The sequence below is a fragment of the Ammodytes marinus genome, assembly GCF_949987685.1.
Source record: "Ammodytes marinus genome assembly, chromosome: 10".
NCBI classification, from domain to species: Eukaryota; Metazoa; Chordata; class Actinopteri; order Uranoscopiformes; family Ammodytidae; genus Ammodytes; species Ammodytes marinus.
In genome coordinates, this window is record NC_137214.1 from 15,931,101 (window position 1) to 16,003,189 (window position 72,089).

At 41.1% G+C, this 72,089-nt stretch overlaps 3 protein-coding genes across 3 annotated transcripts in view; 1 reads left to right on the plus strand and 2 right to left on the minus strand.

The window, feature by feature from the left end:
• The first annotated feature begins 680 nt into the window (after positions 1 to 680).
• On the plus strand, positions 681 to 18,111 carry apln (apelin). The gene is made up of 3 exons (XM_080035059.1): positions 681 to 975; positions 13,408 to 13,580; positions 17,976 to 18,111. The coding sequence occupies exons 1-2, from the start codon at positions 909 to 911 to the stop codon at positions 13,572 to 13,574; spliced, it is 234 nt and encodes a 77-aa protein (XP_079891185.1). The 5' UTR covers positions 681 to 908; the 3' UTR covers positions 13,575 to 13,580; positions 17,976 to 18,111.
• Positions 18,112 to 55,009: 36,898 nt separating this feature from the next.
• On the minus strand, positions 55,010 to 71,274 carry vimr2 (vimentin-related 2; the record flags this gene model as incomplete). The annotated part of the gene is made up of 11 exons (XM_080036065.1): positions 55,010 to 55,052; positions 57,456 to 57,580; positions 57,731 to 57,841; positions 60,288 to 60,431; positions 62,106 to 62,237; positions 64,195 to 64,290; positions 67,995 to 68,114; positions 68,306 to 68,464; positions 68,637 to 68,781; positions 69,220 to 69,347; positions 71,239 to 71,274. The coding sequence occupies 11 exons, from the start codon at positions 71,272 to 71,274 to the stop codon at positions 55,010 to 55,012; spliced, it is 1,239 nt and encodes a 412-aa protein (XP_079892191.1).
• ocrl (OCRL inositol polyphosphate-5-phosphatase) overlaps positions 69,620 to 72,089 on the minus strand; it is a 20,632-nt gene continuing 18,162 nt past the window's right edge. The window contains exon 22 of the mRNA XM_080035866.1: positions 69,620 to 71,642. Within this exon, the coding sequence (XP_079891992.1) occupies positions 71,518 to 71,642 (125 nt within the window). The 3' untranslated portion in view covers positions 69,620 to 71,517. The remainder of the gene's footprint in view (positions 71,643 to 72,089) is intronic.

Here is a 72,089-nt window from a genome sequence, read left to right on the forward strand (position 1 = left end):
CTGCCAGTGTCACTGTGGGTAAAGAATAGTGTGAGGAAGAAAGATCTATACAGCTGGCGTAGATACAAAAGCAGGAAAGCATGAACCTCATCTCACACACCTTCCTTTCTTTCATCTACTTCCCCTAATAAGCAGGTATTTTGATTCCTGGGTTCCTGGCAAACTGCCCTTTTGCCAATTCAAAGAGTTTTCAACAAGAGCATCTGTTAGGGTATTATCATAAACCTGCATGCACCCCCCACCCTTCACCTCCCCCACGCCTTTTTACTCCCTCCCTTTGCTACCTCTCTCCTTCTCTTTCCTCAGCCGTGTGCACTTGCATGTTTGTGAAAAAAGGGGTGGAGAGGGTGTGTGATAGTGTGTGTGTGTGTTTGGGGGGGAAGGGGGCTTTTCCGTGACCCACAGAGTCAATGATACATAAGCCACATGACCAACTAAACACACACGCCGATGGACAGACCTGCAAGTAGACTTACAGCACACGCACAGCTCCACTGAACTTGGCTCGTGCTGCCATTGCTCTGACAGAAGAAAAGAAAAGAGAGACATACACTTCGGTGGGAGAGCTGAGATAAAGACCTGCCTTCAGTCTTGGAGTGGCGCTGTCACACACTGATATACAAATACGCATTTAGACAAATACACAGGCACCGTCAGGGAGCCACACGCATTCCCACAAATTGACACACTCACTTCTCACACACACGCAGGGGAGCAAATAGTCTCTCTCTCTCTCTCTCTCTTGCTCGCTCAGCTGCTCTCCCTCTCTCTATCCCTCCTTCCCATCCACACACATACACACACACCCGCACACACACACACACACATACACACATACTCACACTCACACACACACCACTACAGTATATCAGCGAGTGACTAGCGGAGAGCCAGAGGGGAGTGCAGAAATGAATGTGAAGATCCTGACGCTGGTGATTGTGCTCTTGGTGTCTCTGCTGTGTTCTGCCAGTGCTGGTGAGTACAGGAGCGGCCAGCCTCGTTCGCCGGTCGTCTCACTCTGCTTTCTATTTCTCCTCTCTCTGTTTGCCTTGGGCTTGTGCAGGCAGCTGTAGTGAATCAGTTACCCAGCATGGTGAGCCTTGTGTGGGCTCCAAAAGGCAGGAATATCAGCACCTGGCTGTGTACAGTACTGCACTGCAGTGGTTATACTGTCTGCTATTGTATTGCCATGGCTTTTTATGGTAAACTTAAATGTGTTTCCCAGCCTAGATTAATCATGTCCCTCCCTTCCTCACCTTGATGTAAGCTTGTTAGACTTGGAGACGAAATATGAAGAGGGTTTTGTTGATGTACATTCATGTGTGTGGAGCTTTTTCCTGAGTGTGAGATATGCCTGATGTATGGGTGACTGCTGTGGCTGTTATGAAATGTAAGATATACATGGCACACGTTCCGTGGATCAGACTAATTTATGGCTTCATGTATTCCATCTGACCTAAGTGCTTTAGGATTATTACATGCCTGTGATTGTGCAGCAGGGCAACACAGCACCTATAGATGCATGCGTGCCTCCTGTGGTGGTGATAATGAGGACTGTAATTGCTGTATGCATCGATGAGGGTAACACAGATCCCAGATGCACGGATCACCTCCTGAGGGGCTCAGTTTTGATGCCTTGTCAGTTGTCACAGTAAATTTCCGTAAAGTGCTGCTGCGCGTCTGGAGCCATTGTCAGACTAGATATCAATTCCAGTGTGGACCTAGAAATGTCTAATATTTGGAACAAAAACATTGATTTGGGATTATTAAATAAGGGCAGGGGCATATTCTGTCGGATGGCTCATGAGAGTAAATGGGTAGTGAGAAATGTGGCTGGGATTGATTCTCGTTGTTTGGAGACCATTGGGCAGTCTGCAGATGTGATGCAGGTAACATTGTGGTGTGAAAAAACAACAGTTAGGCCTGTGTAAATGCTGGACCATTCTTGGGATTATCACCTGCCTGCCAACTACAGTAGCTTAGACGACACCCAGACAGAAGGTATTTATATTTAATGGAGGAATACTATACAGAATACAAGATGTAGCATAGATGCTGTTTACACAACATCTTTAAAGCCTAGGAATATATACTGAGAGATTCTGTATAGGCTATATGTTGATATGTGCTGTATAGACTGGGGTTGTAAGATGCTGTGTAGACTTTATGCTTGCGAGACGCTGTCCACTCTGTGTATCGATCCACGGCCACAGCTCTCACAGTTCCCATGCTTCCCGGCACATTTGTTACAGTGACATGCTATTTTTGTCCGAGGCTCTCGGCACATGAGTAAATGGGAAGCAATTATCTAGCATCATGGTCAGTGTCGTTTTTCACACCCTGCGTGTGGCTAAGCATGTTTTATGCCCAAGAGCCCACCTTGCTACACCAGCGATGGGGAAAACAAGGCTGCTGTGCCTATGGATTTCATTGGAGCTTATCCTTCTCAACGTAGCTCAGGTGATGCCGCTTATGTGCCTCTCTGTCCCCTGGATGTTACTGTAGTATCAGAGCTCCATTGACAGAGAGGCAGAGAGAGAAAGGGAGTGAAAGAGAGGTGGGGATGCAAGTGTGTTGCGGCGTTGATGGGTGTGGGGCGCGATGCTAGCTGGAGTGTGTCTGTGTAGCACAAGCCTCTGCTACAGTATGCGCTGTCGCAGGAAGGTGTCGGAAGAGGCTCTGCGTGTAGGCAATGGGTGTGAAGCCTTTCATCTTGAGACAAACGCTTTTCCAGTTCAGTGGGCTTTCTCTCTCTAAGGCATCTGTGTGTACATGTGTGTCTGAGAAAGAAGAGCGTGAGACACACAAAGTGTGAACTTGCAGGAAACAATGATATGATATAGGGTGGGGAAGTGTAGTCTTGATTGTTTTGATGGATACATTAGCATATTAGCAAGAACTCCTATAGTGCAACAGGCAATTTACCTCAACAACCTAATGCCACTTACAATATTCATTCAGTACACTAAAAGAGCTACTGTGGCTATCTCCATGTAATATTAGCATCCTTTAGCAGCGTACTTCAATTACCCATCCTTGAAAAGCACTCTGGCTCAAGAGTGGGCTCCAGCTTTAGACATGTGGTATCCATAATTCATCCCGAGACCATCTCTCTTCCTGCCTGTGTTACTCTAAAGGCTGGTATATAAACAGTCCTTATTCTCAAAACATTCTTGTGTCTGTCACAGCCTCTCAGAAGGCATCAAAGCTTCACTTTTACTCCGCCATGGAAACACCCCGCCAGTTTTCACCTAGGGACACGCAGTATAAAAACAATAGCAGCTGGCTCAGAGCTGACACACACACACACACACACACACACACACACACAGACAGAAGGTGTAATTGTGAAACTTGTGTTGAACAGGTGAGCCAGTGGTGAGTGTGAGTTAGGCATGAGGCCCAGATCAGAGCCATTATCTAGCAGAGGAATCGTCTGCCTCGAAAGCTTTTATGAGAGCTGTCAGCAGTACTATTATTCCATATTAAACTTTGATGTATTGTTGGGGCTGGCTGCTCTGTGCCACAATCATGCATGCATACTATACTGTGGCCTGCCTCGCTCAGATGCTTAACCAAGTGTTATAGGTCAAAGTACATTCAAAAGGAGAAGGGCTTCAGTACATGCAGCCACTCATTAAGGCACCTAGACACATAAAGCACTGCATACCAAGGTCTGATTATTTTTGTTAACAACATCTAAAGATCTAAACCAACCGTAACCAGGAAGCTTTAAATCCCAGGGTTCCCTAATGTAAAGAAGGTGTCTGTGCCTGTGGACGTGATTACGGTAGGCACATAGAGAACAAAAGCCGCTAAACTTTTCCAGATGTCCAGGCATAACATAATAACACTAGGTAAACATTTGCCTCAAAGTGGAGAAGTGTAAAGGTTATTACAGGATTATGGAGAATCGCAGGGCCTTTTCCCTTTCTGTTTTTTTTTTGAGGCACAGGAGCTTGGGAGCACCAGCTGGGTTTAGGTCACACACACACACACACACACACACGCACGCACGCACACACACACACACACGCACGCACGCACACACACACACACACACACACACACACTAAACACTCCATGAGTTGTGTTTGGGATGTGAATGAAATGTCCATTAGTTTAGTTTGGGATGTGAGTAAAGAGTGATTTGTTACCCTCTCGTTGTTTTGGCTTTTAGCCTGTGTGAGCCCTAATAGTAGCATTTTAACTATGTTGTTATGATCCAGATGGTATATACATCCATGTTGCTTGGGTTAAATGGTGGGTGTTTGAGTGAATATGATGTGGGATGATTTTATTGTGTTCTATAATTGTGTTAAATTGCCATATTGTTTATAGTGTAGTAGCTAACCCTTTAGTAATATTGCATGCATTAGGCTCAAAATACATTGTCATTATGAAATTAAATTATAAATACTTTGATGGTAGTTTAGATCAAACTTTCCCATCTTTATCGGGTTTATAATGATACAACTGGGTTTCCATGTGATTTTAGAAAAAGACCTTTGTGATAAACCACTTCACATCTTTGTAATGTCACCCAGCATGAGCTTAGTGAATGGCACTCACAATTTCTTTGGAGTGGCTTGGAGTTGAGCAAGAGATTTAGAGAAAAATCACAACTCATTTGGTAGGGATATAAGGCTAACCTTTGGGCTAACACTCCCTGGAGAGCTCAGCTGTCGATGACTTTGGCATATGTGACTGCTGGGCTGCTGTAATGTAATTCAGAAACCCTTGAATGAATAAATCTACTCACTTAGATCATCCCTTGAGAGCAAATGCAGTGAAGGGGGAAAAAAGGCAAAGTAAAAGTCGGGCCAAGGGACAGAAAAATAAAAGGGAGGACAGGAAGAGAGGATATCTGAGAGGTTGTTTAAGCTTTCCATGAGGGAAGTCATGGCTTAATCTAAAAACTCTGCTCAGCTGGTGATCGAGTCTGCCTTTACAAATCTCATATGTGGGAAAAAGACACGTTTTCGCTGTCCAGCTTAATGTGTTAAATAACTTGTAAATTGAATTCTGACTCCATTCTCATTCCTTATGTAATTGTCTGTGGCAGTACAGACCCACCCACCCCCCTTTGAGTTTTGAGGGCACAACCTTGTGGTTTGGGCAAGGATTTTCTGAGAGCAGTACGGAGGGGGGTCCTGTTTTAGCCAGACCTTATGTGATCACCCGACCCTATCCTCAGGCCTGGGGCACTCCTTACAACTTAATTAGAGACAGATATTTTCAAAAACCTGGTCTGTTTTCCACAAGTGTCCAATATTAAAGTGATTTATGACGTTCTTTTTTAACATTAAGTGTTACATTTATAGCTCTAGTCAGGCAGATCAGATTCCTGATCAAGATCAGAGTGGACATTTTTATAAACGGGGCTGCCCAACCGCAGTATAAATATTGTGGTCTTAAAGAAAGAATGTGCTTTAATTCCTTTATGGTCAATTTGTAGGAATGGTCAGAATGGGGGAAAAAAATTACGTGTATATTGCTTCAGAGATTTTATTCGTGGTGGAAATTCACTCTGCAGCAGCTTAAAAGGTACTTTAGAGTAGAAGTGAATAACTTTGGAGAATCAATTTAATATGGTGTTTAGCGTATTCTCACCTTTAATTTCAAACATCTTTAGGCATCATCATTGATCAGTGAGATTTTATATAATGTATGGAGTATGGAGTGTGGACAACAAGTGCTGCACAGCTGGCTGTTGTTAGGCTACTCTGGTCAGACAAAGGATTGCATTGCTGTGAAGATGGAAGTGTGGATTGGGGCTATGGATGGCATAGGGGGACTTTTGAGTTCATCTAGTCACACCCCCACTGGGATATGCCTAAACTCCAAGCCCTAGGCAGAAGGATGTGCATGTATCTAGAGAGTTATAGGATGTTGTGAGGCACCTCATGTTCATTTCCTAAATTAAATGCTTGTAATCATAAGATCTCCTTCTGTGACAAAACAGGAATCCTTCACTTATAAAATACTGCATTATTCATCACAATGGCTCAGTCTTTGATCACAAATGTTATTTTCCCTGGGAGACAATTTCACACATAGAAGTCCATGCTAAAAGTTGGTCAATCAAATATATGCCACTGACTAATAGTGTTGATCTCCCCGCAGACTGACTGCTTCCTGGATCAGGACAGGGCCCCTCGCTGTGTCCCCCTGGCTCATACACTGCTCATGTGGGGTCACCCTGCTCTCAGGGCCCCTGAACATGAACAGATGTTTATAAAAACAGAAGAGCAAAACAATATATGGAATTCATAAACATGTATCCACGTTCAGTCCTAACAACTGATGAAGACCTTGTGAAACGCAGAGAGCCAGAAAACACTAATGGTAGCACATCTGCAGCACAGAGCATCTGAATCTGTCAGTAAAGAGCCTCCAGAATTGTATATATTCACGAAACGTGTGTGACAGAAATGCTTATTCATATCATCACATAACCTTTGGCCAGAGGGGCTTCTTTCCTGGACACCATATGCTCAGTAAATGAATAATAGGCCTACAACCAAACATCTGTATCTTCCAAACACACTTTTATATAATAAGAATTGCACCTCAGCTGAATTCAATACAGAATAATTCCAAGGAAAATGTCAACAAAAACAAAAACTAAAATATCTAGGTTTAGATTATGATTTACACATTTGTGTTGTGTAATATGTGTCAAATAGCGGCTCAAAGAACCCTTGTGTTGAGTTAATCTATCCAGTAAAGCTTGAAGTTTCAAAGCCGTTGTTTCTTCAGTGTGGTGGAGCAGTACCACAGTCTGATGCAATGTTGCTGCTATTTTCCTTTAATAGTACTGTACATGCGATGGGGAGAAGCGTTGGTCCCCTTAGGCTCTGAAATCTGCAGTGAACCCTGCGCAGTGGCGTTTCTTTCTCTCTCTCTCTTTCTCTCTCTCTCCCTTTTGGTCTCTCTCTCTTTCTGCCACATCTCAAATGGGAGAAGGCACGCAGGTTCCCAGCATGGGGGGTAGTGATGACACATGAGAGGGAGGGGCTGTGTTTCAGCTCTGATTAGCGTGCCCATGGAAACGGGTGGTTGGAGGATCCCTTTGCCCTTGACATGCAATCTCTAGAGATTAGGGCAACGGTTGGTAGCCCTACCTGCTCCCTGTACCTGCCATGCGCAAAGATTTCGCCTGCTGCTGCGAATGGAGACAGCCACAGCAGCATCCCTCATGCTCCTGTCCTCAGCTGTTTTGACACTCCTCGTGGAAACGTATTCTATGTTTGCTTCTCTGACTGCTCATTTTCAGTAGGCGCCAACCTGCAGTAACCTTGCAGCCACAAATTCACCTATTCAACTGGAGTGGGGTTGTGAATAAACCAACAGGCAGTCAAGCGGTGAGGGGAGTCAGTGGCTTCATTAGCTGGCTCAATGCTGCTGCCGGCCCTTTGAACTCACAGTGCTCTGATCATAGCAGAGTATGCACTCTCTCACCTCATCATTTCATACACTCTTAGATTCAGGAGCATATACAGCACCACACATCACAGGCGGCTGACTCATTCACATTAGAGGGCTGCACAGTTTGTTTTTAATTTGTTCTGAACTTTCAGTTGGAGTGGGGGTTGATTTCAGAGCAGGGTGGGGAGAAGGGGTTAAGTTTAAAAGCTGCAGTAATGGGAGCAACTTTTCATGCACTTTGGTTTCCTCACTGGAGTTTGCACAGACAAAGCCAGCCTTCAGCTCAACCACAAGCCTAGCATTATCAGAGAACAACAATGCTGCATATCAAACAGTCCCTGACGGAAATAAATTAAAGACCTCACAACCAAAACAAACCCCCTCCCGAGAGGAACACTCAGAGGCAGAGTGTGGTGGCCCACAGACGATGGTAAAACCAAGGCAGACAGAGGACTGATTTTGAATTCAGACTGTGCTGTGAAATTTGTAAATTGAGAACCTGTTTGATTTCAGCATACAATGTCATTATTTTTTGCTCTAAACTAAGCGCCTTTCATGGTGGCTGCCATGACAACGTGGCCTGGAAGTCGGCAAGCAATTGGTACCAGTTTCTGCCAAGGCCCAGACTTACTGGTAGGCATGCGATAAGCAGCATTTCCTACAGTAAATGTTGGATTGTGAAAGCTGAACAACATGGGACTCTTTGTTAGGCACCATTCCATATGTGCAGGATGAATGCGTGGGGAGGCTATCCGGCAGCTAGCAAATCCCCAGTACGATGCAGTAGCAGTGCCGGGGCTTATTCTAGGTTAAACGAATGTTTGGCTTGTATCTGGCACAATTTACACATCTCATCCTTGGCTAAATAATCCTGATCCCCTAATGTGCTTATGCAGTGGGAAGCATATCTCTGTCTGGCTATGTGGGTTAGTATGTCTTTGGTAAAGGCATGGCGCTATAGAGTTCTCCATTAGCTAAAGATACTTTTAGTGAATAAATGAGGGAGGCACATGACGGAGACAGCAGGCCTGCTTATCCAACATCATGGTAATAACCATAGCTACATACACCAGGGTATTTATTCTTCCACTCTTCCACTTAGACAAATATTGCTCTGATACCCATAAGGATTACACACAATAATGATGTTACCTTTATGTCTACACAGTACTGTAATGGTAGTCCTTGGTTTATATTTGCAATATATTCACTATTACATGTAAATGTAGCTGAGTAATGCTAGTATTAATGGGGTTCATGGTATGTGGATGTGAAATGTAATTGCATGAATAAAAGAGGGCAAGCTTTAACTGGGTCCTAGATTTAGTCCAATCTTAGTCAACATGGAAGACTAAGAGTCTGGAGCCATGTTAGCTGCTGTGTGAGGCTGTACACAGGTGTTTTGAGATCAATATTAACGTCACCATGTTTAACTTGCTCACAGTGACAATGCTAAAATGCTAATGATTGCCAGATATATTGTTTATCAAGTTCACCATTGAGCTGGTTAGCATCCACTCATTTGTGGTTTTCAGGTAAATTAACAAACGGTTTCTAATTAAGGTTTGTACTAAATGTAATTGCAACCCCTCCAATAGAGACTTTTCACTCTGAATCGCAGAGGAAAAGTCAGGGTATCACTAGGTTATAAGGAGTCATCCTATGGGGACCATGTAAGTCTGTAGAAAAGCTTACGTCAGTCCATTTTCAAAGGTTTTGAGATATTCAGTGTGAACTGCCATTTATGAAGGTTTTTTATGCCACAACTTGAAGTAGAATACAACTGAAACTTCTCATTTTAGTAACAACTCATTCTCATTTTCCCTGCTGTTTGTTTACACATACAAATGCATCTGTACCAGCTGTGGAGGGCACGATTTATGACAAAATTGTCAGATAAATAAGGGATGTAGAGACTGCAAAGAAACAGAGATTAAATGTTTTCGGGGAAAGACAACTGAGAGAAACGGATCAATGAGATTGCACACCATTGATTCATAATCAGTGTGACTGTCAGTGATGAGCAAGACGAGTAAATAAACATATTACATTCAAATGGCCAGCAAATTAATTTGCGGTGACACAAAGAAAATTACACACTGCAAGGATTAAATCTGAGTGGCCATACTTGACCGTGCTTGTTTACATTTGTGAAGCATGAACACAGACCTGTGCTCACTTGTTGCTATTGTCAGACTCACAGGCTGGTATAGATTCATCTCTTATGTCCAAGTGGCAAAAAAAAATATTAAGCTGTGGCTGCATTTACAAGTGCAGACAATTGTTATGTGGTCGTTTTGGCAGGCAATACACACAAATCAGCTTTACAACTATTAATAAGCAGCTCTGGCCCATTTGCAATGCTGCCAGTGTTCCTGCATTGACACACAGCGCTGTGATATACAGTGTGCTCTTGCCGGCCATGAGGGCAGTTGATGAACTTGGCATTAAACCAGAGGACGGGCATTTCTCTTCTCTGACTGGATGGACAAGTCCTGGAAGATGAATAGCTCTCCAGACTCCGCTGATGGACTGTTGCAGTATCAACAGGGATAAGCTGTCAGTATTGCACTTTCCGCTAGGCCATAAGAAGACAGAGAGTCTGCCATTTGAAAAAGAAAACATAACAGTAGTACCTTAGCGGGGAATCTAGGGCGGGATTTTTGAGAAGCAGCTCTTCATCATTAGTCTGGAGATTGGCCAGTTTGTGACTATCAACTTCTCTCCTCTTTGTCTGACCCCTACTAAACCTCCTCTTACCATTTATTACACCCCTCATTTTGTACGAGGCAGAAGCAACACACGCAGCAGCGTTAGTAATAACCAGGCATTCCTGAAATTCCCCCTTTATTAAACTTTAATTAGGGTATTACCAAGTGGGGGAATAAGTGTTGATATTTGGTTGAAAGGGGGCTAAATCAAGGTCATCACAAGTAGAGATCAGACATATGTTATCCTGCCATTTTACTGTTTTACCAGCTTAAGGTAAACATGTGAATCTCTGATGGGAAAAGATCAGATGGGATACTACAGAGACTGGATCCAATTTCAGAGCAATAAGATAGCAAAGATTTTTTTGTTTATGGAGCTCAAATATGCCTTATCCAATGATAAACCTGCCACTGAAACAATCAAATGGTCCTTCTCAGATGCATCAGATGCTGCCACATTCAATCTATACGATTTCCACTAGATGGGTAGACACCGAGCTAGCTTTTTTTGAATGTCATATCTGTCACACAGAGATGCTTTCCCTACAGGCTGCAAGAGTTTATCTATACTGCCAGTTTTATCACTGGGGCCCAGCTTATTTTTAGCAGCTTTCATTACACTTTTCTATCCTGTTGCCAGATTGGATGTGTTGAGATTTGTCAGGAGAGTCACAAGATGTTTTCCCTTCAGACCCGAGTGCCGAGCAGTGGCTGACAGCTTGCTATGGCAGGAGACATCTATATTGTCTCATTATGGACCTGGGTTATGACAGCCTGAGCCACCCGGGGAGGAACAGCAGATGAGTTGTGTGAGCCGATGTACAGTTACTTTACCATCTCACTTGCAGTGTGTGTGCGTGCCCAGCAAGTGACTGCGACTCCATGTGTGTTTGCAGCACCTTCTGACCTAGCCCATCGCTTGAACATCAGCAGCAGTGGGGCATTGTGTAGCACGGTAGTTACCGCAGCTATCCCTGTGAGGCATTTAAGGTGTCGGTGTGCTTTAAACCGGAGTGCTTGTCAAATGGTAGGGGGAGAATTCAGTGTCTGCAACACCCGCCCCACACAACTTTACAATGTTGCTTGCATCTGACATTTGTTCATATGTTACTATTACACCGTCTTATATAATTGTGCACCGTTATCTCCTTATAAACAAGTTGTGTGTCTTGGCACTCTGTATGATGTCAGACCTCGAACTTTACGTTCGATAAAACCCATTCAAAACAGGTAAACCTTACAGAAGTGTCAGATGATTGGTTGTATGAACAAGTTTGTTTCGAGCATACTGACGCCTTAGAATGAAAACTGCAGCCTTGTATTATGTCTTCTGCGTCTAAAAAGTTTTTAAGTTAAAAGAAGCAGCCCCCCGCCCCCCAAAAAAAACAATACTCAAACACAGAGAGTATTTAATGTCAGCCCTGGTTTTGAAATAAATGAGCCGAATGCTTTCAGAGTGTGTCGACGTGTATCAGGAACAATAACAAAGGGATAATACGCAGATTAGTGCAAAGATGGGCTTTAGATGTGGAAATATGCAATAGAGACTTTCCCTGCAGCAAATGAATTAGCACACTGTTCGGCCCCAAATATATTGTTATGTGAATAAGATTAGTGAGGAAATGGTACTTGAGACGTCTGGGGTTTCAGGGATATACATCGAAAACATTTAACAAGCTGTGTAGCTCGGTCATGCAGTTCCCTATTATTTCTACCTGAAAGAATCCTTCTGATTTTTCCCTTGTTGTTTTAAAGTTTGACTGTGAGACTTTGCCTTGGTTCTGATGGTGCTTTGAATTCTGCTCTGGAAGAAATCTGTGCTTTATTCAATCATCTCGATCTTGACTAATGGAGAAGACGCATTGTTTTAAATGCAGTGGACAGAATTTACAGACAATCTTTAACGTTTCAATCAGGTGATATCCATAGGGGCACAGTTGTGTATTGTTTTTGTAACAGCCTGTGGTATCGCTACTCTGCCACAACGAAATACACAAACCAATAAAGATAATCTTAAGAAACCGGGGAACCTATTATCATCATGGCTTTTGTAAGCTGCTTAGCTGTTTTTTTAGCAGAATCCTTGCCTCTTTCCTAAACCATAGTGAACGAGCTGACTTATCTTAAACCACGTCCTCAACCAAACCCTTGTAAACTAAGGAAGGTCTCTCTCTTGGGAATTCTAAAAATGGTGCCAGTGTCTCTGAGGAGAGGAGACAGGAATTTCATGACCCGATGCGAGTGATGCTGATCACCTTTTCTTTTTTCTTTTTTATAAAAAATAGAGGGATATGGCTGCCTGAGCTGCTTAAATTTACTTTTTCACAGCACCAAGTCAGTATCTTATTAGGTTGTTTATGAGAGGTTAAAGGTTAATGTACATTTAATTGTTCATTAAAGTTTAAAATTAATCACTACGACATACAATGACTTGTCACTGAGATATTTAACCACTTTGACATGCCAAATAAAAAGTCCTGCTCAGCATTTCCTCACATTTTATTGGACTGAATAACAGGTCGCAGTGTGAAAGCTCACCCGCGTTAAATATCCCATTACAATTAAAGATATTCCTGCAAAACTCTGGGTCTCCAAGAGGAGGTCTCTCAGTTTGTGAAAGGTCGAAAGGTCATACAGACCCTTGAGGCGGACCAAACCATTTGGAAAAGAAGGGCTTAAGGGGATCAGGCCACACTTATTGAGAAATGACTGAGAACATCTGGGATCACTCTCAAACACACATGTACTCACACACACCAGAAACATTCACACACGTTCACTAGGAGATACGCCATTGTTAAACTCATCTCTAATCTCGGATCAAACACTGCGACAGGATGCACCTCCACAAGGTTCAGGGCTGAGCGGTGTTTGTAATATTGAGGCAGGGTGACAGAGACATGAGACACCAGAGTTTGGGTTTCTCGCTTCAGCTAATGCCCAACTATCTGCAGTGCTTTGGTTCCACGACACTGACTTGATGAACTTCAATGCTGGGTGGCCTCAAAGAGGCCCACACACACACTCTCACACACACTTATCTGTACGTCTCTTGTTTCCTCATCCATTACCGCTGTGACCCCTCTTCGGATCTTGCTACATATTTTCCGAGGGCAATGCTGGGCTTAGCTGGACTTAGCTCATAATCAAAAATGTGATACTCTGGGTGCGAAGAGGCTCTGAAATAGCATTTATCGGAGGCATAAAGTGTAGGGTTCTAATTGATCTCTCCTAAATGTGTCTCTCCTAAATGTGTGCCCACCAGGTCCCATGGCCTCCACGGAGCATGGCAGAGTGCTGGAAGAGGCGGCTACGGTTAGAAAGACGGTCCAGCAAAACCCTGCGAGGGGCGGTCAGACCCACAGACCAGCCGGCTGGAAGAGGAGACGCCCACGACCACGTCTTTCCCACAAGGGGCCCATGCCGTTTTAGAGCAAGGTGAGAGTCTAGCAGTCAGGGGAGACAAGGCGCTCTTTAGGTTTTGTTTGTAAAACCAGACCTATGATAAAACTGTAAGGGGTTGATCTACTAAGATCCGAAATAGAGAGTGCTAAACTGCGTGAGCATCCAGAAAATTAGACTTTTTGTTTGAGGGCGTTACAAAGATTAAATGAGCAAATGACAACGGGCGTAAACATGTTAGAGGAAGCAGATCGAAATGAGGGTGTTGCGTGTTGTAATGGTTTCTGTGTTTGGGCGGAGAGCATAGGGGCAGCAAGCGCTAAGAGAAATGTAATGCCATGGAATTAGAGGTGTTATTGAAAGAGGAAAACACACGCACTGTTGAGCTACAGCCAATTAAAATTATTATCACTCAAAGAAACGCGATATTGGAGAGTATCTGTGAGAAAATAAATGCTGTGGGTAAAACAACAAGGACTGATGAAATTAAGAGAATATGGCATCATATACCAAATATAATACAACAAAATACCAAATATCTTGTAAAAAAAGCCTGTGCAAATAAAACAGTAGGCCTACAGTCACTCCTTTTGGAAACAGCAACAGCGTAAAAGCCCCGTTTGGCTTCATTCGAAGCGTCCCGAGTGTGCACCTGCCCATGCGTAACATAAGGACTCAGGACAGTAGACAAACTACTGTGGGAGACGCCAGCAGAAATAGTTACAGTGCGCTCATTGCGCTGAAACGACCCAGACGCGAGAAAATGCCTTATGTATGCAGGTATTGTGTGAATGTTTCTTGTGAGTTGACTACAAATAAACCCTTAACTCATCCAAGAGCTCCAAAACGGCATTGCTGGATTGGCGATGTCTGGATTATTTGTGTTTCTGTAAATCCAAACATAACACAAGGAGAAAAATAACCTTTATCCGTTGTCCTTTATGTTTCCTCCTCACCAGCCGCCTGGTGCGCAACAGTTTAACACCTGCTTTTCAAACGTATTAACTAGTGCTGTCAAACGATTAAAATATTTAATCGCGATTAATCGCATTAATGTCATAGTTAACTCGCATTTTTATCTATTCTAGCGCCGTTAAAATGGGTTTGCGTTAACGCCGTTAATAACGCGTTAAACTGACAGCACTAGTATTAACTATAGACGCAATTATTTTCAGGCTTTGTAAATCACAGTGCATGTGCTGAATAAACCTTTTTGCATATACTCCTCCCATCTATACATCTGATTTTGCATATTCATTAAGACAAACGTGCTAAATGGACACCGCATGTTATTTGACACACAATGCTCAGTGAGAAAACGTTAGTAAATCAGCTCGAACTGTTTTGCATGTGAAATCCCGTTTGTTTTTATACACGCAATGTTTAGTAGATCAGCCCCACAGTAAAAGGCTTCTACCCTGTGTGAAAAAGTTTCTTTGCTGCGTTGGACCAACTTTCTGTCAAGTTAGAGCTATGTGTTTCTCGAGAGTATATGAGGATAAGCCCTTCCCGATATATAACATCTTAAGTGCTGACTAGTGAGGAAACAGAGTTTCATAGATTAATTTTTAAGAGGAATATGAAATCGACTCCTAAAATACATTGTTTGCAGAATAGGTTTGGATGTTTTCGATGACGAATGGGGAAACTTAAACTCTTACAGGAACACTGTAAACTCTGTTAATGTCCATCGCAGCCAGACACAAATCCAACACAAGGATGCTATTGTTGGCACTGAAAAAAAGTGCATGTTTTAATAGATTATTGGACCTTAGTTTACCAGCTTGCATGCCTTTGCAGTACAACACATTTTAAGACTACGTCAGGTATTTGCTCATATGGGAGACAGTAATACTTTGAAACCTAACCTTTGATTCAATTCAGCTAGCATACAACTTTTCCCTCCATCTTATTAAGTCAATTAAACCAATTTTTCCAAAGATAATACTCTGAAGAGTTGGGTTTCAAAGCGACACCACTCTTCTCGTGAAGGCATGTTTAACTTTCTGTCAAGTAAAACAAGTCTTTGTGTGAAGACTCTTTCATCCAAAATCAGAGATAATATTTTACTTATCACCTTTTCAGAGTTTGATTTCCTATACTGCACCTAAACAAACTCGGTATTACAATCAAAACAGATTGAGCGTCATTGAGAAACTAAAAACACTACAATCTAATTAAACCACACAATCAAATGTACAGTACATACAGATTAATATTCTCTTTGCATTAGCTCATTTTAGTGCATGCGAAGTAAAGGCAACAGCAGTACAAATATGTCCCTGCATTAAGAAGTGCGGGACCCATTCACATGTCTCTCCCAGATGCTGTGAGAGACAGGGAATCTCGACAAGACACAAAAACACTGCAGGAGGTGCCAACCATAGAACACTGACCTGAGGAGAGCCGCCATAAATTAACGCCATAATGAGGGGAAGCCCTAACCAGAGAGTGTCAAGGCATAGTTAATCAGTTTTAAGGAAAAGGAATCAAAGCTATAGACGTTTGGAAGTGCTTGTCTCTAAAGTAGAGGTTTTACAATCTATAGCGAATTGTGCATTATTATTGTTTTATTGTATTTTTTGAAAGGGTTTCTTTTGAGCTTACTCCTGCATTTAATATGAGACTCCAGAGGCTCAGCACAAAGATGAAAACAATGCGTGTGGACCAAGACAGGGCAGGCCACACAACAGGACATGTTGAAGGACAACATGGGTCCTACAACTCTCCTCAGACTGCCAGTTAAATGAGAGAATTTTCTCAGCAAGTTTTAATGGTCAGAGCTTGTGTTCAGCGCCAGCATGCTGGCTGCACAATACGGGTAGCTTCAGGAGGTTGTGAAGAGTGAATGGCTCAGTGAGTCACAATGCCTTCTCTGCGAATACCACTTCAGCCACAACAACACGTTTAAAGATTTCCTTTCCTTGCTCACTTTCCAATCCGGCTCCTCTCATTCTTTCTAAGTTTGTAGTTCAGCTCGTTGAAGGGGTGTTCTTCTAATGCAATGCCTATTTACACCAACCTCACCACAGTGGGTATCAGGCTGTCTTCAAGCAGCATTGAGTGATAATGCTACCAATCTTCACTCAGTAAATGATCAGAGGAGTTCAAACTTAATTTCAGTTTTGTCCTAGATAATTTTGCTTCTTTGCCTCAGCATGATGTATTCTGGAGGAATTAAACCTTCACAAGACCAGACACCTAGCATAACTCCATCCTACAGCCTCTGTTGTTCCTCATGTGTCCTGCTTTCTACTTCAGTTTATTCTGATGGTGGGGAAAACTCTGGAGGCAGTTGGAGATGTATTTTTTCTGATCAAAGCTAGAGTTCAGAGGACTATAGTAAGACTTGTAGGACAACAGGCAGTATGTGTATATGTTGGCCTGGGTTTAAATACCTCATTATTTAAGAAGAGATACTGGACAATGTCCATCTGACAGGTCAGTGCTACTTAACAATACCTCCCCATTTCAGTGTCAAAAGTGGCATATCTTTTATTCCCTAAGACACCTGAGGCAAATTTCAACTTTTCATCATTACACATTCCAGATGTGAACGACTCTGAGTAGACTCAGATCCGCAATGCCTATTACAACTCTTGGATCTTAGCCATGCCAGTGACAGTCTAAACGATGACAGGATATTACAGATTTAAAGCCATGGGCAATTTTTCGAAACCCCTTGAGACCCTGAGTGTGAGTACAGGGGATGAGTCTTCCAAAGGGTTTTTTAATCAAAACAGTGTAGAGCAGGTCTGTGAGTCCTTCCATACATTCACTCTGTGCCTCTGTAGCAGTATGACTTCAAGGGGGTTCTGCACTGAGATCATTCCAAAAGAACAAAAGACGGCAACAAACAACAATACAACTCAATAGAGATTACATTCACTGTACATCAGTTCCCCAGGCATTACATGACAGCAGAAATACAGTATGCCATCTTGAAACAAGAGCAGGCTCTTATCAGTGAATGAACCCCTTGTTGTCGTGCAGCAAAGCTTATGGCACTGCTTATCTGACATCTTGGGAAACAATCATAGAACAGGAGAAGATAAAAGGCAAGGGAAAATAAAAGGCGTCCTCTAAGACAAGGAGTGATCCAGTGCCCACGGGCAAATATAATGTTGTACTTGTGTTCTACAACGAGATAAACAAATTGTTTTTCTTACTTCCAGCCACAATTTTTTATCGAAGACCAAGAAATCTGGTTCGAACATGTTGAGGATAACCTTTTCTTCACTGTTTTGAAGTTGTTCAAGAGCAAGATGATGTAGGGTACAAGAAAGTGAGAGCTCCATTTTAAAACTCCCTGAGGGGCATCTGTATTGGAGAGGAAATTGAAATGTCTGTAGGACTCATGAAATTACTTTTAGGAAAAAAATAACCACATGCTGATAGCTATTTTTCTGTGTTATTTTTCTTGTTTTGCAGGCACTGCTTTGAGCGCCCTCCCCCAGGTTCTGATTTCTATGCTCTTCCTTTGCCTTGGGGGGCCTTGCAACGAAGGGCCTACGCTTGCCCAGCCTGAAGAGTGATGTCCATAGCACCTAATGGTTCTTCAAGCAACTCTGTCCACAAAAAAATCAGGACATGCCGCTCACCCTCAGCTCTGGGAGGAATTGGGGGGCAGGGAAGGTGGGGTGAGGGGGGGTATGGAGCCCGAGCTATCAGACTCTATTTCTCTGTCTCTCTATCTCTTTCTCTTTCTCTCACTCCCTCACTACTTATCTATCTCTGTCTTCTCCCAAGTGTTGTTTTTTGTTAAAAATCTTTAATTTTCCTATAATTTGCTTAGTAGAGCCCAAACATAGCAATCTCCCTGAGTGTCTCACACACTTTGCATGACATGTGGTGGAGAGGGAGCCCGGTTAAAATAATCTTATAGTCTTAAAGCATCTGTCACTTCTCCACGGTGTGGTATTTCCATCTGTCAGACCCCAGGTAACTGCAGCCGCTGATTTCATTGCTGTGTAGCTACTTAACGGCTTTATTGACGGGAGAGGGTGCCGATTATGTGGAAGGGCAGTGTCAGTTTTAACAGTTGACCATAGCAAATCCTAACCATCGGGCAATTATCATTATTATTGGTGCTTCGTACCTGACAATGACAGTATGCCACATGCAGGTAGAGTTGGACTGAAAAAAGAGCACATAATGTCAAAACAATCTATTTAAGTGACAGAATAATTCCTTCATTCAGGAGATTCTTTAATCCAAAGCTATTATGGTGTTTCTGAACTCATTAACACCTTGGGGGAGGATGGGGGTTTACTGACGCACTCAAGGTTACTGTAAAAAAAAAGGTTCATCCCACCTTGGATTAGTCTTTTGACCCCAAGTCCCGAACCCCAGTCCTGTCTGTCCCCAATCCCCAGCCTTCTCACCACACTGTTGCCATGCGCAGCTGCTCTACACGACTGTTAACTGGCAGGGGCGGTCTGCTCCACCGACTTTTAATGAAGTGCCAAATATTAACCTTCTCCACAATGCTGCGAGGATCGAAGGAATGAAAGGTTAGGGAGTTAAACACATTACCTCTTGGTTGAAGTCTTGATACACTGACGCATTATGCATTTTAAATGTCTGCAAACAAAAACCCCACACTTGGAGGACAGTTAAATTAGACATAAAAAAAAAGTTTCATAGTAAATATCTGCTCTGTTAATATGTCACCATGATCAGCCTACCACTAGTGCTCTGGCTGTTTTAATATTCAGCATAAGGCTGGTTTGACCCGAGGACCGATATCTTTCACTGACGAAATGCTATGCCTTTCCATCATACTGGAATATATTACTGTTTCTGTTTATTTCTTTGTTTGAGTAGTTTTATTTCTTTTGTCTCAGGGTGCTGTGAAAGAGGCTTGTGCTAGAGCAGTCTATTTTGTTCATTTATTCAACAAAACGCAATCATACAGTACATTTAAAGCTTGTATGAGCATATTTTCGTATACGTATCTTTACTCGCCATCTATGTATTCACCAATATAGCCATGTATCCAGATTCAGTCCTTTCTAGTCCCCATCCTTTCCCTACATAATGTTGGGTACAGTTGCCTTTCTAGACTGCACTTCCCCTGCACAGGTGGTCGTGGCTTTGATCATTACGCTCATTAAATCCCAGAGTTAATCTTTCTCAGATGGATCTCCCCAAGGCTGGCCGGGGCCACTTAGTCTGAGCTCATTGTTAAACTGGCTTAGACTGAAACCACTCCCTTCCCCCTTTCCAATCCTCAGACCCCTGCTGATTTAGTATGTAACCATGTAACATATTAGGACTGTGACTTGTAGAGCAGCCACCTTGCAATCGTTCAACTTTTTTTTTTCATTTGGAAATTAGGTGTAAATCTGATTTCATTCCATTGAGATTCAATCAGCAAACTCTCCAATTAAAAGACATTTTTCGACCACATAAGATTTCCAACACCTTTTCCCTCTCGCCATGTCTCATGCAAATATTGTCATAGAATGCCGAATGAGTCTTCTAAGTCCCAGCATGAGAAGCTTTTATTAAGAGAGCATCTAAAAAAAATCACAGTTGTAATCCACCCTGCCAAGATCACCTTGATTAAAAATGTATTAAATCCTAGGGCACTGTGAAGAGTAATAATTTCAGTTCCACCATTATTTTTTCATACCCTCTCAGACAGAGATGTAGATTTCATTAATTCTCCTCCAGAGTGAGACAGCTTTGCTCAGGATGTCTCATGTATTATTGGGGAAGAAGATAGTTGAGAAGATATGAGCTGGGGATGGAAGTTTAAAGCCGCAGGAGTTGGGATGCTGGAAGTAGACTGGGTCATCATAAGGGGCTCAAATCAATTAACGAGAAGTTATTGTTACAGAGTCGAGCAATGTCTGTATCCGCACTGTTCTTCATGAATGTATCCTCACCATCTGCACCAGCCACGCTACCCTTTCAGAGACCAGAGCAAATCAATGTTTATGTAAAAAGTACTTTTAATCTTGGTCTGGTTATCAGTTTAATCCAAAAATCAAAAGCCAAATATCCCACTGATCCAAAGCTTCCGGTGTCAACTAGTCCCAACAAATAGACATGGCTTTCCTCCAAGACTTCTCTGTATGGGTTTGCAAGGCTGCACTTTTTGCAATTCCTTTATGCTGCTGGAAAAATACACCCTGAAAGCAAGAGTCTCTTGGTATGGAATTGGTTTTCCAGTGTATTTTGACAATTTTTCCTGTCTGATTCTTGTCTAGCTGGTTGTCCAAAGCTTACTTTTTGAATACAGTGTAAAAGCTGTATCTTTTGTGGACGTAACAAAATAGAAAAGTAGTCTGCAGCACAATATGTCGTGGACACGTGAAAGCTTTCTGGCATTCTTTTCTTGTAGATGATAGCCCACAGTCCTCCCCTGCACATCAGGTTAATGAGCCTTGTGGTGTGGAAGGACAAGTACGGCCAGGCTCAAACTGAAAAGGTAAACCAATACATTATGCTTGTGGAGCAAAACCATTTACCTTAATGGTCTATCCCATCAAGGCTTACACAAGAGAAACGATTCCTATCCTCTCAATGTTTCCTCTCCAGTTCCTCTTCTCTGTGACCATCACAAGGCCTGAGTAATGTTCCTATGCACTTGTTAGCATGTTTTCCTGGTAGAAAAATGTTTGTTTACGAGAACTTTGTGTTTAGTTCTTTTTGTCTAAATGCATTTGGCTGGGAGTGTCGGGAAGAGCAGAGAGATAGTAGTGTCCCTGGTTGAGAATAAGCTATCATTAGGTTTTAAAATATTAACATAGCCATTGATCTCCGTTTCCCAATAGCTATCTATAGACCTCACACAGAAAGATTGCAGAAATACACAAAGGTTTTTACTTTGTTTTTATCCCATTCTCAGTTCTCTACCATATAACATTTCCTTTAAATTTACACTAAACCAAACATGTCACTCATTGTGGAAATGGAAAGAGAGTTGGCACACAAAACATTCCATGATTTTACCTTGAGAATCTCTAAGTCTGTCAAACTGTATCATGTTGGCCTTCATAGAGGATGTCTGCAAGATCCAATGGCTGATATTCAATCCAATGCATTCACACATTGCCACGGGCTGGGCAACCCAAAGGATAACTAGATTTTATCTCCCTTGGGAAATGACTAAGATCTGTCATTATCTTTGAGCCTCAAAATGAGACTTCGTACACAAAGAATAGCACAGGCCCTTCTTGCCTTGATTGCAACACATTCATCATCTACCCACTGTGTCCAGGATCAGCTATACTCAGAACAATGTGAGGAGACAGGAAGTCTGAAGGTTTACACGCCATCGCAACAGTGTTACTAGGTCTCAAGTAGATACCATTTAAAAGACGATGTATTACTCCTGAAACTTATATTCTGTTTATGGTGTGTGCTCATATTACTCACCAGGCCAAATGTACAGTCCCTGTCTCTGTTTTGATGTTGAACTGGGCAAAAATAAATGACATAAATAAATAAAACAAGTGTATCAGAAATGTTTGAAATACTGTGTACATATTTGAACTTTTGGTTTCTAATTTATAAAAGATAAGCTTTAGCTCTTGGAGTACTTATTTTATTTGTTTCCTTTCATGCGTAGCTTTGTGTTTTTATTTTCTATTTCTGTAAAGTGTGTAAATATATCTTTATGATAATAAGTAATATTAAAAATCTTATTTTAAGAAAACACTGTCATGTCTTTTTTTGTATTAACATTTGTGAGTTCATGTCAGCATGCTAGTTATTGTTACCATGCATTGACCTGATGATTGGACTGGCTAGAAAGTTAATAGATAAACAAAGTTAATACAGTTCATGACGGGAAGGAATTCCATGTAAGCCTTGTGTTGGTACTGAAAGTCTTGGAACCATGATTCTCTATACAAAACATTCTGCCAACCGAAAGAGATATTGTATTTGACTGGATAAGTGACCTGTTGGTGGTGCTAAATGAAGAAGTAATGGTCACCAAGTGAGTAGAATTCAAGCTCTGGTGAATAAAATAATCTGTACCAAATGTCACATCAATCCAGCTCATATATCAGTCTAAAAAAGGTGGACCCACCGTCCAAACAGTATTACTCAAAAATCCCTAGACCTGGCAAATTTACTTTACATTGTAGCTCCAGCAGCCATCATCAAGATGGACGACATACAGAAGTTTATTACTGCACAGTTAATTATTATAGTTAGTCATATTTGAGTGAAATTTAAGGTTGACATGATATCAAATCGACTCACAATTGTTCAATTCCAACTGGATGCTGTAATCCACAAAAATCTGCCTACTCATTACTCAGTTGAAGATTAAAACACATTTTTAAATGTATTGTAATTCAAGACGGCACAGCTGTGTGTGTATTCTAACTCTCTGTTACTGTACCAGGCCAGAAACCCTACAAAAGATGGAAGAAAACAGCAGCATGTTATCTGACTGCCATGGCCATAAACCTGTAGCCTACCTGAATTTGAATCTTGTGTAGAAATTCATTCGCTGCAGTATGAGCAGACCTCTGGAAATGTAAATCAACTCCTCATCCATTAAGGAACACTTCACCAGTGACAGGTAGCCTTCCCAGAGCTTATAGTGCATACTAAGCATGCTGCACATTAATGCATCACATCTGCTGAGCATGCATGAAGGCAATGGATATGTCTAGATGCACTGAGATTCAGCATGCATACATTTCAGAATTCAGTACATGTTAACGCAGTGTCTGCATTTATTTGAGACATTTACTGTTAAAAATAAACTTGTCAAATAATCTTTAGTCTTTACATTAATCAATAAAATGTTTTAATTATTTTGTAATTGTGTTCACTTTTAAGATTTGTCCTGATGATCTCCATGCTTAGTTATGGAAACATTTTACAGAAGTTACACATTTGACAATATCCTTGTAAGCTTCCCATTCACTTTGTTTATCTAAGAGAGCCTCAGTGAGGCAATGTGTTGAAACAAACTGGGCCATGCATTGGAGTCACTCTTCCTCCAAAACCCCCCACAGGGACCAGTCAGGGAAGTGTCTGGTTAACGCACAGAGCTGACATGCCATGATAGACAAGAGGTGCACCCCTGAGCCCCGGCAGCCCCTGAAAGACGCCCAAGGTTATAACATCAGGCCTGGGTCAGCTGTATAATTGGGCTCGGGGTCACCGGGACGATATGGAGCGTGACAATGAGGCTATAGAGTTACAGTTTGCGGCCACGTATGGCATCGGCTGCCGTTGGGGCAATACTGCAAGGCCAGACGTCCTGCTTAAGAGTTCAAGGTCCATCTGTGAGAGTGGCTCCAGCCCTGTTCACTGTCACCACTGGAATGTGTGTCACTGCCTGTTATCCACTAGTACACTGCTGGGAGGGTGGTGGGTGGCTTACAGATAGTTTGGTTATACTTGGTTTGATTTTGTTGTTTTATAAAGCTTTCAAGAGGAAGAGTGAGGCACTGTGAATAATGGTTGTCAGACACATACTGTCAATTGTTGACTACATCCCATCAGCTAGAGAAAAGCAGTGGTATTTACATTTCGGAAGCATGAGTGCTGTTCCTTCAGTTCTTCAATGTATGTCATGTGAACCACAAAAACATACCGTAGAAGTAACATCTGGGTTGTTCTTGGCACAGAGTCACAGAATCAACTTCTGCCACATCATAAAAACCTTAACTGCAGTTGGCTCTTCCACAATACCACCAACCAAGCCCACAGAGCCACTGACAAACCCACAGTGACGGATATTACTCAGCTCACTGCTGTGGCTAAACCACCTGGACGTCATTCCACGGACTGAAATTATACATGGAGAATATGATTGCAAACTAAGCACATGTACAAGCAGTTGTTGCAAAAGTTTTGATCACATTTAAAAATATTTTGATCATGTTAATCTGTAGTTTTGAGAAGAAGAATATTCAAAGGATGTGTGTATGAAGTGTTATTATTTTGTGAGGTGTGAAATTATTTTGGTAACACTTTACAATAAGGGTACATTAAATGATAGAGAATGCTTACTTAATGCTATTAATGGTTAGTTGATGCATAGTCAAGGTTTATTAAGCATCAAAAACTGTTAATGTTTAGTTATTAACGGTTTATTAATGTTTGGTTAAGCATGAACTGCTTAGTTAACTAATGCTTAGTTAAGCAATTACTAAGCATAACTTTGAGCTATTAGTCTATTAGCAAACTTGTTAATGTACCTTTTTAGTTTAAATTTTACTTAATGTCAACTTTAATGAACAACAGATTACCAACAAACTGTTGCTTGTGTGCGTCCAAAAAAGTTCATCATGCACAATTCTGCATTTGCCTCCAAAGTGAACACACACATACAAATAAAACCCCTCCTAACTGCAAACAGCCTTGAGCCAGGTAAAAAGCAAGAACAACAGTGTGTGTAATGCACCTCAGCTGTGTTAACACCAGCAGCACTGCAGTGGTGACGGATCATCGGAGTGGTCATGAAAACAAAGGAGGCACAAACACAGGACGGGTGGCAGCTGGTAGACAAATGCAAAACACTAAAGGAACTAGTGGCTCCCTGTTTTCCCAAGAGTTTCTCCTCTAATGTACATGTGTATGGGGTTTACTGTCATTTTGAACTTCACAAAAGATCAGTAGAAAGACATGGCAATGGTGTTTAATGAATTGGCACCTTTTTCTGAACCCGTGTCCATTGTCAATGAGCCAAGACTTCCTTCAGGATTATTTTTTATACAGTGCAGCTAAGCCACGTTGGCTTTAGCTCACAGGCCAGGAACAAAGCGAGTGCATTGGCCCATAGGCTAATATAATCAGGGTCATAATTTTCCCATCATTAGAACAGTACACACTGATGACGGATGAATTTAGGATATAAACTGTCGGCTTCCTTAAGTGTCCTCTTTTGGGGGCTAAGGGGAAACTTCCTTTCATATTACACAGAGAAATGTTGGCACCGTTCTCCCTGCCATTCTTTTCTAATCGCTGTTACGCAAGCATGGAAGTTTGTTTTGTAGACGAATGTGGACGCTAGCTAAGTGAAATGTTTACAGTCTCACATGAGGAACCCTAAGTAATTTATATGGCATAGTAAAGCTGTGTAAAGCCACTGTGTTGTGCCGTCATAAAAATAAACTTTATTGAGCAATGATTCTACAGGAAAATGTTCTATTGTTGGGCCGCTTGTGACATTATAACGTCCTGATGCCTTCCTAAACGGTTCTTTTTAGTATCTTTAACCACAGTACATACATGTGTATACAAAGCATGCTCAGAGCCAGGAAGTGGGTGAGCAGGTCATGCGGGTGTCCAAAACGACATGTTTATCAGCTGTATAAAAAGAACAGATTATCTGATCTGACATCGTTGATGAGATCCATTCAAGGTCACCAATCAATTTCTCCCTGTAAAGAAACAATGTGCTGCTGGTCTCGGGATCCCTGCACTCCTATTATCTTGTTAGGGCCAGTTAAGAGGTCAGGTCTGTGGGGGGCCCGAGGGGACTCAGGAAGGCGTCCCTTTGCTCCGTGGGCTGCCATGAGACCACAAAGGCGTTAATGGTCCAAACCTCTTTGCCACATGGACACTCAGAGAGAAGAACACACACACAAAGACTGTCAACAACACGAGTCACTTCATGACCCTTAAGGTATTTCCCTCATCTGTAAAGAGGTTGAAGGAGTCAAGTGTGATGAGAGACCTTGAATGCTTTTGTTTGAGCATTCTGATAATATTTAGGAACATATAATTCAATACCCACTCAGTATTTTTTTTAACACTTTTTCCAAATGACATTCTGTTACAAATTATTATGCACATTGGAATTAAGTGTCATAAACATTACATTTTTTGTATTTAATTTAAACTCATGGATGGTATTGTGTCTCAGGGTACTTTAGATCATTGAAATCAATCTCAGACACCTGTGATAATCAGTTTGCTAAGTAAGTAAATCTACTTAACAAGGACGTTCCACATGATTAAGCAGACCACAGGTTTCAGGCAATATGGGAAAGAAAAAGGATCTCTCTGCTGCCTAAAAGTGTCAATTAGTGCAATACCTTGGACAAGGTATGAAAACATTAGATATTTCACGAAAACTTAAGTGTGATCATCGCACTGTGAAGAGATTTGTGGCTGATTCAGAGCACAGACGGGTTCGTTCGGATAAAGGTAATATGAGGAAGGTTTCTGCCAGACAAATTCATCTGAATAGGAGAGCAGCTGCTAAAATGCCATCACAAAGCAGCAGACAGGTATTTGAAGCTTCTGGTGCCTCTGGAGTCCCGCAAACCTCAAGGTGTAGGATCCAGAAGTTTGCAGTTGTGCATAAACCTATTATTCGGCCACCCCTAAACAATGATCACAAGCTGAAACAGTTGCAGTGGGCTCAGGAATACATGAAGACTCATCTTCAAACAGTCTTGTTTACTGATGAGTGCCGTGCAACCCTGGATGGTCGGATGGATGGGGTAGTGGATGGTTGGTGAATGGCCACAATGTCCCAACAAAGCTGCGACGGCAGACAGGAGGTGGCGGAGTCATGTTTTGGGCCGGAATCATGGGGAGAGAGCTGGTTGGCACCTTCAGGGTCCCTGACGATGTGAAAATGACCTCAGCAAAGTATGTAGAGTTTCTGACTCACCACTTTCTTCCGTGGTACAAAAAGAAGGACAGTGCCTTCCGTAGTAAAATCATCTTCATGCATGACAATGCACCATCTCATGCTGCAAAGAATACCTCTGTGTCACTGGCTGCTTTGGGCATAAAAGGAGATAACCTCATGGTGTGGCCCCCATCTTCCCCTGACCTCAACCCTATTGAGAACCTTTGGAGCATCCTCAGGCAAAACATCTAGGAGGTTGGGAGGCAGTTCACATCCAAACAGCAGCTATGGGAGGCAAGTCTGGCATCCTGCAAAGATATTCAAGCAGAAACTCTCCAAGAACTCACAAGTTCAATGGATGCAAGAATTGTGAAGGTGATATCAAAGAAGGGGTCCTATGTTAACATGTAACTTGGCCTGTTAAGATGTTTTTGATTGAAATAGCTTTTGATTTCACTAAATATGACCTCCTAATGCTGCAAATTCAACAAATGACCATTTTTAGTTGTTTTCTAAAATGTTTTGAAACTCTGTTGTGCATATTGATTTGGTTGATGACTTGAAAATTATACTGACTGTGATTTGCATCGACTATTTAGGAAAATCTGGGAAAATCTAATTTGCCTTATAATTTGGAATGCAGTGTAAAGGTGAAGTAAGCGATTTATTTATGTTAATATATGTAAGTGTTACATCGCTCTTTATTCATACAGTGATCACTTGTATAGTGTGCGCGTTTCATAAAGCCGATCTCTTAGTCACGCGCTCTGCATGTAATCGGCAAATACACTTTTCGGGGTTTTATCACATTTTATCACACTTATGGATCTGAGATGATGCTAGATAACTCGCTTCTTGAAGACCGCAGTGCATTAATGTGGTGACGTGGGGACGAGGGAGGGGACTGCTAACTGCAGTCACTGACAGGAAGTTAGCTAAACTGACCATTCCGCTTACTGAACCTTTAATGCTTGCATAATTTTTTAGAGGCTTAAAATAGAAAGTGCAGTTGTGAAGACATTTAGCATTTATGACCATCTTTATAAGTGACAGGTATCTGCACATTAGTAAACAAAACCAAACAAAACAACAAACTGAAGTGACCAATAAATCAACATTTATATTATAAATGATGCACAAATACACATTGCTAGCTAAAACAAGCTAAACTAATTGGTAACACTTTACAATAAGGTACACAAAAAAAGAGTAGTTACCCTTTTAAAAAGGTTAGTTACCCTTTTGAAAAGAGTAGTTACCCTTTTCAAAAAGAGTAGTTACACTTTTCAAAAAGAGTAGTTACCCTTTTTGAAAAGAGTAGTTACCCTTTTTGAAAAGAGTAGTTACCCTTTTCAAAAAGAGTAGTTACACTTTTGAAAAGAGTAGTTACCCTTTTGAAAAGAGTAGTTACCCTTTTCAAAAAGAGTAGTTACACTTTTCAAAAAGAGTAGTTACCCTTTTTGAAAAGAGTAGTTACACTTTTGAAAAGAGTAGTTACCCTTTTGAAAAGAGTAGTTACCCTTTTCAAAAAGAGTAGTTACACTTTTGAAAAGAGTAGTTACCCTTTTGAAAAGAGTAGTTACCCTTTTCGAAAAGAGTAGTTACCCTTTTTGAAAAGAGTAGTTACCCTTTTCAAAAAGAGTAGTTACACTTTTGAAAAGAGTAGTTACCCTTTTGAAAAGAGTAGTTACACTTTTCAAAAAGAGTAGTTACCCTTTTCGAAAAGAGTAGTTACCCTTTTTGAAAAGAGTAGTTACCCTTTTCAAAAAGAGTAGTTACACTTTTGAAAAGAGTAGTTACCCTTTTGAAAAGAGTAGTTACACTTTTGAAAAGAGTAGTTACCCTTTTGAAAAGAGTAGTTACCCTTTTCAAAAAGAGTAGTTACCCTTTTGAAAAGAGTAGTTACCCTTTTCAAAAAGAGTAGTTACCCTTTTTGAAAAGAGTAGTTACCCTTTTTGAAAAGAGTAGTTACACTTTTGAAAAGAGTAGTTACCCTTTTGAAAAGAGTAGTTACCCTTTTCAAAAAGAGTAGTTACACTTTTGAAAAGAGTAGTTACCCTTTTGAAAAGAGTAGTTACCCTTTTCGAAAAGAGTAGTTACCCTTTTTGAAAAGAGTAGTTACCCTTTTCAAAAAGAGTAGTTACACTTTTGAAAAGAGTAGTTACCCTTTTGAAAAGAGTAGTTACCCTTTTCAAAAAGAGTAGTTACCCTTTTTGAAAAGAGTAGTTACCCTTTTAAAAAGGTTAGTTACCCTTTTGAAAAGGTTAGTTACCCTTTTGAAAAACAGTAGTTACCCTTTTGAAAAAGAGTAGTTACCCTTTTGAAAAGGTTAGTTACCCTTTTGAAAAGGTACGTTTTTGAATTTTCTCCATCCACTTAGAATGGGGCTGTGGAGTCATTTTTGGAAAATAACATTTCAGATCCACATACATATTTTCATATATTTTCATATTTTCGGGGTCCTGGGGCCCATTCCAGAGGAGGTAATTTCAAACTCCTGAAAAAGTTGAACATTTTGAAAGTTATTAGAGGAAAAGCATTCTCAAACTCTCGACTTAGGCAAATTTCACTTAGTTCAAAAGGGTAACTACTCTTTTTGAAAAGGGTAACTACTCTTTTCAAAAGGGTAACTACTCTTTTCAAAAGGGTAACTACTCTTTTCAAAAAGGGTAACTACTCTTTTTGAAAAGGGTAACTACTCTTTTCAAAAGTGTAACTACTCTTTTTGAAAAGGGTAACTACTCTTTTCAAAAGAGTAACTACTCTTTTCAAAAGGGTAACTACTCTTTTCAAAAAGGGTAACTACTCTTTTTGAAAAGGGTAACTAACCTTTTCAAAAGGGTAACTACTCTTTTCAAAAGGGTAACTACTCTTTTTGAAAAGGGTAACTACTCTTTTCAAAAGGGTAACTACTCTTTTCAAAAAGGGTAACTACTCTTTTCAAAAGTGTAACTACTCTTTTCAAAAAGAGTAGTTACCCTTTTGAAAAGGTTAGTTACCCTTTTGAACTAAGTGAAATTTGCCTAAGTCGAGAGTTTGAGAATGCTTTTCCTCTAATAACTTTCAAAATGTTCAACTTTTTCAGGAGTTTGAAATTACCTCCTCTGGAATGGGCCCCAGGACCCCGAAAATATGAAAATATATGAAAATATGTATGTGGATCTGAAATGTTATTTTCCAAAAATGACTCCACAGCCCCATTCTAAGTGGATGGAGAAAATTCAAAAACGTACCTTTTCAAAAGGGTAACTAACCTTTTCAAAAGGGTAACTACTCTTTTTCAAAAGGGTAACTACTCTTTTTCAAAAGGGTAACTAACCTTTTCAAAAGGGTAACTAACCTTTTTAAAAGGGTAACTACTCTTTTCAAAAAGGGTAACTACTCTTTTTGAAAAGGGTAACTACTCTTTTCAAAAGGGTAACTACTCTTTTTGAAAAGGGTAACTACTCTTTTCAAAAGGGTAACTACTCTTTTCAAAAGTGTAACTACTCTTTTTGAAAAGGGTAACTACTCTTTTCAAAAAGGGTAACTACTCTTTTCGAAAAGGGTAACTACTCTTTTCAAAAGGGTAACTACTCTTTTCAAAAGTGTAACTACTCTTTTTGAAAAGGGTAACTACTCTTTTCAAAAAGGGTAACTACTCTTTTCGAAAAGGGTAACTACTCTTTTTGAAAAGTGTAACTACTCTTTTCAAAAGGGTAACTACTCTTTTCAAAAGTGTAACTACTCTTTTTGAAAAGGGTAACTACTCTTTTCAAAAAGGGTAACTACTCTTTTCGAAAAGGGTAACTACTCTTTTCAAAAGGGTAACTACTCTTTTCAAAAGTGTAACTACTCTTTTTGAAAAGGGTAACTACTCTTTTCAAAAGGGTAACTACTCTTTTCAAAAGTGTAACTACTCTTTTCAAAAAGGGTAACTACTCTTTTTGAAAAGTGTAACTACTCTTTTTGAAAAGGGTAACTACTCTTTTCAAAAGGGTAACTACTCTTTTCAAAAGTGTAACTACTCTTTTCAAAAGTGTAACTACTCTTTTTGAAAAGGGTAACTACTCTTTTCAAAAAGGGTAACTACTCTTTTTGAAAAGTGTAACTACTCTTTTTGAAAAGGGTAACTACTCTTTTCAAAAGGGTAACTAACCTTTTTAAAAGGGTAACTACTCTTTTTTTGTGTACCTTATTGTAAAGTGTTACCAACTAATTATCTTTACTATTGGTCTGTTACTATGCACCACTAGTTAGTAATGGCTGCAACTCATTCTTTATCCAAGTGATGCACTGGGTGAACGTTCTGTGACTATTTGTTTCGATAACAGTCTACTCAGTGAAAGGCTGGCTCGGTATTAAAACTAGTGAACAAAGTGGGGAGTTGACTTGGAAAGTCACAATACAGCATTTTGTATAATTTGCCCAGAATTTGGCTAAACAAATAAAAAATTATTATTCAGAAGATGGTGGTCATGTTGTTAAGGGATCCAACTTCAGCGAAAAACAGAACTGATTGCAGCAGGACCTGGTACCGAGCAATTCAAAGGAAATACAATGATGTCGTGAAACACACTGACCTATAATTGCCAACAGCAAAGTGCTGAGGGGCAGTGATTGAGTGGCCCCCGTGGCCTTAGAGGATGAGAGCCATCAGGCAATTGAACAGGATCAGCAAATCATTGTCAGATGCCCACTGGCTAGACTGCTGCACACCAAAGCTATTTTCCCATCAGCATCAGAGGCTTCACAGATAGCAATATAAGGAAAATGGTGACAGTAAAATAGAAATAGTCTTTAATGCTTCTCTTAGTTTTCAACATAAAGTGCAAAAGTCAAAGGAACTGCAGTAAGATTTTTTTTTCCTGTACTCTTGTACTGACAACACTGTATGCAATGAAAAGTAGCACAATGCATAATGGGACTAAAGAAAGGTTTGAGAAACGAGTTTCATTCATTCAGTAATGCAGAAAAAAAGCCCTGTTCGTACATGCCTTTAAATACATTAGTTGGACATATAGACATCAGTTAGCGAGGAAGCATTTGGGCGATGTCCAGTCATTTCTAATCTGCCAACATTGATTAGGTGAACTGCATTCAAATCATAATGGCAGATTTCCTTAAATCACGGCCAAAGCTCCACAATTTAACCAGCTTTTGAAGATGTTCTAGAAAACTGTTCCTATTAACCCGGCTGTTTCTGATGTCTTAATGCAGGTCAGCTCCCAGACCTGCAGCTGCACAGAGAAAAACAGACCAGGGGAAGGCGATTGGGGGGGTTGTTGAATAAACCCAGAATCAGCAGCTCTCACTCTGCCTCCTTTCTTATCTGCTCGCACAGCCAGTTGAGAAGCACACCGACACAGCACTCTCAGACACAGCCAAGCTTTCCTGGCATCTCTCCCCCCACTACAGAGAGATGAGTTTGTCCTCCCATCTACACCTCTGTGTGAAGCCCCAACACACATCAGGCAAGCGGCAGCAGCCACAAGCCCATTTAATTGGCCAGCTGTCTGAGTGGTCAGAGCTACTAATTACCTAAGAAGCAGCAGACAGCAGTTTTTCCAACAGTCGCTTGAGCCATGAAGGAGCACACATAGTAAGGGCTATGCACGAGTGCAAGAGTGCATGCATGAGCCATATGCAAATATCAGAAAATTGTCCTTGCCCCTACATCCCTACTGGATAAAATCTGCACTTTTACCATTTCTCCTTCAGGATGTTAATTGATTAAAAATTCAACATATGGTAATACAAAGCTTGTGAGGTTGCTTACAGGCAATAGATGCAGTCGAGTCCCCTCAGTAAATCAAAGTGATGTCTTATCAACTAATTATCTCTGCTGAATTGTTTATCAAACACAAACCCTGAAGACTTTTCTCTCCTCCGCAACAGTGTTACTGTGTAAATCTGTGCACACACATAAAGCTGTGTGTATGTGTCTGCTTGAGTACTGAATAATGTGTCGGTAGGTGACATCGCTGGCTAACATTGCATGTAAGACTAATATACACGGAAATCAGCAATATGCAAAGCACACTTACCATGGGTGCCACTGGGAGAAACAGTAGAGATGAGTCAGGAGCACAGAAAAAATGGTCAAGGGCCAGCGGCTTGATGCTGAAAAGAGAAAACATTGCTCGTTCAATATCTTCCTGTAAGATGTGTCTGCTTCATGGCCGTAAAAACGTCATATACTTTTTTAAACTGTACTTTAGTTGTATGCAAATGGCTAAGCATACATTCCTCTAGAAAAATAAGCCAATGAAAAACTCAGATAAACAAATAGGTAATTTGACAACACTTACAGTATAGCATTCATTGGAAAATACTCAAAAACTCTTCCATCCACCTAGAGACAAAACAATTATCCATCCATTACATGATAAATACGATTTTTAAACAGTTTCCAAAGATGAAAAACCTATTTTCTGATCCAAACAAAAATGTCAGTCAGAAATTACATTTCTATGTTCTGTAACACTTCATCCAAAACAAACAAAGTTATCTGGACACTGCTGATTTTTAGGGATGCACATGACTAGTCGGTTAAACGTTTAAACGTCTGCTGACTCACTAGTCAGCACCAGAATTACTAGTCGGTTAGTAATTAACTAAACAACACACAGCAGGACTAGGCAGTCTGGCAATAAGTAAACGGTAGCTTACACTAACGTTTAACAAGAAACATTATAGAGACACACTTAAAATAATGATCGCACATTGCAACAGCTTTACATTAACGGTTTGGTAATTGGCTAAAAGAATGTTAAGGCTGAAAGGCTCCTTAAGCATTTAGATTGTGCTGGTTTTTCTCACAGTTTCGTAACAGACTAGTCGACTAGTCTAAATTAAAACTTCCGTATGTCCTACGTCACCACCACATGAATGAGCAGCGGTCTTCATCAGATATTTCCATGATGGAGAGCAGCTAATCATTGTTCACGGGCACAGATACCCGCCTTTTGATAGCCCTCTGTCTCCTGATTGGATAAAAACAAGCGTGATTGCTGTATGAATAAAGTGTGATTTGTAGGGCTGGCCCGAATACCATTTTACAGGCTTTGAATACTCGTTGGATTTTCCGAGCAAGTATTCGAATACTCGTTCTAAAGAAACACACCATTAAAACCAACATTAAAGCCACTACGAGTAAGATGGCACGTTGGCGTCCCCTTTGGACAAAAGCGGTAGTATTTTTACGACGCCCGCTGTCGCAAAGCTGTTTACTAGCGCGTGACAGGCGTGCGAGTGTGAACTGAGAAGGGCGCAATATAGTGCATGTCCGTGTGTTGAAAGTGTGAGGACTCTTTTCGGCTCCGTGACACTGCATCAACTAATGCCAGTCACTGCCACACACACCTGATTGCAATGAGTAGATGCAGCAGTGTCACCTAACTACTCTCTCTCTCACGGAGCTGAAAGACGTGTCCTCACAGAAAGCGAATGAACAAGAGACGGCAGTTAGTATGGATCACGATGAGGTAATGTGTTTGTGTTATTGATGTAAATAATGACTATTTCAGATAATGGTTATCTGATGATGGTGAAGCAAAGCAAACTGTGTGTAGGCTACCAACCGCTCATTCATTTAGGAGTAAACACTGCAGTCTAGTTTCGCTCTCGTGAAATTGTATACACGTTGCTTGGAAACGCCCTCGTCCCCCCCGTAGCCTATATCACTCTCCCTTTTAGCTTTTCTTCATTGCATTTTAATTTTGTTCTTTGATGGTTCAGCCCCGTTATCAGTCATTATGACGACAAATAACTGTCTCAAACAAGGCTCCCGCTCCCCTTCCCTCACCTGGAGGGATAGGCTTCTCAAATCACGTTGCTGCGCCACACTGAAATCTGCGACCAATATGGAAATGTGACCATAGAGCCTGCACGAGCGAACCGAAAATCGGACTGGGTGTGCGACCAGACCAAAAGCAGTAATAAAAACTATTTAAAAACGTCTTTCTTTGCACTGATGGTCTCGTTTGCTGTTAAAGGTAATTTATGATTATCAGAGGAAACATGAGGCTGTTTAAAAGATATTTAAATGTTACTCGTAGCCGCTTTAATAATCCCAATTTACCCACTAAAACCGAGTGTGTGACCCGAGACAGCATGCTGCATAGTTTGTTGATGCTTTAATAACTTTCGAACGGTAGCCTAATAAAGTCAGAGTTCCTTACTTTTTGCCCCAGGGAAGTGAACAGCTCTTGTTCACTTCCCTTATCTTAGCTTATCAATTCATCTCGGAACATACATCTTTTCGGGGATTTATAAATCCATTCAAAGATCCAATAGTGAATGATAGTCTTTTGTGTCCATATTATATCCATTATTGACCAGGTATTCCCATGATGCAAGACAGTCACTGTTGATGAGCAATAGCTGCGCTGCATAGCGAACGTACACAAACAGCTAAGCTAACGCTAGCATTTCGCCGAGCATTACTTTTCCTTCCGAGATTGCGCTAATGTTGTGTTATAAAGTTAAGAGAAACACATATTCTATTCTTCCTCCACCTTTCTCTCCCTACTGAGCTTGGTGCCACTTTTAGTTTGCCTCGCTCTGACAACGTCAGGTAGCCTACAGCTGGTGTATTACCGGTTGCGCTTTGAAAGCTCAGCGGCAAACTAGGTCAAAGTTCAAATAATTTTATAATAATGTATTTAATTGAGTGTTAAATTTGTATTGTTGTTTATACAACTTGTATATCTGAATATTATTTGCTGACAACATACAGTATATTGCTAGCCTGGTCCAACCAGACCATCGTACTTCATTTCATTTGTACAGAAGGTCTGGAACTGTTCTATTGGCAAACATTCACTCACTTGGAGGTGGGTGTCTGTTGAAGTTTAAAACTATTGGATCTGCCCAGTGCAACTCTGGATCAGCCAACCAATCGCATAATGTTTGGTCGTGACCAGTGATGCCGGTAACGCGTTACTTAGTAGTTACTTAGTAACGCGTTACCGGCATCGGACCTCTTTTTCCAGTAACGAGTAATCTAACGCGTTACTATCTCCAAACCAGTAATCAGATTAAAGTTACTCATCAAAGTCACTGTGCGTTACTTTTTCCGTCATTTTCCTTAGTAAAACATTTTACATAACTGCACAAATGACTGCGATTGCGATATAATGTAAATAAATATGCGCACATGTGTCTCCAAACGCTCCAACTGCTCCAACCGCTCCTCTCGTCTTTTTGGTAGCGCCCCTCGTCTCTGACATGCAGTGTGTGTGTGTGTGTGTGCGTGTGTGTGTGTGTGTGCCTGTGTGTGTGTGCCTGTGTGTGTGTGTGTGCAGCAGCATTACGGCCGAGTTTAAGCTGAACTGTGGCGCAACACAAACGTTTTCCCCCCCATGAAATATACCGTCTGCTATGGGGATATTTAGGATTTGGGTACGGTGACGTTGAAGAGATAGTATTTAAAACTTGGAAACTTATAGTCACGTGGCGACCGGTGGCTGCACACACCCAGTTTATCAACACATGAGACATCGCAGAGAAAAGTCAAATTAATGCATGAGAGTGAAGGGCCAAGCACGTTAAGTTTAAAGACACAGCTACTGTCTTTGCACTATGGAGGAATGCATTTATTTTCATGGGGGGAAAAAGGTTTTTTTTTATTACATTTTTTAAACCATAATTTTTGTTATTTTGAAAACAGCTACTAGCCTACAAGCTTTATTTTATATATTTTCAATGATTCTTAATGTGTACATGTTTTAAACTGAGATATATGGGTTTCAAAACCTGTAAAGTAACGTTTAAAGTAACTTGTAATCTAACTTAGTTACTTTTAACATCAAGTAATCAGTAAAGTAACTAAGTTACTATTTTAAGGAGTAACGAGTAATCAGTAATCGGATTACTTTTTCAAAGTACTGGTCGTGACGTATGTCATGAGCCGGCTTCTGCGTTCCAGTTGTACTGGGAACTCGGAAATTTCCGACTTTACTACATATTGTAGTCTATGGATCTACCGGTACCTGGCAACGGTAACTTGCTAGAGCCTAACGTTTAGTTATTTGGATGAGAAAGGTTGTAGGCGTCCATACTTTCGCGAGCAGATGCACTGGAACACAGACAGGTCGGAACTCCGAACTACCAAGTTGGAAATCTCCGAGTTCCGAGTATAAAGGAACGCAGCATTCAACTTAAACTGGAGCGCGACTTTGACGTCATCGTTCTCAGCCACTCGCTCTGTTCGCTGATTGGATGGCCGGAAATTTTCCTGAGCTCGAACACATGAATTCACCGCAGCCCCAGACTGACTACTGAAGGGAAAAAGAAATTTGAGCGGAAGTAGGTAGGCGGGCGGAGCCAGGCTAGTATACTGCAGTTTAAGATACTATTTTTTTTTTTATAAAAAATATTCCGAATACTGAATTGAGCTTCGAATACTAACTTAATAAACGAGTATTCGAATATTTCGAATAATTCGGGCCACCCTAGTGATTTGACACGTATATTTAAAAATAAATATCACTTACCTCTCCTTTAAATTGGCTATATAAATACTTTCACTTTGCAGCAAACCAAATATTTCATAGATCCTATAGAGTACAGAGTATTAAAATGCCCTGTGAATCAATTCAGCGATAGAAAGCATACTAAGCGATCTCCAGCGAACGTTTGTTTATGTTTATACTAACTGCAGCAATATTTGATGTTCAGAGTGCCCGGCCCGTCAAACGTCCATCCGCATCGTTCTAGCCGTGGTTAGTATAAACATAATCAGCTGCAGGCTCTGAGCCAGCCTTTTTTAGATCGCTGTTAGCGGAGACGCAGCTGTGTGTAACACCCACCTTTTTCAGCGTGCACACACAACTGACAGGTAGAGGCTGATGAGTAGATACTGTTCATGATTTTGACAGAAGATATCTAGATTACAATTGCTTTGTATACCTTTAAATTGTTAAAGGTTTTCAGGGTTTTATATTATATACTGTATTTTATTCTTTTACATCATAAGACGAATATCAAATAAAGCACAACCTGCTGCCATTGTCAGCGTTGACTTTTCAATGAAAAAAGAAAATTTACTAAATCACCTATAACCTGAAAAAAGCTGTCTGGTTACAAACCCCCTTCTTTTATAAATGACCCCCATTTAAAATGATAATCCTGATCTTGATGGCTAATATTTGGATGAGCTAATGTTAACATTTACGTTTTAAATGTGTTGGAATGCATAACATCCCATTTCCACTTGCATGACTGACGCAAACAGAATATTTTATATGTTGTAAATTTATAATTTAACCAAACAAAAGGCTTTTTTTTTCTATCGTCTATGACGGTTCCTTAATAGCCCTTAGCTGTTAGCAACTTATTGCCAATATTTCTATTAGCTAATATTTCACTATAACTGCTTTAAACAGCTTCTGTTAGTGATATACATTAATAAAACAACGACAGCACTGGGTTACTGAAACACTCACCCAGTGGGTAGGTGTCCTGGTAATCTTTTATCCATATAATCTGTGTCCTTGAACTATGCTAAATTTAGCTTCAACAGTTAGCAGGTTGACAAGATGCCGTCCATTTGTCTTAGAGATGTTCAATATGATTTTTAGGCCTCCGTGTCTGCGATAGCCAAAGGCATTATGTTCGCGTCTGTCTGTCCGTACGGGCATCTGTACATCTGAATTCTTTTTAATGCAATGTCTTACGCTTTTTCTTCAATTTTGGCGCAATCGCAAACTTGGTCTCAAGGATGAACTGATTAGAATTGGCAGGTTTACTGCCCTGGCAGCGCGTAGTCTGGAGCACGGCTTGACAGCCAGCTAACATTTAAAGTCCTAAAAAAAAGTCCTATAAAATAATTAAGATGCAAGGCTTGACTTTTTTTTTCTTTAGTGGATCTTCTATTGGTTTCTTTTTCTTTGTAAAACTGTAAAAATATAGACATGAGAGAATGAATCAATATCCAGACATAGAGACAGTAAGTAGGCTATAACAAGTACAAATACATCTGTAATTACTATGTAAGTATTTAACAGCACAGAACTGCATAAAAACACAGCATACCCCATGGTGAGCTAGCAAACAATTATCTGCTGATGTAGACTACCTGCTAGCTAGTTACATTCTTAATCGAAACAAACGTAAAAGTAACTAACATTACATCCCTAAAACTGCAGGCTAATGTTAATATTTCACAAACAATACTTACAAATAGTCTCCAAGGCAAAGTTTTAGCGATACATTCAGCAGAATTTACCTGTATGCTACTCCAGTCAGTCAGTGTCTGCATAAACTGTAAACAAAATGTATGTTGATCACCGGAGATTTGGCATAAACATCTCACAGATAACAGAGGGTGACAGAGCGCTCACTCTGACGCTTTTTCCAAATAAAAATGAAGTGCAAATGAACTAGCATACTTCGTTTTAGCTTACAAAACTGCTATATTACATTCATCACTGACTTATTCTTAAGTGCACGTGACTTTTGGTCACAACATAGAAACATCTAAAAAAAAAAAAAAAAAAGGCCTTGTTTGAGAACGAGCCTGTCAGCTGTCACTACACGAAGTGAGGAGCCTGCACGATATGAGGTGCGCGTGCGCAAAATGGCCGCCATCTTTGACAGCCCGCTTAGCTTTAAGTGTTTTGGAGAGCCACATACTGTAACTCGCTCAATTCTGAACCGATTTTCATGAAATTTAGTTTGTTATGAAGATAGAACAATTAATCATGATACTGATTACGTGTTGGGATTAAATTCAGTTACAGGGTCGATGACCCACGGACTTTCTGTGTGTGTGTGTGTGTGTGTGTGTGTGTGTGTGTGTGTGTGTGCGCCATGGACATATAAAGAAAGGTGTGTGCTCACGGGGAACTTTAGGAGGGGGCGGGGGTGAGGACGCTGACGTGCGTTGCCTAGGCGACTGCGGGCTTTCCAAGATGGCGGCCGTTCTGCGCATGCGGTCCTCATATCGTGCCATAGATATAATATATGTCTATGATATCGTGCAGGCTCCTCAGATCGTGACAGAGCCGTCTTGCTCAGACCTGCGCAATTATGACGCGCGTCTTGCATGCTGTGCGCTCAGCAAGACAACGAGGCTACCCACCAAGGAAGCAAACTATTATAGCTGTATACCATTACAGAGACCACGCACTTGGTAGGATGCGGTCTCGCGGTCTATGAAGGCTACAGCCTTTGAAGGCCGATTTTAAGGCCGATTACAAGGCCAACGAGCCTCGTTAAACGAGACAGGCTGTATCCCATTACAGAGACCATGCACTTGGTAGGAAGCAGGCTGTATCCCATTACAGAGACCACGCACTTGGTAGGACGCAGTCTCGCGGTCTATGAAGGCCATAGCCTATGAAGGCCGATTTTAAGGCCGGTTTTAAGGCCAACGAGCCTTGTTAAATGAGACGGTCTCCGCAGGTCTCGGTTTACGAGCATTTCCGGTTTACGTAACAAGCCGTTACCTTGCGTGACGACTCGCCGCTCCTGTGCTGCCTAGCAACCCTGATTGCTGCCAACGGAGACAGCCTTGTCAACGGAGGAAAAAAGAAAAAGAAGTTGCCTACCAGACGAAAAGAAAAAAAAGTACAAGAAAAAAAGAAAGGAAGATAAAAGTTAAGAAGATGGAGCAACACATTGCTGTTTTGTTATTTTTTATTTTATTTTATGCCATCTCTGAAAAAACGCAATGAATCTTGGGATATGTTGGGCCACGAAGGATCCATCTGATGCAGCCTTCAAAACCGTGAAACGAAGGCTGCATTTCTCGGCCGCCTTGCAAGGAGCCTTGCAAACGGGACAGCCTTTGCGCGCCGCTATGACGCAATCGGTCTTCAAATGCAGTCTACGTAGGGTGCAACCCCTGAATCAAGACACAGCCACAGTCTCCGCAGGTCTCCGTTTACGAGCATTTCCGGTTTACGTAACAAGCCGTTAGCTTGCGTGACGACTCGCCGCTCCTGTGCTGCCTAGCAACCCTGATTGCTGCCAACGGAGACAGCCCTGTCAATGGAGGAAAAAAGAAAAAGAAGTTGCCTACCAGACGAAAAGAAAAAAAAGTACAAGAAAAAAAGAAAGGAAGATAAAAGTTAAGAAGATGGAGCAACACGTTGCTGTTTTGTTATTTTTTATTTTATTTTATGCCATCTCTGAAAAAAACGCAATGAATCTTGGGATATGTTGGGCCACGAAGGATACATCTGATGCAGCCTTCAAAACCGTGAAACGAAGGCTGCATTTCTCGGCCGCATATGAGGAGCCTTGCAAGGAGCCTTGCAAACGGGACAGCCTTTGCGCGCCGCTATGACGCAATCGGTCTTCAAATGCAGCCTACGTAGGGTGCAACCCCTGAATCAAGACACAGCCATCGTGTGAACCAAGCCCCAACCTCAGCGATTTTTACCAGCATCCAATAAGGAAGTGACACACATTGTAGTAGGCTACCTTCCGGTGGCCACTGGGGGTGGTACCAAGACTGAGCAATTTTTCTTTGACTCACTTGTTAAACAGGCTGTTTTCAGTCTTTTTAAACCTATTTACAGCCTGGTCCAAAAAAACATTCTAGTCTGTATGTTTAGGTCATATCTCCATGACTACACTGAGGGGGGTGATTTTTTTTTTCTAGCAGGCTAGTTTTTATTCTTTTTGGAGGTTAAAATGTATTGGCGCAATCTCTTGAGTGACAGCTCTCCGCCCGTTGTCCCTCACATTGCCTCGGAGGTATACGTCAGCTCGGTGACGTCGGGGGGAGCAGCTACATCCATTTTAATATAGGCCTACTGATCTATGTTGTGAACACAACCTTATACACCTTGAAAATGCATTACAATTCACCACAAAACAATCGATTATGGAAAATGCAGTTTTCATTGAATTTACCCATATGAAATAAAACACTTTTATTTATGCTGACCAGGATGCCAAATTAAATTGGTTTGATCAACTAAATGGTCACACAGTGTTTATAAGACGTTCAAGGTATGTTTTACTGTCTGTTACATGATTGGCTGTGGGTGCTGGGTAAACAGAGCACTGACATCAAGCCAGGACTTGTTCCTACTTTTCCTGGAGAATATCTGCCTGCAACAGGTAAACACTATCCACCCACAGCTGACCAATCACACATCTGAAATCAGTGGTGGAGGGAGTGGTATCCATAGTACAAAGGGACTGATAAAGACAACACATGGTTGGGGATGATTTGACATGACTCAGGTCCAAAAAGGTGACGTAAAGCTATCATGCAAAAACTGGGGAAAATCACAAACAAGTAGGCTACAGGATAATATTTCCTCTCTAATGATATTCCTCATAATATGTTAAATATCAAAATGGACATTTTACAGATAATGTTAGCTATTTGAATTGAGACACAGGTCTTGTAGCTTGGTAGAGTTGGTGTGCACACATAGTCCCTTCAACAGCTACTCAACTCATGTAAACTTGACCTCTGTTAGACTAACAACAGCCTGAAAAAGTTTAAAAGTAATCTCATTCCAGAGGGACTCGCTATAAAACCAGACCCTGCACTTTGAAAATCCCCAAGTATGTGTGCTCCAAACACATGGCTTAGCAGAGATAGAGGGAGAAATTCAGTGGCACATTCTTAACTAAAATATAAATCATTGGTCTGTGTGGCGCAGCGGGCTGGAGGTGAACGCCATGTGTTCCTGTCATCACAGGTTCAAAACCAGCTCATGACCTCTGCTAGACATGATCTGTTTCCTTCCTAAATTTCCTGTCATGCTCCACTGAGTGCTATCTAGTGAAGCACAGGTTTCCTGAATGGATAATACTGATTTTGGGGCTCTCTTTACTTATTTTTTTATTTACAGATACAAAATGCCTCAAGAACTTAAATTCATCACATTAAAAGAAGCTGCTTAGTTTATGTCAAAATATTTGTTTAATTTCCTTTTGCTGTAAATGAGTTGACAGTTGTCAGTGTGTGCATCGTGCTACACTTGCTCGCTCACTTGACATGCAAGTTTCCTTGAGGAAGTAGTTGGTCACAAACATGTCAGCTTAAAAACTGTATCACCTCCTTTGTGTGTTGTTTTTCATGGAATTATTGTTCTGTGGCAGAGCAGTTTGTTTCAAGCGAGGCTGGTACAGTAAAGGTTTTAGGCAGCGCATAAATGTTCTGGAATTTCGAGGTCCTTTGGAGGTTACCAGTTAGATTGTGTGTGATTAATACAATAGATAATGGTACAGTATCTCACAAAAGTTAGTACACCCCTCACATTTCTTCAAATATTTCATTATATCTTTTCATGGAACAACACTGAAGAAATACCACTTTGATACAATGTAAAGTAGTCAGTGTACAGCTTGAATAACAGTGTACATTTACTGTCCCTTCAAAATAACTCAACATTCAGCCATTAATGTCTAAAGTGCTGGCAACAAAAGTGAGTACACCCCTAAGAGAAAATGTCCAAATTGGGCCCAAAGTTAAAGCACAGGCTGTACACTGACTAATTTACATTGTATAAAAGTGTTATTTCTTCAGTGTTGTTCCATGAAAAGATATAATGAAATATTTGAAGAAATGTGAGGGGTGTACTCACTTTTGTGACTTTTGTGAGATACTGTACATGTTACCCTGATGCTTATTAGCACTAAACACAAAGTGCAGATGAGGCTGAAGGTATCATGAGTTTTGCAGGTATTTTGCCATAAAGCAAATTATAAAAGAAATTGAAAAATGTACATGATGATGGATATTCAAAGTTATTGAAATTAATCTTTAGGGGGACAAGCATGTCTTGACTACATTTAATTTCATTGCAATCCACTCAATGGCTGTTTATAGCTGGACCAAGTTGTGGATGGACTGACGGACGTATCAATCTATACTAAAGTAATGCTGCTAGCAGGCCTCAAAACATAATTCTTGTGTCTTTGAATTCCTCTCAAAACATTAAGCTTTATTAGTAGTGTATAATAGTAAAGTCATTATGTATAATGGTAATTTTTACATACTTGGTACTCTTGAGCAGAAGACAGAGTGTTGCTCAAAGGTACTCAGCAGGGAATTTCTGCTGCAGCAGTAGTTTTAACCCAAGACCAATGTCCTGGTTTAGAAAATAACCTTTCAGCCTGTGATAATAGCTCTGACACAATATACTGTATTTGGATACAATTTTCCAGCTGCTGTACCAACTCCAGTCCAAACCACTGTTGAGGATATGTTACATTACATTGTTTGTCTTCTGTGTCTGATTCAGTAGAAGTACATTTGTGGTCGCAGTTTACTAGAAACTTACATTGTAATGACTTAAGCCACTGGCAGCTCTCCACAGACCTTTCAGCGTATGTGCCAACAGCAAAACTCAAAAGGCAACAAAAGGGGCACCCACACAAACCCCTGGCTCTTTGAACCAGTCAGCATCTCCTGAAAAGCTCTGGGCTCAACCTGGATTTCTGACAGGTTATTATCTCATTAAATACGCTTCATTTACAGTACAGACATATGAAAGCACGTGCCAACTGCAGCTGATGCTTAGAGATAGAGATCTCTGCTTGTAGCTGTGGTTTTAACCAACCAGGTTTTGTTCTTCAGCCTATTAATGGTCACTTATAAGTTAACCTTCCTTTTCTATACCAACCGACATTTGAAATTACTTTTCGTTTAAGGTTATTAAAGTGCTTATCTATTTATAAGACTTGTGTGTTTGATAATGGGAACAACTGTCACAGCTTCAATTGGGTTTGGAAGGTCAAAGACTTTACAGCACATTCCATTTGAACAAAGTTATGTTCATCAGAATAACTGAAACAAAAAGTGCACCCCGGTACTTAAAATGTTTTTTTAGGCCAAGAAACATTACATTGTTTGAAGTCCAGCCCCTCAATTGCACAATTTAAGCAGTTAATTGTATTTGGATGAGAATCATATAGTCATGAATTACTTTTAAACCATTTTTAAATGAGGCCACTGCAAGCATTTTCATATCCAGGAGGTCACTTCATTTTCTGCATGAGAAAACTGTTTCCTTACACACTGAAATGTTTACGGATTCTATCAGCGCCAAGCCATTCGCTCTTCGGTGTAACGCAAGGCTTGAGGTGGGAATGTAAAACATTTTAAAGAGTGTGGATGGCTCTCATACACCATGTATCAACAGTTCCCTGAAATGTGTTTTGACACAACTAAGACGAGGGAAAGGCAGGATCCTGTATGAAGCTGTAAATGAGAAGTGGCTATACTGTCCCTTATCCGATTAAAGGCACAGTAAGCGATTGTAATCCAGAACACTTTTTGTCAAAATCAGCTAATTTCTACTTACCATCCGCTACCTGTCCATCGTGTGTGCACGCTTGAAAAAAAGTTGGGTGTTTCCAAACAGCTGTGGCTCTGTTAACGTCAATCTTAAAAGCCTGGCTCAGAGCCAGCAGCTATTTATGTTTATAAACCAAGAACGGTTGACATTTCGGGGAACAGGCTGCCCACTCTCTCTGAGTGTCAACTATTGACGTGTTTAGTATAAACAGTTTTTTAAAAAGTCATCTTTATAAAGTATTGTGAACAACTTTTAGGTCGTAAAAAATCTCTAAAAAAGCAGCTGAGTCATTAAAGGTTATGTCAATCAATAATATGTTATTTATAAAGGCTCAAGTATTTCCCATTACCTATTTTAGTCAATCATTAGGTGACAATCATCAATTCTGCATTAACTATGATTCAATGAGTGAAGTTATTTATTTGTTTCATCTATGTTCCCACAGCCCATTGGTTCGATAGCCCTATGTTCCTGAAATGGGCGATTAGGTTCAGGCATCACAGCTGCACTGGTGAGGGTTAAGGTAAGGGGACAGGAAGAGGTTAGAATAGGCGTGACACACCCAATCACTCACACAGACATAGTAATCTCAACGGGCTTTGGGAACATAGACACGCTCCCAGAGCATGCACAAAACGGGAAATAAGGGCAAACTGCTACTTAATTCCCCTGCCGAGAAGACGGCGCCGACGGTGCCCCTCTCCCATTTGAATTTGTTTAAATCAGGGAACATTCAAAATCCAATACAAAATTGCTCCTTTCCTATGCAAATAAACCTAGTTGAAAATAGCACCGTATTCTTAAAGGCCAGGGCTAATTGGAACAGGCCATTTTAGTGGTGCAATTACCACGTCTGAAAGTTGTGTACTAAAGTCACACAATCTTTCTATACTTCCCTTCTCTCTCTTTCCCTCTCCCTGTTCAACACTCGTGAGTGAAATTATATTGAATTGATATTCAGTCATATTATGGGGGGGGGGGGTGGGGGTCTACAGGAGGTGGGTTGTGTACTTAGTATTTCCAAAAAGAAAAGAAAAAGAACAGTTATGATGGAGCTCAGGTTTATTTAATAAGGGCTGCTTTATTGAAAACAATGTCACCGTATAAAGCTGTGATCTGTGAATAACAGCCAACCTGTGTGGATGTGAAGCAGATTATAGAACATTCATCACCATCAAATCCTGGCCAATCGTCTTTATGAGTTGTTCAAAGGCAAAACTAGAAAACTTGACTTGTCAGGTGATTCCCGTGATCTCTTTCCTATTGAGCATGCTTTTTATATGCTGAGGAGAAAACTTACAGGAACTAGTCCCTCAAAACAAGCAGGAGCTAATGATGCAGTACATGCCGGGCAGAGTGTCAACATGTCTACGAGCCGCAGACCTTGTTAAATGCAAAATAAACTGCAACAAAGTACTGCACATGACAGACTTTACAGTATATACTGCTACCACTGCTATCTCCAAAATATTATGGTGTCCTGAAATGGGGGAAACTGTATAGAAAGTGCTGACATTTCGACATATGTGCTCAGAGGAGATTTCAGTTTGTGTTAAATCTTGCACCCCCTTTGACACTAGCCGTTGTTCCTGGGTGAGCTACCTATGACAAAGCATTACTGCAGCATGCACTGATAGTCTCGTTTGCTGTTACATGTTATTTATGATCATCAGAGGTAAAAGAGACTGTTTCAGAAATATTTGAAAGTTCCTCGTATCACCTTTAAACCAAAATGTGTGAAAAAAATACCCTTTATTAAAAACTGAGAATGGGCACTTGAACCACTAGTGACCTGTCTGATTACAAATCTGAAATTGAGAAAGTACAGAGGCAAATACAAAAGGTATAACTTTGTCCAAGGCATTATTGGGAAACAGTAAATATAAAATGTGCATTATCACATATAGGTCTCTTGGTCTTCCAAGCAGCAATACACAAAGGCTAGGTCCCATCATTTACAAAAATAAATTGCAGCCTTGTATATTCCCTCAAGACCTTCCCTTTGAATGGGGAGACAGACGTTTATGCAGTTGCCATGGCGAGGAGTGTCATTTAGTGAGGGAAGCAGAGGTGTCACATGATCCACATCACCCTTTCAGTGTCATTAGACATCACCGGTTGTGTCGGCAGTCGAAGCACCATCCTCTCAACAGGGAAGGAGCGCTCATTTGGGAACGACTCGTGCTGCAAAAAAAAGATGGACATTTATTTTTACATTACTTGCCATTTCACCCCAAAACTATGAGGGAGTTATTGATAGCTTTTGTACTTGAAGAAAAGTAAATATTCCCACACACAAGAACTACATCCCACTGAAACAAATACAGTTGAACTTCCGTATTTTAAGGTCTGTATACATTATTTCCTAAAACATGATATATTTTCTCATAGAAATAATTATAAACAGATAAACTTGGAGTAAGGGAAGGGAATGGGTTTGAATTTCCTTTGCATCTAAAGTTAGCTGCGCCTGGAATATATCCATAAAAATTCACAAGGTCGTTGTGTGGCCATTTTCAAGGAGGCCATGAGTTTAATCATCAATTAACTTGGTTATTACTCTCTCTTACTTCAGTCAGGCAGCACATATGTGCTGTTATGTATACGGGATCATTTGAGTTCTGCTAATAAACAACTGTTTTTGGTTCCGTCACAAGTATTATCCTATTAAAGCGGCAATGCATCCAGATTTATTGTTAATTTTACGGTACAACAACACATTTTTTTAATTACTCACATGAGAATAATTAACAGGCTATAATGTTATTATCATGCTTAAGGCTATACTGGCAAAAGTAAAAGAACACATGTACCCTTGACAGGCTGTGCTTAGAGTTGGCCAATAAAGTCAGGGGTTTCACCGCTCTGAAAAGCTTTGAGCCGTAGTTTCGGCGCTCTGCCTGGCCCCTACTCCAAACATTTGTCTTCATCTTCAGGATGGCTGCTGGCTCTGGCCATGCATGCAGCCAGCTTCTCACTGCCTGTTTGATGATTAAATACATTTTTGGCCATGTTGTAAACTTCCTGTGTGGTTGCACCGTCAGGTCTGTGTTCCACACGGCTGTTCCCCAAAGGCCTTGCATGAACACCATTATTATCCCAGCAAATTAGCCCAGTTAACCCACCCCTGCTCCAGCTCACTCTTGGTTAACCCCTCATTTTTCACTGTGTCTGGACCACGGACTAAAGGCTTGTGGTGGCTGGTTCCCCCCTTCCCGCAGTCCCCAAGCACCCCTGTCGCGTCAGATCCTAACCCATGTGAATATTAAACAGCACAGACTGCAGGAATGCCTTGGCTAAATTGGCAGCAGATGTTGTTGAAGGGATTTGGTTGTGAGGTGTTTTGTCTGCAAAGTGAGCTGTAAAACATCGCATGCCTGACAGGTCCTCTGGTGAGACGCTACGGTGAAATGGCACAAGGGCAATATAACCATAGCTCTACTGAGGCTCACTGGTGGCTGAACACTCAACCATCCATGTAATGGTCACTTATGACGAAAGATTTCAGGAGACGAGCTGAACAAAGAGCCTACTTCAGAGTGGCAGGACATGAAAGAATAGGAGTATTTGAGCAGTTCTACATATTGAAAACCATGACGAAAGAAGTAGAAAGTTCCAAGATTTAATTTGTTGGATAGCCTTACTAACACCATACGCTATTCCCAGATTGGTCCTATGTTGTTGTCCTTTACATGACTCTGAAAGGTTTGTGTCAAATGAAACAAAGACTCAAGTTCAAGATGTGGAAATCATGTCAAAATACAAGCAGATTACATTTTAATGTATGTTAAAATATTGTTAAAAAAAGACCTACATATGCTCCAAGAATGGAAAATGTTGCTTACCTGCCGGTCATGTCAGTTTGAGAGGAAGCAGGCCTAAGATGTCTGGATGTCTGGAGAAAGATGAATGACTGGTGCGCAAAGAAAATGATTTCATAGTCTATTTCCAAATTCTAAACCAGCCTTTGCTCCAGGCTACGACTGCCGACATAAACTGTGACACATGTGATTTCTTACTCCCGGCCCAAATTATGATAGTTTGGACTACTGGTGCTCTGGCTCCAAGTTCACAGAGGCACAGGAAGAGAAATGTGTTATGGGCTACAATAAGCCAATAGAAGGTAACAGAAATAAATGTGTTGAATGACTCTGAAAGTTCACAGACTAAAGTAATCTTTTTAAAAGACAATACATGACCTTCTTATTGACTTAAAGCTGCACTTATCAATATTATATAAACAATGGATCAAATGGCTATGTGCTGTAAAAGGTGTCATTCATCACCTGACTTTACTTTGGTTTAATGGCTGGCAGATGCAGGAAGCTTTTCTAAAAAAAAAGCTCTGATAAACCCACTGTTTGCTACATGCTCAGCCCCAAACAACAGACTAACAAAGACAGATGCCAGAACCAGATATTTTACCCAGGAGGTGGTGAAAGCCAAAATGGAGCTGCAAGATGTTGGATTTAAAATATTCAAGTGGACAGAGACACGACTCGAAACGGGAATGATAATATTGCTTTATAGCTGCTGGATGTGTAAAAGGCAAAGGTGCTTTTAGACGGCGAGAGGTTGTCACCTAGCAACATTGATGTTCTGTGTTTTGAATAGGCGGCAGTAAGTCCAATTTTTCTAACCGTCAAGCCGCTATTCACCTGCTATCATCTTATCAAGTAGCTAAATAGAGTGGGTTGTAGGCTTAAATAGATGGACATTTGTTAGCAATACTAAATTATTAATATCCTACGTTTTACTCACTAATATCATTAATGTTATATATGCCCCACATCACATAATCAGGCTTTGAAGCTGAGTTTGACCTTCACCGATAGACTATTGTTCACTGCTGGTGTAGAGGTGTTTAAGCCAGAGAACTCAGATACCAGTCAAATGAGCTCCTGTGTGTATCCCTTTGTGTGGTTTCTTTGGTTGCCATGGTCGCATGGCAAGCAGCTGAATTAAAAAAGTTGAACCATCATCAAGTCATACATTTCTGAGCTGTCTGAAAATACCATTAGTTGATAATAGGTCATTGTTGAGCAGTCAAAAACCTACTTTAATGCGGGTTTAATAAATCTAAAATAAGATGCATTGTGGAATTTCTGGTGGTCTGCAAATGCATTTCAACTCTATATGAGAGATCACTGTAAACAATATAATTCAAAATCATTCTTGTAGTGTATTACATGCACACACTGTATATCAGAGTATACCATATATCAACACAGAAATTCCTGAAAGATAATCACTTTAAGTGCTACAGTAGGGAGGACCTCTTGTAACAACTGTGTGATACATATTTTCCCCCTAACCGATAAGAAACCATTAAAACCAAGACATAAGTTCCTATAGGATAAGTGCAGGGGAGCAAGCCATTTACTGACAAGATGAAGCTTAACATGAGAACTAAATTCAAGGGTGGCCAAGATCCATGCAGGCCGTCTGCCAAGAATCCAATACGGCAAATGGTTGGATCTGTGTAAGCTCTAAGCTGACAATATAGTCACTCTGCTTAAGATGCTAACATCCTTTAATGGGTACGAAAGCCACTGCAGCAGAATACAAATCCGGACTGTTTTCTTTGGTGTGCCCTGATGCCCACACTTTTATCCTTTTCCATCCAGCACGCCCTGTGAAGTTGATTAATTGAACAATTTGGTACAAAAGGGAAACTTGTATCAACTCTGGCTGTGACTTAACCTCTGTGTGGAGTTTGGGGAAATTAAAAAAAGTCTGCTTTGCTATATCTGCCGATTACAAGACAAGCTACTGAAGTGTTTGCCAAGAAATAAGAAAGGTATCAAAATTTCACATAGATGGAGGATCAAGATATAGAGACTCGTGCCTGGGGGAATGGGTGTTTTTCGCCACCTGCTTTGGGACAGGCGCTTGGGGGGTTAGGGTAAATATAGGGTCAGGGCTGTCAGCAGTCGCTCAGTTATACACGCCAAGTGGGACTACAGATATGAGGAGGACAGAAACTACAGCGATGACATGATGGGGGACCTGGGGGTTGTTCAGTCACACTACCACCATCTTCGTTCTGCATTGCATGCTGTATAAACTCTGCGTGAAGAGCTGTGTGTGTGTGTGTGTGTGTGTGTGTGTGTAAACATTCCTTTAAGGGGTGTTCTCTCGTGTGATGCTCCCACTGTGGGAGCCTGTCCACGACCTCATATAAAAGAGAGGGATGCCCACTTCCTGCTACCCTCAGGCGTGCCAGTCCTGCCTCAAGGGAGAGGGGCCCCATAATTTATTATTTGTTCCCCTCTTGTTAAGAAAATACTTTCTCAATAGCTCTTTCTCCTTTGTATATTTTTACTGTTCTTATTTTCTTCCTTGATTCAACCCTGTCCTCTCTTATTTATTTGCTTTCTAAACACCAGCTTGGTTCACCACGTCCAAGCTGCCACGAAGAGACTTTAAAAAATGACTTTTGTCCTCAGTTAAGACAAAGTGTTTATTTGTCTGGGTGAACCTGAAGGGAAAGAGAGTATTTCGGGGGATACCTTTGTGTAGGTGACGGCTGAGCTGAGTCATTCAAGCTGACCTTGATTACCATTACCTCAGGCCTTAATCAGATTCCTCTGCTGCAGAACGAAGATATGTAGACTGATACATGGAGCTCAGATGTCATAATGTATCAGCCAAGCCCTGTCACTCTTAATGTAAAGACAGTCCTGCACCATGTGCAGTTAATGGGATGTTATGTCCACAGCATAAGTTTTGTGCAATGGTTTCTTTTAGCCGAGCAAACCATCATGAAGCATTCAATCTCACAACAAACGTTACCCAGAGGGACCAGCCTCTCATTTATTCCCAGCAGTGGCAGCTTCTTTGTTTGTTGCTGTTGGTGAGGTATTGCTGCTTTTCACAAACCCCCTCCCATCCACAGCAAAAAAAGGAAAAAAAGGGATGAAAAGGCCAAGCCACTGGCTGACCACTGAGCCATGACTCAGCTTTGAAAATATCTGCCTTCAAATCAAATTGTCTGCCTTCAAGGAGCAGAAGTGCCACAATCCTGCCCCGGGCCACTCAATGTCACCGAGCGGCTTTGAGGGGTTAATGCACATTTTTCTCAGTTGTCAGGGACGTGTGATGAGGGCAAAGGAAAACAGAGGAGTAAAGAGGTCACCACACTCACAAATAACAAGAGTCTTTGAAATACTTGATGGTGTTAAGATAGGGCTAGAATGACCAAATATCCATTTCCAAACAAGTCATTCAAGTTTCTGCTTTTGGAGGAGCACATAGGAATCTCAACACCTACTCCAGTGATGCCTCTTTCATTATTTACATTGTGTTAGTATTTGCATAAACCCAGAGCATTTAAATTGCCATCACAGTACGTCTTTAAATTGTAGATGTTCGCAACAGATTATTCAATTATTAATACTCATTTTGAGAAATGATCTATTTTTAAATATATAATGTTGTTTCCAATGCAATATTGGTGCTGTTTATTTTTTCGATGTTAGTTGGTTTGTGACTTTGTGTTTTTTAGAGAAAGGTCTCAACAACTTGAGGATGGTTCAGATGTTCATGTTTCACTCAGGAAGAATTGCAACTTTAGATCAGATTTTGGCAACCCCTTTTACTTTTCAACTAAGTGGTAAACAAAAGAAATAGCTATCTGCCATTAGTGCTAACAGCTAATGTTAGCATGCTAACACACTAGACTAAGATGGTTAACGTGGTAAACACTGCATCTGCGAAACATCTCTATGTTAGCATAGTCACTTGTAAGCATACTAAAGACAACATTTAGCGCAAACGTTTTCCAAGAGCATCAGAGCTTGGCTTTTATTGAGTTTTTCCAATACATTTCTGCTCTTTAATATCATTCTGCAGAGGGACAACTAACCCCTTTATGTGTAGTAAATACAGGCAGCCCATTATTAGTAGGCTATTGGTTGTCGTTGAGCCAGCTATTTGGACTCTTGCACAATACAGATGTGCGAAGATCACTGTTCCTGTACAGACACACGTATACAAGAGTTGGATAGATGATTTTCCTGAAAGTCTAAATTTTACTATTCTGGATCCAGTCTATGCCAAGCATTTCATTGATTTCCATACAGTCAACCACATTTCCCCCAAGAGAAAATAAAAGTCTTCATGGGCTTTTCTTAGATATTTTCATTTTCACCACAGGGCAAAGACAGAGCAGTCCCATGAGATCAAGAACATTGGGTGGTTTGAAGACGTTTTATTTTAGAGATAGAATAAAGCACTTGAAAGAAAATACATTTTCCAGCTGCTGCTCTCCTCCGAGGTCCTGATTGAGCGCAGCGGCTCTGAGAAAGCAGACATAGCAGCTTCCTCCTGGGCCGGCCATGTTTCATGTTAGGACAATTAAACAAGTCACTGCGGCCACCCAACCCCGAAGCCCTCTCTCCAGACACTGAACTCAATTATTACAGAGGCTGACTCCTCATCACCACAAGTTCAGTGAGTGCGGCTAATCTGATCTGATGTGTTATGAGCAGAATTCTTCATCTTTGTGGCAGAGCTAACAAGCCTTCGAGATCATTAATAACTGGGAATGTTCAAATCTCACGTTGAGCATGAAGATGAATGAAAGAAGCATCACTCAACATAAATCACTCTGCCTTCTGCATAGTGTTATGGTGCAAGAAATGTCTGAAGTCACAAGCAGCTCTCATGAGGCATTCACAAAGGAAATAACACAGTGTGAGGTGATCTCTCAAGCAACTACTTTTATTCAATTTAAATCTAAAGCACATTTCATGACGCTCACGCAGAAGCAGGAACCAAAAATGATTTATCACAGACAGCTCAAAAAGTAATGTAGAAAATAAGGAAAAGATTACAGAGGAATGTATTACAGAATGCTCATTTCTGAAATGACTGCAAATTGGGACATTGCTTTTCAAAAGGAGAAATAATTAATCACACAGGCTTTTTCTTGTACAAAGATCCAGGTACTCATTTTGCGAGAGCCGTGGAAAAACAACTTCATGAACCATTTAAAAAGCAAACAGTGCTCTGAGTGTAAAAAACAACACAATGCACGGCTGTAAAAGCAAAGGGAAGTTTGGATGCTTTTAGTTACCGAAGGGAGAGCTGTCTATATGTTTGTTAACAGTGAAGGGGTCAAGGGTTAAGAGCCTATAATCAGACCAAGTTTGAGTGATGGACGAGGTGGTATCAGAGGGGGGACTGACTCCCCCGCAGCAGTGCGGTTTAGCTCGTGTTTATTCCGGTATCTGTGTTTCTGTGTGTTTGTGCGGTACTTGTTCAACAAAGAGGGGACAACACATTTACAAATCATAACAGTAAGCTGGTAAAGATACATCCCCCACATAAGGGAAAAATCCCTGCAAGACACTGAATGAATACGCGCTCATCTCACAGACCCCCCATCCTCCCACCAGTTTTAGACAGCTCCATCCTTCTTAGGAGTCTTGGGGTCATCTGCTAGCGACCTGTTATCAATGGCCCGGATTAGGCCTCCAGACGGCATTAATCTGTCATGATAAGTTTACATCTGCTTAAATTGCTAAACTGGTACCCTAAGCTTCATTTTAGCGCTGATTTGGGTGGTGGGTGTTTTTCACGTTTTTTGGTTTGTCTGGTTTTGTAATTGAACCACACTCCAGCGTTTCCGGGGCCTCAAGCTACAGGCAGCACAGCCTCTCCTCCTCTTCCTCGACCAGACTCCTAAACCAGAGAAACACAAACACACAAATGTTAAGGTAACCATGATGAAGAATCCACAGGTACTGTTGCTTGTCAGTTGTAGTTCAATCAAGTACAGTATTCTTGATCTTGGAAACAGTGGTTTACAAAACTCTCTCACATTAAGTGCATTTTAAAGACAGCAATAAACAAAAATTTTCATTATGAGTAATTAAGAAGATAATTATAATTTTGGGACAAATTCAGAAAAATTCCATAGGTCACTTGGGGGCAGCAGAAACAAGCTGTAACTGTGTCCAAGCTACGTCTGTGTGCTATTATGCACTGGGCAGGTAGCACTCAGTGGGTTTATCAAAGCTTTTTTACTGAAAACAGTTCCCCGATGCATCTGGAAACCCTTGAGATGAGACTGGTGAAAGTGAACCAAAACAGTTAAGCTGAGGATGGAAAACCCAAAGCAATGAGCTGAAAGATGCTTCAAAGCTTCAAGAGCCATTTGATTCATTGTTAATCTAAAAATATTGATTAAAGCAGCATTAATGCACCTACAGTACAGTCATCCAATGAAAAATGTGCACTTAACTAAAAAGGATCGGAACCTTAGTGGAGCTACTTGTTGCTGTGTCATGCAGTCGTGTGAGCAGACCACAATGAATGGTAGAATGAATTACAGTGTAATATGGTTCAAATTAGCAGTGAGCAAAAGCAGTGAGCATCTGCCTAGACTGCTCTGGGATGCTTTCACAGGCGATACGCCACCCGGTAATGGCAGCCTGGGGTCATTAGGGTCTGTTGTGCAGACAGTTTGCCACGCCATGGAGAGAATTAACAACAGCCATTTACATTTCTTATTCATGGTTTTAATCACGGATGACAAAACATCCAGTAAGTTACAAAAAGAGAGAGAGAGAGAGAGGCGAAAAAAGTTGGCACAGACTGTGCGCCTTAAATGTCTTTACGACAGTCTGTCTAAACGGGAACGAGAGGGAATTAAAACTGTGGCGAATTTGGAAATGTGTGTTAGGAGAGGGCTGACATTAACAGGCTGGCGTGGAGAAGAGCTGGCAAAGGTCCAGCACACAGGGCTGACAGTGTAAGGTCCTCTTTGCCCATTCTAATGAGCCAGTGTAAAAGTCTGCACACAATTCTGCACCAGGGCCCCCCGGGGGTCAAATGCATGCGGGGTCGGCCATGGAGGGGACCAGGAAGAAGTCGGTGGCAGCAGGATGAGATGGATAAAGAAGTGCGTCACTTCACATACCAGGATGGCAGATGGTTGAACAACCTCAATGGAATAAGGGAATGAGCTGAAACGTCTTCAAGGTCACACACAGGAAGCCGCATCATATTCAGGAGCCGTCTACCATGATGTCAGCCCTTTGTTTGCAGTAACATCTTACTATGGACAATGCGGATGTCCAGGTGACGTAGTATGAGATATTGAGAACAAGCTTGGAATTTACCCGATCTGAAGGAAATACTCCCCAAATGATTCACAATGAATCGTACACAGAAGCTGCTTCTTGATGTCAAGGAGAAAAATGGAATATGTCATTTACACATTTCCTTGTGTATTTTCTCCTCACTTTTTGCTCATACTACAAAGAATGTCACTGTAAACAGAGCATTGAGCTTGTTTAAAAGTCTGTGTGGCATTTTATTTAGCATCACAAGGGATGTCGGTTCTCATTTGACCCCCCAGAGCGAGAATCTACAGTACTTGTCAGGGAGGCTGTAGATTTTTCAACATTTAACCAGGCAGTCCTAAAGACGCCTGTGGTTTGATTGTACCATGCTGGACATGACATACAATTCAGGTGTCTCATTTAGGAATCACAACCTGGGGCTCTATATAAGGGGAGATTGAAATAAATTACCTTATAAACATACAGAAGGTGAATCTATGCACTTCTATCAACAGCACACAGCCTGCTTAGATTAATTCAAACAATTTGGCACTGGTTTCGGGGTTATTGGGTACTGGGGACTTATTCACCTATATCTTCAAACTTATATTTTATATATATATATATATATATATATATATATATATATATATATATATATATATATATATATATATATATAAAATGGGGCAGAGAGGGGAGTGACATGCAGAGAACGACCGCGGGCGGGAATCAAACCCGGGTCTGCTGCTGGGCCCGGCCCGGGGGGGACGCCCTACCAACTGAGCTAAGGGCGCCCCATAATTTTTGTTTTTGCTGTATTATAAATTACTACATACCTCACATACATTTTTCAATTTTCGAGATTTTTGTTGATGAACCAATGGCGGAACATAAACAACAATTGAAAGTGGATATTTATGTTTGCAAGCTTATCTGATCAACATTTATATCTTGATATTAGAAGCCCATCACATCTATTACTCAGCAGTTTAACACAGACAGAAAGATATCTGACCTGTAGGCGGTGATTTCCATGTCTCTTGCCATCTTCTCATTAAGCAGCTCCTTGTAGTCTTCACACTGCTCCTTCATCTGCACTTGGAAGTCGGCCTCCTGGTGCCGCATTTCATCTAAAGTACACTGAATAGCATGCAAACACACACACACACACACACACACACACGGAAACACAGGTTATTGGTATAATAGGTTGACATTAAATTACAGAATCAGTCCAAACCACTGGTCCTTTACAGCCTGTGATTTCATTAATCGTTCCACTCTTCAGACCTGCAGCTCATCAATCTCGTCCATGTACACATCCTGCTTCATCTCAATCTCATCCTCCAGCTCCTCGTTACACTTCTCCAGCTCGGCAAACTCCTTTTGCAGCTCTGAAATCTATAGAGATACAGAATCCAGACATACAGCAACAGTTACTCATAAAATGTACAGACACATACTGTGTTAGTAGTACTGCTATGATGCCATTAGACTATATCATCCTGTTGGTCGTGGTCATTTCCAGTTCAAGAACAAGAACAGCAGCTCTAGGGTTTCAATCCTACTCACAATGGTGAATGATCCTCAGTGCCACCACAAGGTTGACATTTTTGGTTTTAAGGTGAAGTATATCAACAACTATTGGATGGATACAGAGAAATTTGGTACAAACCTCTCCTCAAGATGATTTTAAATACCTTTGGTGATCCCACAGTTACCATCTAGCGCCATGATCGGGTAAAAATTATAATATTAATACCTGCTAAACTAATGACATTCCCCACCAGCTTTAGCTATACTTATTTTCCAATTAGCAAACATTAGCATGCTTAAACGCTTAACAAAGATAGTGAACCTTACACCTGGCAAACATTATAGGCCCTACATGCTAATCATCAGCATGTTAGAATTGTCATTGGAAAGTGATTATTGTAAGAATGCTGGTGTTAGCATTAAGCTAAAAGCTCCACTGTGCCTTAGGACATCCTCCCAGGAAAGCTAGCATGGGCTATGGACTCTCGTCTTACCAACAGCTCCCCGCTGTTGCTGGAAACGGGGAGGATGAGATGATGCACTGTGGGTTGGTCACTTAAAGGAACCCCTTTCATAATACTGACAGCCATTTCATTATTTTTAAAATTAAAATTGAGTGAAATTGAGCCCTCCTAACTGAAGCTTAAGCCAGCCAATTCACCTGACCTACACATAAACAAGTTCCTTTACTTCTACCACAAACTTATGCAGGAGCAACTCCCGCCCCCTTGTGTCTAAGGATGTGGTGTCCTGCCGTGAGTAATGACAGCAATCACAAAAGTCCAACAATTAGCTGTCACAGCCAGATGGGGACCCAGGCGACCTTGCTCTTCTTTCAGCGAAATCATGTGATCAGAGGAAGACCTGGTTACAACACGCAGGCTGACGATGGCTCGCCAACCTGATCGATTCACTTACTCACACACACACACTTCACCATCCTCCCTTGATGCATGATGAGTGAGGCCTGGCCCGCTCTATTATATACATCTCTGCGTCAGGGCTGATTTCACTGCAATCTGTTTGTTTGGCCGTGTTGTGTCACAGTGAGAAATAAGACCCGAGGCGTCCATCACCGGCGAGAGAGGAAACAGAGCAGATCGGGCCGTGCTGCTGGCCAATCCGTCAGGCTGGATGGAGCAGAACTGGCGGTGGGGTGGGGGGATGGAGAAATGTAGATGATGTTGGGAGAGTTTGTGCTGTGGTTACAGAGGCTCTCTGTTTATTTAAAGAGCGGGAGGTAGAGCCGCAGTAATGAGAACCAAACCGCCATGTTTGTTACAGATGTGGTTAGGTGTCAGCTGTGGTCTGACCACTGATGGATGCTAAAGATAATAAAGAGGAGGCTGTTTCTGTTTTCCTGGAGTCAACCCGGTGATTTTACAGTCCTAACTTGCTGTTTTTTGTCTTTATTGATGCATCATTCTCCTGGCCGTTTCATTTGAGGCCCCCCTTAGCTTACTCGGCATTCTTCTGCCTCCTGAGACAAGTAACATCCGATGAGGGTTTCTTTCCTCCATTTGCAAAGGAAGCCGCTGTGTGTGTGTCTGTGTGTGCGTGTGTGAGTGTGTGTGGGGGGGGGGGGGGATTTTGAAGACATTTATGATGCTCCAAGACTGTACTTAATAACTGAGGACAGAGGGCAATAAATCCTGTCTGAGCTGAAGGCGAGCCCTTCACAACTCCTGCTGAAAGTGTCCGCAAAGTAAACACTCTGGTCAGCAGGATCTCCCACACTGTTGCTCTGCTGTCACTCAGCTGCCCTCCACTCCCCTCGCCTGCGGTGGGAAACCATCCATTTTCACCATTATGTCTGATTTAGGAGCCGATGGCCAACGCACAGCCTGTTGCGAGTTATAAGATCCCTCCCCCTTTGTCAGTGAAGGGGTGGGAAACGTACTATCAGAGATCTGAATCAGTAGGTAGCAAATAAAGGATTCAAACTATGTGTCACTGTAAAACTTAATGGGTCGGTTCACATCCAAAAAATATATATTTTCTTACCTCCCAGCAGTGGTGACTGGCCATGCAGAAAGTTTTGGTTTAATAGATCAGGTTCAGTTTCTGAGATTTAAATGTCTTCTATTAAAACCAGCCTCCCAAAATAGATTGGATAAACCAATAAGCTTGCTTAATTTAAGCTTGATGTTTGATATCTGATTCTGATATAACACGGTGTTTACAGCGAAAATCTCGAAAGATAGTTACCTTGGCAAATACAAACAAATCCTAAATCTGGTTTAATATAAAGCACTTCTTTGTTGTACTTTGGGCAAACTAACCCTTTAAAAACAAATGGAAAATCACTCACCAGCATCTTAATCTCACCAACGTCTTTTATCTCCGACACGTCTTTGACCGTTGACCCTGCAGCTCCTCCCACCCCCAGTTGTTTTCTATCATCTTTGCGAACCACAGAAGAAGAAGAAGAGGAAGAGGCCGCACCACACTCGACCTGCAGGAGACAGAGGATGAGAAATAAGTGCAGTCGTAAAAAAAAACTACCTGTCCTTTCAGTTTTAGTCTGCATGACCAGGGAGCACAGTGCTTTATTTTGGTCAGTTAAGAGCACTGTAACAGCGGGAGCAAATAGCAATCAGAGCCTCTCAGAACGGCCAAGGGTTAAACCTATCCTGATTCCTGATTATATGGAACAAATGCAGCCGAAATGAGCAAGATGAGGGTGCCCAGGTGTGTGGGAATCAGCCAGCAATCACCATTACTGTTCAAACCCAATAGCAATCATTTCAGCATCAAGACAATTGCGTCTGGTAATGGAGGCCAGGCACAGACAGGACAGTGTCCAGCTGGCGAGAGAAGAGACCGAGTGGTAAGGAGAGACAGTGGGTAGTCGGGGGAACAAGAAACACGCCTGCACATCTAAACAACAGACACACAATTATAGAAATACGCCAGATACCCTTCAGCCTTGCCTCCAAATGAAGGACACACACACTAGCGTCCACTCCAATGCTGCTGAGGAGCCTGGGAAGGCGGCCAGCAGTCTGATTACAGCCTTGACCTATGAACCCGGCAGACATCCTCGCCGAGAAGGTCAGTCCCACCGGAGCTATAGTCTGACCCCAATGCAGCACCTCTTGGCTTGCACAACACACACACACACACACACACACACACACACCCCCCCCCCACACACACACACACACACACACACACACACACACACACACACACACACACACACACACACACACACACACACACACACACACAAAGGTAGAAAACAAGGGCATTCTGTTGGGGTCCAGCACTGCTCCACTAATTCTCAAGTTCTTCCCCAGTGTTGTGTTAAGAGGGGAAAGAAAATAAGAGGGAGTATCGTTGTGTGATTTGTGGAAGTTGAGATTTACATCTGGGCCTGACCGGGCCATCTCAGTGGGAGAGAGACGGTGAAAACAGGAGAGGGGTCAAGTGGTCAGTAGGAGGGTGGCAGCTGGTTTCTTGAAAGTGTGCGTCCGTGGGGGAATATGCACTCAGATCCTGTTACTTCAATAAAAGTAGCGATACAACTATTTAGATTTAGAAAGTACAAGCCTGCATTCAAAATCCAAGTGGAGAATAAGAAAGAAGATGCACTTAAAGTATCAAATGTTAAACTACTCACTATGCAAAAAGAAAAAAGCCCCCCATCCATGGTACTGTATATTGTCATGTACAACATTATTAGATTTCTAATACTAATGCATCATTGTGTAAGCATTATTTTACTCTTGTAGCTGCATGGTGTTTAGCATTAGTTTATTTATAAACAGTAGTTCAGCCAGTTGGTACACAACCTTGGGGTTATGTCCACTCCAAGATAATTCTGAGGGGTTGTAAGATGATTAATGGAAAGGAAAGAAGTAAAAAAAAAAACTACCACTATTTGGATGAAAAACCTGGCTATAGACATCTGAAGTATGGGCCCTGTGCCAGTAAAACTTGAATAGATGTACTAAGTTACTTGCCACCAGTAGTGTGTAAGAGGTTAGTCCATTCAAATGCATGTGAAGTGTATTGTGATTAACATTGTGAAGATGTACACCAGCATGCTACTCTTAAGCCTTTTGCACAAGGAGGCTTCCACTGTATGACATGTGTATTTGTTTTATTCTGCAGTGTGTTGTACCTGGAGGTTCTCAGCCAGCTGGCAGTAGTACTCCTTTATGTCCAAGGTAGGAGTGATGTCAGGGCTGCAGAACTGAATAGCTGCCACAGCTCCTGCGGTCGCTTCAGCTGAATCATGCAGACTCTCCACCGCCTGCCCACACATGCCACACATACGAAAACACAGCAATCAATTACATTTACATCCTTAACTCAGAGCTGAGATGGAACTAAGTATACAGTATATGTTTAAGAATAAGTTCAATTTTGAGGTACTTGCTGTTTCTGCTACCTTATACTTCTACTCCACTACATTACAGAGGGAAATATTGTACTTTTTACAGCAGTACATTATCGAACCGCTGTAGTTATTTACAAAACTTGATAACTTTATTTAATAGGATGCAATGTTATTTAACAAGTGTTTAAAATTAACTCCACCTCAACCACCTACAAACTTAAAATACTGCTTATAACTTATCAATAATACTGTACATAATTTAACACTGAAAAGATCCATTATTCGCAATGAGTATTTTAACTTTTCTGGTGTACCTAAATTTCTGAATATGTAACTCAAGTTAAAGTAATTTAACGATATCTGCAAACTGTACATGAAGTGTCAAAAGGTAAAAGCACTTGTTATGCAGATGAATGGCCCCTCTAAGTGTTATATTGTATGTTGTGTATGTTGTAATATTATATATTGTGGTATTACATTATCATAACTAATGCATTAATGCGTAAGTACATTTAATTGTTGTAGTTGGTCGAGGTAGAGCTAATTTAATCTATTTCATAGATGTAAAAAAGTAAAAGTGACATTCCTCATCTGCCCTCTACATTTGAAGCATTCACACACACATCCAAGGCCCGACCTGTATGTCTTCAGCTCCAAATATGTAATGTCTTTAGTGAAAAGATCTACATCCATTACAGAAAAAAATTAACTGTTACAGATCTTCATTGGCAGAACAATTTTTTCTCATTTTCCCTCCACCTGAATGAACAAGGCTGCCGATTTGTCTGGGGAATATGGGGTATCTGGAAGTGCTGATAATAACAACAGTTAATTAAACAAAGGGAATTTCTGTTTTCATTAGGTATTCAGCCGCATTTCCCGGACTGTGAGTTATCGACCGTGTCCCAGAGGGAGTGTGTTAAACGCTGGGCAGCCCGACTCTGCAGTGGAAAACACTGTGTGATGAAGCTGGTCCTGCTTCAAGCTGCCTCTCTCTCCCTCTGTCTTTCTTTATGCCTACAGCCTCTGTATCTGATGCTGGGGCGCGTCTGTCATCTCCTTGCGATGTTGAAAATATTGTATAAGGTGGAGAGAGCAGGGTGTATGTTGATGTAATATAGGCAATAATGTGCATTGGAAACATGTGCCTGTTTTAGAGCAGGACATTTTAAGAAATATGCTTGTTCAATTTCTTGCCAAAAGTCACAAGACAAGATTGATATCTCTCTTATATCTGTCCATTGAATATGTAAGTGTTCTGACAGGAAACTGAGAGAAATTTTGTCATGCCTCATTCGTGAGAAATTGTTCAAGTTGAAACACTTTACCATGTGTGAACACATCTTACCTTCACTTTGAGCCATTTCATTGATCTGCGTTTGTATGCATTTGCACCATGGCTAAATTTTGCTTTGTGTTCCGCCCCCAAATACACAGAAAATCCGAAAATTTGGCTTAAGAGTCATATTCACAAATACAGATGTAAGAGTGGAGTTGACCTTTCAATCTAACTCAAAAGGAAGCAAATAAGTGTTATTTCAAAATGTTCCTTTGAAAAACTGAAATAAGGACTCAAATGAGAACAAAATAAACTGGGGCCTAATTTTCTTACTTGTTGCGCAGTCCACTAGTTTACACATTTTGTGTTTTAATCCTCTCTCCATATGTTTCTGTTTACAGGCCTGTTTTTTTGGCTCCTCAGCAAGGTGACTGGGGTCGTCACAGCTGTTTTGTCACCACAGGTCTGGGCATTTCTCCAACACTCCTGTCTGACCTAAGTGCTACATTTTGACTCATTTTCAAGGCTTAAGAAAACCTTCCTGCTTCATCCCACTGCAGCTATACATCCTGTCTCTCTCCCTCCTCTCACCGTCGTGTGCTGGGCCTCCATGTTGGCCAGCTGCTCCTCATAGATAGCCACTTGCTCCCTGAGCGCCAAACACTCCACTGTCACTACGTCCACAACCTGCACAGAAAAAATCAAGTTAACAGGGAACAGGGTCTAAAATAAGAAGTCAAACTTAATTGATGGAGGTGTCTGAGAGGAGCTCTGCAGTCTGGGGAAAACTAAATCGCGCCACAGGTTGGAGAAAAGCAGAAAATGTGTTTCTTTTGTTTCCACTCTGAACACATTTTTCATATAAGCATTTATATAAGCATCAGCACCGGCACCGGCACAGGCACATCCACCTGTTTCACTAAACAGCAAGTAAACACCGCAATGCAGTGGAAGGGGGAGGAGGAGGAAGATCAGAAGGAGGCTAACTAGACGAAAGCCCCATCCACCAATCCATTCACCAGCAGGGGTTCTAATGTCTACTACTCTTTTTAAGAACCAGATTAATTGGTGTTGGATGCAATTACTGTAGGGGCCTCTATACACATCTGAACACATGCAGAGAAGTGTTTTGTGGATGCCTGTCAGCAGCTAGAGGGAAACTGGTTCTAAATCACATTCTAAAAACTTTAAAAGAGGTTTAATGTTGTTGTTTTTTACAACAATGTTGTATGTGCACCTTTTACAGCATACAACATATAAGGACACTTTCCTATTTTCTGAAATTTCAGGAAAGCAACATAAGCATAAAAGGTGGAGTAAGCCATTCCAGAGAAAGCTTGTTGATATTTGAACAAACCACCAAAACAAATACACCCCTCTCTTTCTGGTACTTCAGAGGCTCTGCCCCGAGATGTGCCTTGCCTGGCAACAGCAATAACTACCCTACCTCACTTACTACCTGTCCATTTGGATTGTTGCTACAGACATCACAAATGATGCCTGTAGCTGATTGGTTGGAGAAGTGTTGCAGGGCTAAGGCAGACTCATTTTGTATACTTCAGTGTTTCCCCTAGGATTTAGACATATCAGCATTTGGGGGTGCAAGCCCAGCCGGGATAGCAGTGGGGCTATCGTTAGCGCAAAGGCGCTGTATATAAACACCACGCTTTTCTGGTATTCGCTTATTTTGACAAGAAGTGTTTTAGATTAGAATCACTGACTCCACCTTTAATTTGGGGTTGTGTTTTTGTCCATCTGACCTTAAGTCCAACATTCACTCTCCTTTTAGCAATGTTTTGGTTTCTCTTGAGCTGTTCAATGCTGCTAACTTGTAACTTTTTGGTGCTGAACAGATCTTGCATAATTGGTTTTTCTTGCTTTTTCACTGGAAATGGAAACACTGATGAGAGCAGTGATACTGAACTAAAACAAAATGGGTATGATAACTCTCTGTTGGTTTGTCACTATGAGCGACATCGTTCACATTGCAGAGGCCAGAGGGTCATTTGATTTGATTTATTTTTATATTTGTATGCAGATATATTAAATAGTGCAGCTTTAAGGCCCTGGTATCAAATCTACGAGATCAAATTTACTTCTTTACTACGAGAAGTAAAATGTTAAAAATAAATCCTCTTAAGGTATTAACTATAGAGATTTTTACAGAATAAAGCTTCAGTTAGACCATTTCATCAGGACTGTGCAGGTGTAGTTGGATCAGATTTGATTGACAGCGACCAAACGACCCACCAACTGTCAACAGATTCTGATTCATATGTTGCTGAAACCTCATTGGTGCTTGGAAGTATGTGACATCACTTGTTTCTAACCAATGGAAAGGAGCAGAGGGGAAAACAGGAATACATCAAGCTCTCAGCAATGATAGATACACCTAGACGGTATTAACTTTAGCAGAAATGTGTGTGTTTGAGTGTTCTTTCAAAATCCAGTGTCTGTGTGTGTCTGTTTTAGTATTTATGCCCTAATGAAGACCTCTTGAGGTGGTAATAAAAGCTTTTAATAAAGCTTCTTATTTTCCTGCTTAAAAGAGTGCAAGATCACTTTTCTGTGAACATTTTATTTAAATCTTCAAGAGCGCCTTAATGTTCCCTGCACCTTAAACTTCACATGAAACAGACTAAGCACTTCTATTCACTTTTTGTTTTTGCATTTTTATTTTGCTAAATATTGTCAAACTAATCATTTCATCTTGTGCCTCTGTGTTTTACTGCAGCCACCTGGTGATGCGAAAACAGTGACGATGCTGCATCAAAGAGAAACCAGTCACTATGTTAAAAAATTAAAATAAAAAAATCCCTGTGAGACATTGAAGAGTGGGGAAATTTATGGGCCATGAAAATGAAGCAGAATTGGCAGGAGTGAGGCAACACAATAGCCTGTGGTTTACTCCAAAACATGCCCAACGTGCCTTGTTTCATCACCGTCAGTCTTGCATTATGCCAAGAGAAAGGCAGCTAGGTGTGGGCTGAGCTGTGTAGTATTCGCTCCTCTCCTCCGTATCTCTTCTCTCCCTCTACCTCCCTGCCGGTTTTCCCACCGAGTTCTGTCACCCTGCAGCTGCTCCCAATTCAGAACCAGAGGAACCAAGCCAGCAGGAACATTACAGAACCGCATTACAGCCTGTGTTACATCTGTAAGGGAGAAATTAAAGCCTCCCTCGCATCTGGCATGGCTGGAAGGAGATGGGCTCTGGTATGTGTGAGGGAGGGAGTGAGGGGTGATGGGGGGGCATGGGAAAAGTTGGTAGCTCAGGTTGCACTGGGCTACCAGCCCAGACTGTGTGACAGCTAGTGATCAACACCCATTGGTTTAGGGCCACAAGAGGAGCAGCTGTGGAGAGTTTCAGCTGATTCACAGGGAGTAGGAAGGGAGGTGGAGCAAGGAGAGGCTTGACAACACTGCCACCTGGTGCTGAAGGTACATCATCACAACTAAAATCTGATCACCTACAGCACAGCACAACTGGTTTAATAAGTAGTAACAATTGAATAACATTTATTGGTTTATTCCTAACATTATTTTATTGCTATTATTAATGTACTCAGAACATATATCGTAATGTAACAGGTATGGAGGGAGTCTTTATTACCATTATATTTAAAGGTTGCATTATGGAAAAAGTGTTTTTGTAGCTTAAATCATAACAGTATCTCAGTGTATGCCTCCCAAATTCACTGAAATGTGAAAATACATTTCTGGAGCACCTCTTTAACCCAAATATAACCTAAACCCGACCATATAAAAAAGTAAAACATGTTTTTTTTCTTATATAGTTCACTGATTTGGATGGGTCAATTGCATTATTCTATCAAATAGTCTCGAGGACACTTCAGGGACAGGAAAGACAAGCCAGGCCAAAGTGCCAACTATGTTTTACAATTACTGTAAAGTTAATGTTTAGTGTGTGTATACATTTATGAAAACCATGCTCCTTTGTTTTTTTCACTTTACAAGCCATTCAATCTTCAGTTCTACATGGTAGACAGTAGGTTGTTTGTTGGCTTAACATTTAAATTATAGAGCCGGTTACTTATTTATTTATTTCGGGATACTTTGCTTAAAATTGGGCTCCAAACTTCTTTCCTATTCTGCATTTTAATGGTGTATTTTATATCAGTAGATAAGTAATTATTTATTTTTCATTTGTGTAGAACTCGTCACTTCAACGAAAGTGGCAACAATAAAAATGTATTTAAAAAATATGTAACTATCAATAAGATCTTGCCTTCCCCATTTAAGTAGTATACGCTTTCATCAATCTATTTAATGTGCATTTAATATTTTCTGTAGGAATAGTAGTGTTTCTAGAAGCTGGTGTCAGGGCTGGCTTTCACCAACTTGTCCCCCGCAGTGGTTTTTCAACCCAGTACCTCTGCAACATCTTGTCGTTCATGCTGGATGAGGATCCTCTGCTCTGAAACCCTCTCAGACTCAGCCATCAGACATTGGAGCTCTTTCTGCAGCTCTTCAGTGTCGCACAGAATATCATCCTGCAGGGAGACACAGTGATGGATCTTGACAAGGTCTATAGATCAGGCCTATACCTGTCACTGTACCGACTGCAGTAAAATTGATGGGATGGGATGAGAAGTGCAATCAACCGCCTATGAGAAAACCCAATCTAGGAATGTCACACACATAGAAAAACATGCAGGTGACACACCCAGCAGCAGCAGCCTACCCTCTCCCTGCGTAGTCTTTCCACCACTGCATCCAGACTGTAATCAGGCACGGCCACAGTGGAGGTGATGCTGGTGGAGGATGGTCTGCTGTTCTGCTGCTCCTCAAGTTCAACAATCTGACATTCAAGAGATTCATTCTCCTCCTCAAAACAACGGGCCTAGAGGGCAAGCAGTAAATTGGGATAAAGCCAGAATAATTATGTACTGTGTGTGTATATATAAATTCACTGCTTCCTCTACAAGTAAACGGAGGCATGATACCAGGAAACAAAAGGCATGACACAGCAGAGGGCAAATATTTCAAGAATGAGTTATAGAGTATGTCCTCACCAGTTCAATAAGCCTGACCAGGCGGTCATTGAGGCCAGCGATTAGGGTGCGGTCCTGGACAAACCGACTCAGACCATCCTTGTTGAGCACCTTGGCAGCTACAAAGTCTAACTTATCACAGTCGCATTTGTCAACTGCCACAGCCCTGAGAGACGGACACAAATCCCCAAAGAATGGACTAGATGATGAAGGATTTCATGGGAGATGGATAATATGAACCACTTTAGATAACGACGTTGACCAAGTGTCTGTACATAAACTCTTTCATTTGCCATATTTAATGTAAAGTAACTAGAGTGCACAATCATTTCTTTAAAAAGATCCAACGCTTTTAAGACCTACCCCTTACAGCAGATAAACAGCAGGCCATAATGGAATCATTTCCATGAGCACAAAGCTGCTTTTGCCTCACTAAGAATCACAATATCCAGATCATGAACTTGGCTCACAAACACTTGTTAGTTGTCAAAAGGCAGGACAAAACTCAAGCTTTATACCAACATCTTTATATATAATAAATATTACATTTGGTAATTGCAGCCCATATTCTGTAACTGCCCTCTCCCCAGAGGCCCACACTGACCTGGCAGAGGCTCGGGACTGCCCTGCACACTGCATGCTCAACCCTCCATTTCGACTCCAGCTATCCTCCTCAAACAGCTTGCGGTAAGAAGATACCCTGAGCATGGCGGCCATGGCTTTGGATGGGATCTAACAGGGCTACAAGACAACAGGCAAATGGAGGCAGCACGTCCAAGATCAGCGTTTTATATTCACAGGGATCGAGAATGTGGCACCAAGGTGAAGGATCTCTCACCGGCCACCGAGTGGACAAGTATAGTGTGAACATCAGCCAGTAACAATTTCATATGCACACGAAGAGTGAGCCCCAGAAACCATTGTGCATTTGTTGTTTATCAAGATACCAAGCTGACAAGATTTCCAAAAAAATTTCAAAAGAAGTATTGAATGGCAACTCAAAACAGCTTTATATACAGTTTTATTTCTGTTAAATAAATTAGGAGCAGTGAAAACTGAAAAGTTGAAACAGGTGCGTGTTTCCTTGTGTACCTTTAAATGTACCTTAATTTTATGATCAGATTGCGACAAAACTGAAGACAAAAAAGCACAATGAATCCATACAAATACATGGCTTGGTACAGTGGAATAAGACAACACTTGGAATCAGAGATTATTGATTATATTGATTTTTGTGTCTGATATGAGGGTAGTATTTTCAAAGACAAAAGGGAATAAATAAATTAGTCTCCCAAATCTGAATCACCAGGAAATATTCCTTAAAGGCTGAGCCACCGTTTGGCAGAGCTCGGCTTGATTGAGAACAATAGAAGAATCTAGTGTATTGCAGAAGTTATTATGAATTCTCCAGCCCCACAGGCATTTCCATAAAGATTGTCAGTGTTGTCACATTACATGATGTGCTCCAAACATGAAGTCTTCGGAAGTTTCTGAGCGTCACTACATTCCAGGAGATAATGAGCGAGTGAAATTGATGTCACAACTGTGAATATTTTTGTCGACTGTGGAAGCTAAGGCTGACATCGCTTGGGTAAAACTGTTCCAAGAGGAAAAGGTGTTGTTCATTACTAAGAGCATAGAAGTTCCTTATTTCAGTAACAGTGAAATGTTTCGCAACACACAAATGTACTGCAGAGTAATGAGCCATTAAATCCACCTAAACTTGCACCAGAAAAAGTATATCATTTTTTTTTTTAAAGAAGAGTATTACTTACAGTATGCGCATTTCAAATAAGAAACAAAACTGCTATTTCTTGGTATCACACAGGCCTAAAACAAACATGAGTTTTAAGATGTGGCAGAAGTGAGGATAAAGACATGTAAACAAACAGACAATAACAGTATCACCTTCATGACAAACATGATAAACTGTAGACAGTACACCACCATACAAATACCCAAGAAACGGAGAAACAATCACTATTTACACCATTTAAGACATTGAGAACCACAGAGGGCGACTCAGTGTGTTAACAGACTTGTTATGTAACTCGAGAGGAACTGGCAAAACGGGCTGAAGTTATACAAAAACACGGCAAACAGTCACGACAGAAGAGTTTTCAATGACAGGAGGATTCAGAACAAGTGATGAATATTTCCAATCAAATATTTTTAAATCATTGCAGAGTAAAAAAAGAAACGATGTAGTAGGAACCAAGAACAGTTCAGATGGTGCAAATATTGAGGAAAAACATATATAAATAACGGGTATGGTAACAAGTCATTCTCGCAGATATCTCATTATTGTCCCATCAGCTACGTAATGGTTGATTGTCATGATTTATCTTCAAATAGTCTTAGGATATTTCCACAATAATATCATTTCAAACTATGTTATGTTTTAACAGTATACCATTATTTAGTCTAAGTTAAGAATTACTTATTTTTTAGTGTAATCGAATATTTTGCTCACTCATCTATGGATACATAGTGTTTTCACATTCATACCTCTCACTGTTCAGGGGTTATTTTGGCATTAGCACCCACAATAAGAAGTGTAAGCGTAGGACTGGAGGCACAGGGCGTTTAGGTCATCGCAAAGTGCGTAGGCATCAGTTCACACCTCTCCAAAGTGCTTCCAAACCGAGCGAGCGGTCATATTGTGAGTGAAATGTAGAGTTGACACTTGGTAAAATCATCACAGTTCTAATAGAGGTCTTCCTCTTAAATGAGTCTGGAAACATTACGGTGCAAAAACAGCTGCACTGGTCCGAAATAGATGACAAACAGCAAGTGGAACACGTTACAGTGTCAAAGCAGGTCCAGGTCCATTGTCAAGACAAGGCCAGGTTGGGAATCAACTCCAAACCAGACTGCCGTCATGAGGGACCTACGTCCTTGGTTACTCCTCGTCTCCGGCCATGAGGAACCCCAGAATGAAGTCGATGGCTTTCTGCCGGTCATGTGTTGTCTGCCTGGCCATCATGTTGGGAGGTGGTCGGATAAGGAGGCTCGCAAAGAGTGTCGCTAAAATACAAGAACAATAAAAAAAAAAATCACTAACATAAACACTAACTCAGTCTTAAATCAAGCAGAATAAAACTGTTTTACATGTTCTGTACAAGAAAACAATGTTAACTCACTGTCACCAGTCCTTTTATTATTTGGATATTTAGCAGTATAGCTTCCAGTAAAATCTTTGACTGACATTTTTAAACAAGGTTGCAAGGTTAAGCGTCTCTGCTTTCAAAAGTTGGTTAATAAAATAGCTTTATCTCATTACTCAATCTATGAGGGCAAACAGGGAGGATTTTCATCTTGAACCGGCATAAACATTTACTTAACATTGCTTATGTGCAGTATTTTCTGTTCATATGAATTTATATTAGTGTAAACATTGTGCCACATTAAGATTTAGTTTTGTCTAAGTGTTTCGTAATTGTTGGTCATTCTTGAGGTCACATTTTTTATAGA

What these genes read in the sequence shown, in the direction of transcription:
- apln (XM_080035059.1), top strand. Translation starts at nt 909, where the DNA reads ATGAATGTGAAGATCCTGACGCTGGTGATTGTGCTCTTGGTGTCTCTG. An exon ending in GCTGTGTTCTGCCAGTGCTG is followed by an intron (nt 976 to 13,407) that starts GTGAGTACAGGA and finishes TGTGCCCACCAG; the next exon opens with GTCCCATGGCCTCCACGGAG.